This window comes from Lissotriton helveticus, chromosome 5_1 (genome assembly GCF_964261635.1).
Source record: "Lissotriton helveticus chromosome 5_1, aLisHel1.1, whole genome shotgun sequence".
Taxonomy (NCBI): Eukaryota; Metazoa; Chordata; class Amphibia; order Caudata; family Salamandridae; genus Lissotriton; species Lissotriton helveticus.
Window position 1 is genome coordinate 2,130,642,029 of NC_136065.1, and position 72,089 is coordinate 2,130,714,117.

Sequence of the window (72,089 nt, forward strand, 5' to 3'; positions counted from 1 at the left end):
CTCAGACAAAGATCGATCAGGGAAATTGGCTTTGCGAGGTCAGTTTCAGGTGAAGAGGTCAGTTTCTTACAGTTCATTCCACAGTCAGAAAGAAACCTAGTTAATGTATACATGGACTAAGAAGGCCAGGCCACTTTGTTCGCCAGGCTACCTTCACAGGCCTACGTGAGGGCAACACAAAATGGTGGCACAATATAAAATGGAGTCAGTCTCGAGAATTACAGAACCTCAGCCCCTCCTTTTGCCATTACGTAGGCAATAACCTAAGACTCATGTTAATCTGAATCTAGGTCTATATCGATATTTATTAGGTCGTCAAGGTGTTGCTGTAACATCATCTTATTATTCTCTACTTCTCTCGGGACAGGTCTCCGAACACACATAGTAGCACAAAGACTCACTTCTGGTGGACCATTTTTGGATGCTAGAGGCGGAGCCACTTCCTCTTCCATGGCAATTCAGTCAAATGAGAACTTAGTTAACATTTACTTTATACAATTGCACTGGAACCGCTTGTGCAACTGTGCCCAAAGTCCGTTCAAAGCCTCTCTGGCAGGCTTCTATCATCCATCAAATCTGCTTCCATTGTCTTCTTCCACATTGGGCCTCTCGATTCAGGCCTCTTCATGAAAATAGTACTGCTTAGTTGGAGTGCCCTCCTGGCAAACACCCACAGCTCACTCGAAAGTCTCAATGTCTCAAGGCAGTGCACCAGTGTCTCTCCTCTGCGGCAGACACTACAAATAATGTGCTCTTCATTGGTCATGGGCACAGATCATCTCGTGCAGACCCGGGTCTACATTCTCAGGCTCCAACACTCATTATTCAGTGTCAGAGGACGCTCAGGCTGCTCTTTCATGGGCACCATAATGTAGTGCCTTTTGTCAATCTTGGATCCTACGGTGCACTGCCCTTCCATTGGAGCAAAGAAAAGAAAGGGGAATGGCCAAAACTCAGGCCAAGGGGCTCAAGGGACTGCACACTGTCAGAGGTTACCAGCACATGACAAGTAGAAAACTCAAGCCTCAAACTAATCCTGCCATCAACAGCAGGGAACATTCTCTTTCGCTTTTTTGCACTAAACCAGCTCCTCCTTCTTTTCTGATGTTCAACGCCTTCTGATGAAGCAAGCACAATACTTTGGAGATACCATTGATGGCACGCTGGCGTTCGCTGTCCAGCCTTGCTACTTTCTGGGTGCTGGGACTGTAGGGCCAAGACGTCTGCCCTTCATCTGTAGCTGTCACTGATGGAAATTAGGCTCAAATAAATGTTCTGCAGGTTAATATGACTTGATACCGCAGAACCTAATGATGTAGGAAATGTGACACAGTTGTTAGTTTTCTTCAATTTAGTACAAAAACAGTTGATTGTATTTAACAAGGGGACTGCAAGCAGGTGGCCAGCAATCTTCAAAGGAGTGGCCATATGACATGGGACTATTGTGATCTAAAATACACTGTCATTCTCATAGATTACAAAGACAAAGGCGGTAGGCAAAACAGTGCCTCTAGCCTCTTCAATTGGATTCTCTTCATTATTCTCTGCCATCTAAGGGTAGATAGTTACATGGGAATTCTATCTGAATGGATGTCCTCACACATAGAGGCATTGTCTAATGGGGTAAACATTTTTTCCCCTCAATTATTACCTCTAGGTGTTCCTAAATTCCTTATCTAAAACACCTCAAAAGAGAAATCACATGATACAGATTATCAGGGACATGTAGATACCTCCCTTTAATAATTGTGCATCAAGTGGACTATGCAATACAAAGGCTAATGATCAAAATGTAGAAACAAAAGACAAGAACTAAAGAGTCCTAGTATTTCCTGATTAGAACACATCTGATCCCACCAAAAATTAAAGCAGCAGGAACAAAAGGGAACTTAAAACCAAATTAAAATAGGCATTGAATTTGTCATGTTCAAAAAATAAACGTAAGGTATCTCCTATTGAGGTGGAAAACTTGTCTTACTATAGTATCAAGTCAGTTAACCAGTCCATCACTACCCTGATAGTCAGACTGGAAAACATCAAAGTAGGCCTGAAGAAAATTCTTGAAAACCAGTCTGGTCATACAAAAGGGAATCATACATAATATGGGGGTCCCTGGTACATTACTGCAGTCTGGAAGTGTGAACCTGAACAATACACCAATAATAATAAATGGGCTGACTGGTGAAAGGAATACGGAAAAGGGAAATGGGACTAGGACACAGCTAAAATCCCCAATAACTAGGCACAATGCGACATCGATCAAGGGGAGAAGCGGCAAAAGAAAAATCTATAGGAAGAACAAGAAATTACTCAGGTGATAGTCAAGTTTGTGACACAACACCAAGAGTATGGGTGATACATAAAAGTCAAAATAGTACACAAATTTTAACTCTACCGCTGGCCGCTACACCATATACGGTAATCTCAGCTAATGTTCCAGTTCCTTCTTCAGGGAAAAATGAAACCTAGTTTCCTTTGAGGAACACATCCATACACTACTTAGGACGCAGACTAATGCAATATACAGATCTATAATTTCATCCTTAGGTCCAATCAAGGAAACATAAATCTATGGCTGCCTGTTCCTTGAGGGAAGGGGCAGTAACGTGACTAACTGCAGGTGACACACTTTGATGCTGTATATCTCATTTATTTTTCTTCAGTACTATTATAGCCAAATTGACATACACTGGTGAAGTGTTGTCTGTCTTGTTCACAGCATGAAAATATCACACCTGTGAAATTTAGTATCAGAGCAAATCCACCCAACTGTTGTGCAGCGATATGCATCGTCATGCAAATCCCTTCACAACACAGGGGAACTTGTAATAGTATCAAAAGCAGCAACATAAAACAAAAACATACATAAAATAAAAAACACACATGTCAAGCTATCAGATATACGTGCTGTATACCAAGCACAAAAAGCATAGACAAATTACAATAGCACATGTAAATGAGCAGTGACGCACACACTTCATGCAGCCCAAAACCCAATATTCGGGCCTGCTTAATTTGTCAGGCTTAAAATTAAAATTACACTTTGTTTTACTTTACACACCCTCCTTTTGACAGCAGATCACCAGTTAGTGGAGATAGGCTGTCAAATACGACTTACTGTGTCGCTTCTGACACACAGGACCAACAGGAACAATTCATAGAAGGACAAAAATGCAAAAACGTGAAAAACACACGAACATTTCTTTTCAAAGGAGTCATACAAAAACCACATCTTGCTTCAACATACTGCTGACACTTCACATAACACACAAAATATCAACTGTAACCAACCATCTTCTAAAACGAATGCAACATTTCTTGTTCTGTTAAATGAAAGCAACTTACATGGACATAATTTTTCAAAAACAGAAATACAAATGTATCACCCCCTTGTAGGCCCTGCTTTGAGCAAGGCCGCTCAGGAATGCACTTCTCGGAGACAAGGCCCTGATTTAATAGGCTGCAGATGTCGACATACATGAAAGCCTAGCACAGTCCTCCAAGAGCTAAGAATAACACCTCAGCAGAACATCTGTTTTCACTTACTCCTAACCCCCACCTGACAGACCTTAAGGTAAAAATCTGCCTTGCGCACTCTGCGGCTCCTCACTCTGAAACTGTTAAAGAAAAAATGCCTTGCCAACTCTTTCTAACCTGCAATAACCAACCCTATCCAAAACCACATACCATATATATTACTCCCTTTAGGTGCCACAATCCACTCCTATTCCCAGACTCAAAAACATCTACTATGAATAATTCGCAGAACACAACAACACAACATACCAGCTTTAGATCAAATGCTTGTTACCACCCTATGCAATGGTACTCATTTCATCAACCTTAAATGGATGAACTTCTCAGTAGGTCCAGCTAGAGTTAAAACCTTCAACCCTGATATTAAACTCAATCCCTGCACCGGGCAAATTGGCTCACTGAGCCATTAAGAGCAACCCCAAATGAGAACAACCTGCAAATTTGTATCATACCTAAATGTATGCATTTACTGAAGCCTAAGGCACTTTAAAAGCTACTCTAAATGAAAAAAAATGCTGTTTAAATAGTCTATGTACCCAAATTCGACTTTGATATTTGTGGCACTTAAAAAATATCCTATAATTGTGCTACATATTATTCATCCTCAGAATGTTCTTTACAGATTGCAGAGATTGGGCATTAGACATATCTCATGTAAATCCTTAGAAAAATTAGTTTTTTAAGCCTGCGCCAAGTGAAATTCCATATGCAAATGTTCTCATTTTTGCGGTTCAACACAACTTAAATTAAATTTTAATGCTAGGAGGTCATAGTATGAGAATTTCAGCTTTATAAATATTAAAAAATGATTTTAAAAGTATTTATTTAAAAAAAATTGTTTTCCATAATTAGTAATTTTTCTTTTAATAAAACCATTTTTAATAATTCCACATATAACAGTAAGCTGCATCCCTTGCCTATCAGATTTAGATGCATTCATTCACAAGCCTAAGCACATAAACCTAACTGGAAACATGACAAATTTTTGCGCCACTTTTATTTAAAAGGACAGTTATTTTAATATGAGAACCAAAAATGTGCTTACAAATAAATGCTTAAAGAAAGGAAACCCTTAATTGAAATGTTTTCCTGTAATACAAAATAATGAACCTTATTTTTGTAACCTTTTTGAAACACTATTCTGAAATGCAAAGGTTCACCTGTGTTTAACTGGGAAAGTCCTGACTCAGAAAACATTCCTGTCTATTCGTGATTGCTTCGTGTTGCTTGCTTAGCGGCAGCAACAGCTGTTTCTTAGTGTTGAAAACGTGGGCATGGTGGCTGTCTATTTAAAACTAAAACTAAGACATTTCAAGTTTCAAAATGCGTGTGCAATATAGCAAAATCCAATGTATTCAGATGATGTGTTTGCCTGTTAATATCTAATACAATCTATCTAAGGAAAATGCTGTAAGTTTATTTTTTGCAAAACACACAATTTCGTTTTTGAGGGCTTTTTTATTCCTAATGAATGTGTATTTTAATTTTATCTTTAAAGCATTGTACAAGTGCATAATTGCTTACTCTATAAATTAAATAGCAACATATAGCTATTTTAGCATATCACATGGTTCATTTATGGATTTTTATTTCATTTCTGATTAATATTAATTAACTAACATTTTGCATAACAGACTGAAAACATCAGGAAAAAACCACAAACACGCATTGAGCTCATTTCAGACATAAACAGAAAGGAGTCAAACACTCAGGACACACAATACAGCACGCTTTTAGTCATTTATTTCATAAATAGCGCCATTGCTATTTACTTACAGAAGTTGCACTAATGGGAAAACCACATAGACATTTAAACACACATTTAACCCACAGATCAATACTCAAGACAGAAACAAAGGACAGCCCACAGACTGTACTTAAACCAAACCATTTGTAAATACTAGTTGTAAGTCATATTTACAAGAAGCGCTTCTCAATAGTGTTCCAAAAAACTGCAAAAACAGCCCCACAGGCCAAGATACACTCAATTCACTAGCTTTGGCTGGCAGAACACCAAAAATCGCTCTGCATATCTCCATTCATAAAATTGCACAGAACAGAGGATCCTAGTATGTATTATGTCCATATTTTAATTCCCTGGGGATACAGAATCACCAAGGAAGAAATATGTTTCTATACCTAAACCTATTTAGGTATTCCCTCTAGGGGAGCCAGCTAATTTACTTCACATCACACTATGGTACCTTCCAAAAAGCAACACATTCTCTGATGTGAGCTTGAAAACAGGTATGCCAAAAATACTGCAGAATATGCAAATATTATAATCAAAATAGTGCTTAAGGTACTCTCCATACGTTGCACCGTTCAAATCTGATACAAAGTAGAGAAAAGTCTCCTCATTACCTACCTACACGAATTGCAATTCGCATATACAAACCTATATAAATCCAAAGTTGGCCAACACAAATTCCAAAATTCCAAAGCTATACCAAACAAATAGTTGTCCAAATTCTAACTGCCAAGTTCTAAATGACCTAACGGTCTTTTTTTTTAAAATACTCACGCCAAAAAGGTTCTCAGTCAGGAGTGACATCATGTGGAGGATCAAAATCAGGAAGATCAGAAATATACTGGGCTGCAGAGACAAAGAATCCCCAGAACCTCCGTGCACAGAGTACCTCCTTAGTAGATTTCTGTCCTGTCCTCCTCAGTAGATTTCTGGTTTCTGACAGGATCACTCCCTCAGATAGCCTCTTCTCTGATGAGGCCCGCGTTGGCCGCGCCATTTGAAGAAATCTGAACTCCTTCTCAGGGGTCTCACTGATACTTAGCCCATTCAAACCAATAATAAAGAATTTGGGCATGAAGCTGAAATATAAAAGAAAATTTTTATTAACCTTAAATGAGGTGAGACTACGTCACACAGAAGCCTTAGCAACTGAATGAGGCAGTCTGCTAGAATGGTCTTACTTTACGTCTTATATACTCTTTATACTGCCCCAGGCATGTAAGGGAGTTGTACCAATTACATTCCTAAACAAATGGAACATCTGGAGGGTCAGCAGGTGAGTAGCCTTTGGGGTTTTAGCAGGATATGGGCAAAACATTATAATTACATAGTTCACAAAGGTTAATCTGATTTAGATGGCACTGCAGGACATGGCATGATTACATGTACAGTATCCCAACAAAAGTTAATCATTAGGAATGTCCCAAATTCAATCTCCAAAAGCCGGACAAACCTATAATTGAAAGCATCACCCATGTAATGAAGAAACATAAAAAAGAAACAGTAACAGATGATGAACAAGATAAGGCATGTGCAAGGAAACTAAAAGTTAACGATGTCCTGGACATTGATTGGCAATCTCAGACAAAGATCGATCAGGGAAATTGGCTTTGCGAGGTCAGTTTCAGGTGAAGAGGTCAGTTTCTTACAGTTCATTCCAGAGTCAGAGAGAAACCTAGTTAATGTATACATGGACTAAGAAGGCCAGGCCACTTTGTTCGCCAGGCTACCTTCACAGGCCTACGTGAGGGCCACACAAAATGGTGGCACAATATAAAATGGAGTCAGTCTCGAGAATTACAGAACCTCAATACTAAAATGGATTATAGCATCAAAAGAATGAAAACACACCTCAACATACTACAACGGATTATAGCTTCAAAAGAATGAAAACACACCTCAACATACAACAACAGATTATAGCATCAAAAGAATGAAAACACACCTCAACATACTACAACGGATTATAGCATCAAAAGAATGAACACACACCTCAACATACTACAACGGATTATAGCATCAATAGAACGAAAACACACCTCAACATACTACAACGGATTACAGCATCAAAAGAATGAAAACACACCTCAACATACAACACCAGATTATAGCATCAAAAGAACGAAAACACACCTCAACATATGACACCGGATTATAGCATCAAAAGAACGAAAACACACCTCAACATACTACAGTGGATTATAGCATCAAAAGAACGAAAACACACCTCAACATACTACACCGGATTATAGCATCAAAAGAACGGAAACACACCTCAACATACTACAATGGATTATAGCATCAAAAGATTGAAAACACACCTCAACATACTACACCGGATTATAGCATCAAAAGAACGGAAACACACCTCAACATACTACAATGGATTATAGCATCAAAAGATTGAAAACACACCTCAACATACTACAACGGATTATAGCAAAAAAAAGAATGAAAACACACCTCAACATACTACAACGGATTATAGCATCAAAAGAATGAAAACACACCTCAATATACTACAACGGATTATAGCTTCAAAAGAATGAAAACACACCTCAACATACAACAACGGATTATAGCATCAAAAGAATGAAAACACACCTCAACATACTACAACGGATTACAGCATCAAAAGAATGAAAACACACCTCAACATACAACACCGAATTATAGCATCAAAAAAACGAAAACACACCTCAACATACTACAACGGATTACAGCATCAAAAGAATGAAAACACACCTCAACATACGACACCGGATTATAGCATCAAAAGAACGAAAACACACCTCAACATACTACAATGGATTATAGCATCAAAAGAACGAAAACACACTTGAACATACTACACCGGATTATAGCATTAAAAGAACGGAAACACACCTCAACATACTACAACAGATTATAGCATCAAAAGAACGAAAATACACCTCAACATACTACAACGGATTATAGCATCAAAAGAATGAAAACACACCTCAACATACTACAACAGATTATAGCATCAAAAGAACGAAAACACACCTCAACATACTACAACGGATTACAGCATCAAAAAATGAAAACACACCTCAACATACTACACCGGATTATAGCATCAAAAGAACGAAAACACACCTCAACATACTACACCAGATTATAGCATCAAAAGAACGAAAGCACTCCTCAACATACTACAACGGATTATAGCATCAAAGGAATGAAAACACACCTACAATGCAGGTGGAGCAAAGAGATGAAATAGACAAAAGCACACTATACACATATAAAAGAGCCAACACAGCCACAAAATGGTAGAGCCACCCCACACGATAGCTCATGCAGAAAGCCCTTCTAAAGCACTCCACAAGATTCGAAAATAATTTTCTAATCCAGAGTGCCAAAACAGAAACAAGCCACAACTGTAAAACTTCTATGGCAATTGAATCCTTGGAATGTATCTAAAAAATTAACACAATCGAAAATGACCTTAAGGAGAACACAGACAACATCACACCAACACATGACTGAGACAAAAGCAATCTTTCACCTTTCAATACCCTTTCAGAAAAAGATTTCCTCTACATTATCTTTGCAAGCAGACTACCAGTTTCATTTTCAGAACAGGCACCTCTAAATATCTTTAAAGATATCCTTCGTACAACCTGAGCAGGGGAGGGAGCTAGATGCTTTCTTGAGTATCTGGAACAAGGTTAATTTCCACTGTGCTAAAAACCACCCACGTTAGACCTCTCCCGAAATAGGCAAACCTCGACCCCTCTGATCCAGGAAATTACAAGCCCATATCTATTGGACCATTCTTAGAAAATATTTGTAAGAGCAGAGTTTATCGAACTTTCACATTTTACACAAGATAATAACTTAATGTCAGACCAATGGCCTGGCTTCAGTCAAGGCACAGGCCATTGTTTCCATTTCTGATGACCTCAAACGAACAGTGGACAAAACAGAGTGACCACGGTAATACGTCTTGATTTATCTGCTGCATTTGAAACTATTCACTACTACATGATGCTACTAAGACTGCATTATCTTGGAGTCAGTGAAAAGGCTCTCAAAGGCATTGCTTCTTACCTAAAAGACAGACAAAGGGTAGTTTACCCACCCCCTTCACATCGCCTCCTCACATACAACACTGTGGTCTGCCTCAAGGGTCCATCATATCCCCTTTACTATTCAACATCTACCTAATCCCCTTACCAAACCTGATTAAATCATTCAACCTGACCTGTTACAGCTAAGCATCGGACACTGAGCGGCCAGGAGACCGCTACAATTCAAAGCTTGATGACTGCCTTTGTGCCATGAATACTTGGATGACAAGTAACCACCACAAGCCAAACACCGCAGAGGCAGAGATGCTGACCTGCAGAAAATTGGCAAAGAAAATCAGCCGACCGCCATACGACCCACGGAACTGCAGTCCTACAGTCATCGACTCTCTACCTACAGCTCGAAGAGCAATGCTCAGGGATCTCTGCATCGCCCACAGAGCCACCCAATGAAAAGGACCACTACACCTATAACTTCAATTCCAGAAATACAAACAAAATAGGACACAGCGATCCAGGCTTGCACCACTGATCATCATACCACCTTACTATAAGAAATCCATAGGAGTCACCGCTTTTCCCCGGATAACTGCATCGTCTGCCATCGCCGGGATGGAATCCAGAATGACAAGCCCCTCCAAGCTCAATCCTCATCGCCCAACCCATAGATATGGAAAAACCCGACCAGCAACAGACTACTTTCTATATCCAGGTGAGCTAAGAAGGGCCGTCCCGTGGGTTGCCTGGATATAATATAGTGCAATCAATTTATATATAACATTTGTGGCCTATTCTAGGGCTAATACCACAACACTCAGCAGTTGGCAGCAAAATCTAACCTACTCCTACTGCATTCTTGTACGACATACTCACTATGGGGATTGTTAGTCCCCCAGCACTGGACCAGCCGACAACAGCCATCACCAACTAAAGAGGAATGGGATAAAAGAGATATGGCACACACCTCTGGCCAATCAGAGGACTTTAAAGGAATCCAGCACAACAGGTACCAACCAGCAATATTCAATGACCGCACCTGGGTATCTCACAATGACATTTAGATATGAAATAATAGTAGTAAAGTCCATCCCTGAAGATTTGCAATTTTTTTTCTCTCTACAACCATGCCAGCTCATTAGCAAAACTATAAACAAAGTATCAGGTTTGACAACCCAGTGCAGTCACCAGCTAAGAGCACAATGGGGCATATTATCAAGGAACGGCGTTAAAATTATTGCCGCTTTAGCGGCAGGAAACTGCCGCTAAAACTGTGATAATGGGCTTGATAATATGCCCTTAAGAATTCCAATAGAAGCCCAGGTTAACACCAGAACCTGGGCTTCTATGGGAATTCTCAAGGACATATTATGAAGCCCATTATCGTCGCTTTAGCGGCAGTTTCCTGCCACTAAAGCGGCGATAATTTGAACGCTGTTGCTTGATAATATGCCCCTATGAACTTAAAAACAACATGGGGAGATCTGCAGAGCTGCTAAAAGATGTCAGCTGCCAAAAACCATGAGCTGCATCTCTGTCACTCACCTCGTCTCATTCACCACACTGCTAAACACTGTGTCCCAGCACACGACAACCCCACCTAAGTGGACACGGAAACACTACCCGCAAAGGGACTCAAAACAAAGACCACACTCTTCCAAGCACACACCTTACACTGTAGCATGCTACTCACATAGACGAGCACTTCAGTGCCCTACATTGGGTTAGCAAGTGCGATATAATGCTGCAATACAATGCAAGTCTTTCACAACCAGACAGCTGCACTGTCTGGGAGACTTCGACCTAAAAAGGAAGGCATGGCGAAATAAAATATTTGCCTAGGATCACAAACTTTGTTCAATCAGAGGAGCTGGGACTGAGTCCAGGTTTTCTGGTTTCACATTCTGCAGCTCAGTCACTGAGGGTAACACTTTCTATCTCATGTTTTACATCAAAGGTTTCTACTTTGTCTTTAATTCTGGGTGCAAGAGGTTACAACTTGGGTGACGTGGCTCGCTTTGGGCTCGAGGGTCTAGAGAACTTCGAACTGGCTAGCGCCAGGCTTCGGTCTCAAGCCTGGCTTGAGTGCTCAGTGGCTCGCCCATACCCTGGCTCGCTGAGGTGCCAGCCCAGGGCAGCATGGCTTCCCTCTTCCATGGAGGATTGCCCTCAACCTGTTCCAGCTCTCCGCCCATGCACACGACTTCTCACCTGCCCCCTTAGGTCTCAAGCGGACAAGCACGCGAGAGGGCAGTGTTTAAGTGCTGCACTGGACAGACCAGCACTTTATAAAACTGCACCATCAGTTGCCACCCCAGGCGGTTTCTGCCTGGTATACACGTGCCAACTCATGTCCACATCTGTGGATAAAGCAACATATATTGTCTCGTTTATTCACGAGGAAGCAATGGAGAAGCGTGCATATTGTTAAGTGCTGAGGGTCAAAAGTGGTCTGTGCTCAGCTGCTTTGTTCAGCACCTACTACTCTGAGGCAACTGTGTGCAACGTTCCGTCCTGTGTAAAGTGTGAGGTCATTTTCTCACCATTCAGTCATGTGTGCCTCGATGCCTATTGAGGAGCTGTGAAGTGTGAGGTAATTGTCTCACCATTGCTTGTATGTGTTCTAATAAAAAAACGATTTAGTAGAATAACATTACTGAGAAACCATTTCATATAAATGATTTAATGGAAATTTTCAGGATGAATGGCGCTTACCATTTTATACGAATCTATTCATTAGGGGCTAGATGTAGGTAATTGAAATTTACAGATTCGAAAATACTGAATTTTACCGATTCGGGATTTTCGAATCGGTAAATGCTATGTAGATAAAAAATCTGTAAAAATTACTGAATCGTTAAGATTCGGTAATTACCAAATCGGTATTTACCGATTCGGTAATTGCCATTCATTCCTATGGGCCTGGAGGCCTGGAGGCCCATAGGAATGAATGTCAATTACCGAATCGGTAAATACCGATTCGGTAAAATGGGGAAAGCTTCAAGGGTGGCAGGTTGTCACTTTGACACCCTGTTGCACTCCTGAATAGTGCTTGTGTGCACATGTTGCACACATACATGCCCTAAGGGCATGTATGTCTGCCACGTGGCACAGTTGAAAATGCATTGATTTGCATTTTCAAAGGTATTCCTTATTTACCACCAACTAATAGCTCGTGGTAAATAACGAATTCTTAAAGCACATGAGCACTGTCTAAAGTGCTTCCTACTTGTCATTTACCGATTCGGTATTTACAGAATCTGTAAATTGCCCCCCTACATCACAAAAGCCTATTACTGGTCGGTAATGGTCGATTTCGTCCGTTACCGACTGGTAATACCCTTCCTACATCTGGCCCGAAATGTCTTTTTTTCCAAAATTGACTTCTGCATACTTATTTTTTAACGTGTAAAAGAAATGGTTGCATGTCACTTTTAGAAATATTTTTACGTATTTCAATCTTTTACATCAGGGGACATTATTTGTGATTGATATCATTTTGCGTTGTAAACAATTACTTTAGATGCTTTTAATTCGCTGAACCTTCACCACCCCTGAGCAACATCCATCTCTGCCCCCTAAAATGTCTCACCATCGCTGAACCTTCAACACCACTGATCCTGAACCTTAAAACCCCTTTCTAACCCTAAGCTCCATCCATACCTGAACCCTAAAAACCCCTCATCACCCCTAAAATCCACCCATACATGAACACAAAAACCCTCAGCACTCACCGTGCAGTCATGTGTTATGTTATGTTATGTTATGTTATATTTCTTTTGTATAGCGCGCGGCGACTCAAAAAGAGTATCCCGGCGCTTTAACAACGAGACCTACGGCAGAATAACATAACACGACAATAAAAACAGAGAGGGAATGAAATAAAAAGAGGGAAAGAAAGGCCTAAAGCGTAAACAACCAAGTCTTTAGACCCTTCCTAAAAGCCAACAGGCTGGTAGCGCCCCGGAGTGTCAGCGGCAAAGAGTTCCACAACTGGGGTGCCCGCAAACCAAAGGAGCGACCACCGATACGAGCTCTTGCCACGCGAGGCACCACAGCCAGAAACTGTGACTCCGATCTAAGCGCCCGGGCCGGATGGTAAAAGGACAGTCTCCTTTGGAGGTACTTTGCGCCTCCAGAGTGAAGGGCCTTACAGGCCAAAGTCAGCGTCTTGAAAATAATGCGCTTGCGGATAGGCAGCCAGTGTAGGGCCTGCAAGAGGCCCGCCACACTTGCTCGCCTATTTAAGCCATAAATGGCTCTTGCCGCAGCGTTCTGCGTCACCTGGAGGCGCTGTAGCAGATACTCCGGCAGGCCCAGGTAAAGGACGTTGGCATAGTCCAGCCTGGACCCGATCAGAGCCTGCACAGTCAGTTTCCGGTGTTCTTCCGACAGAAGGGGTAGAAACTTCCTTAGTACCTTGAGGAGACCGAAGCAGGTACCCGTCACTCCCAGAATCTGGGCTCTCATCGACAAGCCCTTGTCCATCTTAACCCCCAGATTCTTGGCAACTAAAGATGGGGAAGAAGGTGGAAACATGTTGATAGGCCACCAGCCATGCCAGTCAGGGTCCGACGTACACCCAAAGAAGAGCACCTCAGACTTCTCAGAATTGCACTTGAGGCCATTCAAGTGAAACCATCTGAAAACAGCCCCAAGGCAATCCCGGATGCTCTCCCCGTTAAAATCTCCTCCCCTCTCACAGGAGAAGAGGAGCTGTGTGTCGTCGGCATAGGACACGATCCGGGCCCCGCAAGACTCCGCCAGAGCCGCCAAAGGGGTCATAAAGATGTTAAAAAGGGTCGGGCTCAGAATAGAGCCCTGAGGGACCCCAACACCCAGTGGCGGCATCACAGCAGAGTCCGGGGGGGTCCAGACCGTTTGTCGGCGGTCGGCTAGAAATGAAGAAAACCAGATGAGCACCGTCCCCCTGAGGCCTATCTCGTGGAGTCTCGAGAGAAGGCCATCATGGGGGACGGTGTCGAACGCCGCCGACAGGTCCAACATGACCAGCATGGCCTTGCCTCCAGAGTCCAGAACTCCTTTGATGTCTTCCGACACCTCCAGGAGTGCTGTCTCAGTACTGAGATTGGGGCGGAAGCCCGATTGGGAGGCATGCAGAAGCTCATGCGATTCCAAGAAGTTGGAGAGCACCATGTGAATGTGCTTCTCCAAAATTTTCATCAGGGCAGGCAAGAGAGAAATTGGTCTATAATTGACCAGCGCCTCAGGATCGAGGCCAGGCTTCTTCAGCAAGGGGATCACCATAGCCTGTTTCCACGCTCGTGGGACCAAACCCTGGCTCAGTGATAGATTTAAAAGAGGGTTGACCAGGGGATTTAAGACTTCCGCCATTCTAGATAGAAACTTTGCCGGGCAGGGGTCCAGGGGCGAACCGGATTTAAGCGCGCCCATAAGTCCTAGCGACTCGGCGGCTGAAAGAAGGGGGAAGACTGCCAGCGACGGGCCTGGTGAAGCTGCCAGGCGCGGGTTCTCCTCTATGCAGGTTACACCAGCAGACACCGCCAGATGGAAAGAGTCCTGGATAAGCTTTATCTTGTCAGTAAAAAACTTAGCAAGATCCGCGGCCCAGGACTTAAGGGGCATATCGTAGGAGACATTCGAGCGCGGAGCTGTAAATTCCCTCACAATGGAAAAGATTTCCTTGCAGGAGTTAGAGGCAGCCTCTATTCTCCCAGCAAGGTAAACCCTTTTCCCAAGACGAATGTCCCGCTGATATGCCTTAACCGCAGTCTTGTAAAGCAGTTTTGCCTCAGGGTCATATTGGGCACGCCAAACTCTTTCCGCCACCCTACAAGACTGTCGGGCGATCGCCAGTGTCGCCGTGAACCACGGGGCCGAAACCCGTTTCGGTGTAGAACGGGGGGCCATCACTGGGGCAAGATCGTTAAGTCTGTCCAGTAACCAGCCCTGCAGCGCTTCCAAGTCCTTCTCAAGATCCCCTGTAAGGGGGCACGGATGATCTAGCGCCGCCTGCGCGAGCATTGCCGGAGTTACAGAGTGATAAGCCCGGTGGGCGCGACGCTGTTGCAGAGACCCAGTGTTGACAGGTCTCATCGTGCCTTTGACCAGGAATTTGGCCAGCCGATGGTCCGACCAAAGCACCGGAATTATCTCCTTGACCTCAAGGGGAGTGGTCGAAAAAACCTGGTCCAGGGTGTGCCACTTCGCATGGGTGGGTCCCAAGAGAAACGGAGTCAGGCCCAGGGGGGCGGTGGCCTCCAAGAGTTTGATGGTATCCGAGTCTGATGGGTCATCCATGTGGATGTTAAAGTCTCCGGCGACAATACACTGATCCGCTTTCAGAACCAGCCCAGATAGGACGGACTCAAAATCTTCGAAAAAGGTACCCAAAGGGCCAGGTGGTCTGTAAACCAACAGACCCTTGAAGGATTGGTGAGGTGCCAGGGTGATGGAAAAAGCAAGGGACTCAGAGCCACGGATGTCGTCAACCGGCAGAATGGAACAAGCCACCCTCTCCTGCACCACCAAAGCCACCCCTCCACCCCTGCCCTTGAGTCTGTCCTGCCTATAGATGTTGTAGCCAGGAGGAATAGCCACTGCCACATCAGGGTTGGAGAAATCCCCCAACCAGGTCTCAGTTAACATGAGACAGAGGGGCTTTTCCAGATCTAAAAGGTCATGGATATCCTGCGCATGCCTAGCCAGAGATCTGGTATTAAGCAGCATGCAGAGATGGCCAACATGCTCGATCAGTTTATTCGGAGAAAGGAACACGGTACAACTCGGACGCCAACCACATCCGGGGCAGCAACACTTACCCCTAAACCGACCGGGGAAAACGGTACGGCAATCCCCCAAAGGAGGGGGGGAAGGGCGAAGTGAGCGCAGCTCACAAGGTGTATAACGGAGCCAGGAAGACCCTACGGCGGAGTCGGACGATGGTGGAGCCCAGCCCGCCGCCCCGCCCGCCTGCGGGACGCTGACGGGCGCAGACGGGCTGGACTCTGTGCCTCGGGGATGACTGAGGAACTGTGTGTAAGATAATTGTGTGCACCATTCAGTCTCGTGTGCCTCGAGGCACAGTGGGGAGCTGTGAAGTGTGAGGTAATTGTGGCCCCAATCAGTTCAATATGCCTCGAGGCACACTGAGGAGCTGTGAAGTGTGACGTAATTGTGTGCACTACTCACTCTCGTGTGCCAGCGAGGCACACTGGGGAGCTGTGAAGTGTGAGGTAATTGTGTGCACTATTCAGTCGTGTGTGTTCAACTGGGAATATTTTACCGGCCAGGGAGGTGGGGGTGAGTAGGGGTGGTTTGGGAGGCTCGAGTATATCTCCAGTATATCTCATTGCAGTAACCAGCATCACACCAACCCTTGGCCACTGAATGCGTCACCCCATACAAGCACAACCAGGACAGAGCTGCACTTCTTTGCTCACCTTGGATTGTGAGAAGTTGGCCTGGTATATGCTGTCCACTAATTAAAGTAGGCACCTTGTACCAGTCCAAAGAACCCTTATTGATGATTAGGTTAAAGACAACCTTTATTGAAAGCTCTCCTAGTGGTAGCTGTGGAGAGCAGCCTTCAGGCTAAGTCTTGAAGGAATGTAAAGCAGTTTGTTTTACCAGTCTATAACTTCCTGAATGACCAAATGAAAGTAGAACCACACTAGTGTTATATAAAATATATGTATTTATTGCTAAACACTCTCTACTAACCTCTTTATGAGATTAGAGCTCAAGGCACACAGGGGCATATTATCAAGGGGGTTTATCTCCGCTTTTTTGGCTTTAAAAGCCAAGAAAACGGAGATAAAATTATCTCCCTATTACCTAGCTGTCGCTAACACCAGTTAGCGACAGCTAGTAGGAGATAGCGACCATCTTGGGCCCCACTTTGCATGTCAGTGATATTTATCACTAATGACATGCAAAGTGGGCGTGCCAAGATGTTAGCGACTGGAAACCGTCGCTAACATCGCTATCTCCTATTACCAACTTATGGAGATATTCGCGCTAAGCGCGAATATCTCCAAAAGCTAACACCTGCCCTGAGCAGTTCTTAGCCATGTTATCCAATGGGAGGTGGATAACATGGCTAAGAGCATTAGCTCGGTAATGCATGAATATCGCAGATTTTTCAGCGATATTCATGCATTGCGGCCGATTTTTATCGCTATTGCGATAAACCTTGGTAATACCAAGGTTTATCTGCGATAAAAATCGCCGCAGCTCAGCGGTAAATTTTTGTCTCTAACCAAGCAATATCGATAATTATCGCTATTGCTTGGTAATATGCCCCACAATGCTTAATCAATAGAACAACAGTAAATAGCACAATATACAGCGGGCTCCAGGGGGAGACCGAACCATATACAAATAAAATGGTATAACAACAATGATTTCACTAGACACAGTGCCTAGAGCATGTAGAATCTCTGGGACCCTAAGGAACCACCCAAAGGAGTGACACAGGGACCCACGGAGGACGGGTGTAGTGTGGGAACACAGACGTGAGCTCCCTATAACTCTATGGGAAAGTCACGGTTGGAAAATTACAGTTTGAGGACACTTCGGAGAGGACTTCAAGCAAACCCTTTGGAACACAGAAGGTTCCAAGGCCAGCACCCTTGTGAGTACTCAAGTACCCGTGTTACCTATCCCAGACGAGCCGGGTGCATTGAGGTCAATTGGTGTTGGAAACCCTCATCCTTTTCAATGGCATGATGCGAAGAAGTACTGATGCCGGGAAGATGAAAAGTGTTCGGTGGAATCCAAGCCTGGATCTGAGGTGAGAAGAACCTGAAAGCAGAGGGGACAGAGTCTGGGTCACTTCAGGGTGACAAGGGGCTCAGTAGACGAATGCCCACCGATTTCAGGTGCTTCAGGTGTGAAGATAGGATGCTTGACTCTGCAGCCATGGGGACCAGGAGAAGTTGACGATGACCAAAGTCCAGAGGTGAGCTGTCCCACGAAGGATGTCGAGTGCTGGGGGGTCAGTGTCCGGATTGAACACCAACAAGCCTTGGCAACGGCAACCCACACGGGCAGAGGAAACAAGTTACGGTTAGGACCAGTAAGGCCCAGGAGACTCTCCAAGCTATGGGGAGTCAGGGCACATCTGGAACAACCAGGGAAGCCCAAGGAAAATCAAAGTGACCCTCGCTAGGACCCACAGGCCAACGGACCAGGGATCGCGAAGGGACCTCAAGCTGAGTCCCGAAGTACCAGCCCACGGAGCACTCGTGGAGTGGAGGCTGGAAATCTTCAGTGAAAATACTGCTCGAGTCAGGACTACAGGTAGTTCAAAGCACAGCCTCAGGGATTGCCAAAAAGCATATGTTGCTGCAAAAGTGCATGGTGCACAGGGGTTCGGGTTGCACGGTCCCCACGAGGGATACTGATCTCAGGATTGCTGAGAGAGCAGATCAACCTCAGAGAGGCTCGGGAACCCACCTCCTGTGTTGCAGAAATCTTCGGAGTCCTCAGGAGCTCAGGAGATGCAAATGGATCAGATGCGTTAAGGTGCCTGCTGCTGCAGGGGAGAAACTCCTTTACTCCAAGGGAGATTCTTCTGTCGTCCAACAAAGTGTAGACCGTCGAAGTACTTGGTTTCTGCTTGCAGAGTTTAGTCCAGGTAAACTCTAAAGTCCTGTAGTCAGGTTTCCTACTTTATACACAAGGAAGGGGTTGGACAAACTCTGGGGACCCACCTATGGGAGGGTCAGGACAGAGGGGTGGCTACACCCATGTCCTTTGTCCAGTTTCACGCCAGAGCAGGAGCAAATGGCTCCTGCAACCGGTTTGAGCTGGACTATGCACAGGGACACCAAATGTGCCCTCAGTGCAGAATTCCTGGTACTCTCAGAGTGCGCCCACCCAGCCCCAATACACTAAATCCTGTCTGGGAGGTGGTCACACCTCTCTGTGAAGGGAAACCTATGGTCAGGACTTCCTCTGCTCGAGCTTGGCTCAGCACCAGGAGGGCAGACTCGTGTCTGTGGCTGGCAGCGTCCATTTTGTGATGCCCAAGTTGAGAAAGCTAGTACCGGGTGTACCAGTGTTTCACATAAGTCCCTCTAGAAGGCTGGAATCATGATTCCAAGGTGTTTGACAACAAACACAACATGTTTCTAAGCAGCCGTTTTACAGTTAGCATTTACCGTGAGGTTATAATGCACTTAAATATATATGGTTGGTTGCATCATAGACAACCCCGGAAAATAAGTTCCGAAGGCTGCATAGAGGCTCTGCTCATGCAGGGGTACCCTCTCACATAAAACCCAGCACCCTGCCTTCAGGATTGATAAGGCCTGCCATAGAGGTGACTGATAGGTTTATATGTGCAGTGATTTAGAATAGATATAGGAAACCTATATCGGAGTAAGGGGTGCATGCACCACCTTACACAGGCTGCAGTAGCCGACCTGTGGTGTCATTTTGAATGGCCTCTCAGGGGTGGCACAATACTTGCTTCAGCCCCTGGGAGGCCTCGGGGACGGGGTACCTATGCCCTGGGTAGATGGTGTACCATATACTAGGGACTGATAAGGGTACCCCAGTATCCAATCTGGAGTGTACCTAAAGTACATGCAATCAATTTAGAGGGGAAAGCAGATAGACTGGGGTCCTGAATAGCAAGATCCCAGTCAGTCTAAGTCGAAAACAGTGAAACATCAGCAAAAAGTGGGGGTAACTATAAGAAGCAGATCCTACTCTCCTACAGGGATGTCCTCAAAACTACAGGCCATTCTCACACTCGTGACATCACTGCAAGCCATTCTCATACTCGCGACAACAATACAGGCCATTCTCACACTGGCGACAACACTGTAAGCCATTCTAACACTTGTGACATCAATACAGCCCATTCTCACACTAGTGACATCACTACAGGTCATTCTCACACTCGTGGCATCACTACAGGCCATTATCACGCTTGTGACATCACTGCAAGCCATTCTTACAGTTGTGGCATCACTGCAGGCTATTCACACACTCGTTACATCACTACAGCCATTCTCACACTTGTGGAATGACTGCAGACCATTCTCACACTCATGACATCACTACAGGCCATTCTCACACTCGTGGCATCACTGCAGGCCATTCTCACACTCGTGACATCACTACAGACCATTCTCACACTCGTGACATCACTACAGGCCATTCTCACACTCGTGTCATCACTACAGCCATTCTCACACTCAGGACATCAAGTACAGGCCATTTGCACACTTGTGACATCAAAGGCAGTTTATGCAAATTGCCTCTACCTAGAAGGTAAAACACTGCAACAAAATAATTACTAGGCCTCCATCTGAAGGAACACATGACTCTGGTGCTTTGTGCACTGCTCTGGTGTCTGCTAGGGAACGTGCATCAGCGGTGCTTCATGCTGCACACTGATGACTGCCAGCCAGGGAACGCACCACACTGGTACTTCGTGCACTACCCTGGTGACTGCTAGCCAGGAAGTGCATGACACCGGTTGCTTTGTACCATTACCCTCATGACTGCTAGCTAGGGAACGCACCACACCAGTGCTTTGTGCACTACTCTGGTGACTGCTAGCCAGGGAACGCACCACACCAGTGCTTCGTGCACTACCCTGGTGACTGCCTGCAGGGAACAGATGACATTGGTGCTTCGTGCACTACCCTGGTGACTGCTAGCCAGGAAGTGCATGACACCGGTTGCTTTGTGCCATTACCCTCATGACTGCCAGCCAGGGAACTCATGACACCGATGCTTTGTGCACTACTCAGGTGACTGTTAGCCAGGGAATGCATCACACCGGTGCTTTGTGCACTACTCTGGTGACTGCTATTCATGGAAAGCGCATCAGCGGTGCTTCTTGCACTACCTTAGTGACTGCTCGCCGATTTTTCCTGGACAGGACCGGTCCTCCACGGCCTGCCCCAAGGTCCACATGTTTTCTTGGGTGCAGAGTAGAAATATTGCCGCAAAAATATCGTGGGACAGGAATATCGCCGCGAAAATATCGTGGGACAGAAATATCGCCAACAAAAATATAGTTGACAAGAATATCGACAGACAGGTAAGTAATATCGATTACATAAATATCTTTTTAATAAATATTGTTTACAAAAATATAGTTAAAAAAAATATCGATTTATTAATAATTTTATGTATGTTAGTGTTTTTAATGAGAATTGTTTGTTATTTTAATTTATGTTTTAGAGTTTTACTAGTTATTCATTTATTTTAACTTTAATTCTGTGTTTTTAGTTCCGTAGTGGAATAGGGTGGGAAGTAATTTAATTTTATAAAATTGATTGAATAATTAATGTGTTTATTGATTAATTAATAATAGTTGAAGTCTCTTTTTGGTCCACTGCTGCTAAATCCACGATTGAAGTTTTCCCTATCCCTAATACTACCACTGAAGCCACCACCCCTTCTGCCTGTTGAATATCTTTCACGTTGATTAGTTGTTAATTCATTTCAATCAGCCAATTAATAAATAATTAGGTAAATTGTTTAATTATTTTCAGGTGTGTGTTGTGGTGTTTATATGTGTAAATTGTGTGAAGGGTGGTAAGTAATAATGTTTTTATTGATTAATTATTAAATAGTATTAAATGAATTACCATTAATTAGTAATTAATAATTGTAATTGTGTAATTAATTTTAGATGTGTGTTTTGGTGTTTGTATGTGTAAATGGTGTGAAAGGTGGTAAGTAATTATTTTTTGTTTAATTTAAATTAATTTTAATGAATTAATTAGTAATTATTAAATTTAATTGTGTAATTAATTGTAGGTGTGAGTTGTGGATTTTATAGTGTTAAATCATGTGTACTTCTTTTTTATTATCTTTGTTAATAATGTATTTAAATGTATATAGTAATTATGTTAATATTGGAAATTACATTTAATTAAAATGTTGATGGTTTTGTTTTTTATGGTTTTGGGATCCAGCACTTTCCCAATTGTTGCACTCACTGGAGTGGGAATAGTAATTGTTACCCCTTCGCTATCTAGCGCTTCCCTACTGTTGCACTCACTGGAGTGGGAATAGTAATTGTTACCCCTTCGCTATCTAGCGCTTTCCTACTGTTGCACTCACTGGAGTGGGAATAGTAATTTTTACCCCTTTGCTATCCAACGCTTTCCCTACTGTTGCACTCAATGGAGTGGGAATAGTAATTTTTACCCCTTTGCTATCCAACGCTTTCCCTACTGTTGCACTCACTGGAGTGGGAATAGTAATTTTTACCCCTTTGCTATCCAACGCTTTCCCTACTGTTGCACTCACTGGAGTGGGAATAGTAATTTTTACCCCTTTGCTATCCAACGCGTTCCCTACTGTTGCACTCAATGGAGTGGGAATAGTAATTTTCACCTCTCCGCTATCCAACGCTTTCCCTACTGTTGCACTCTCTGGAGTGGGAATAGTAATTTTTACCCCTTTGCTATCCAACGCTTTCCCTACTGTTGCACTCACTGGAGTGGGAATAGTAATTTTTACCCCTTTGCTATCCAACGCTTTCCCTACTGTTGCACTCACTGGAGTGGGAATAGTAATTTTTACCCCTTTGCTATCCAACGCTTTCCCTACTGTTGCACTCAATAGAGTGGGAATAGTAATTTTCACCTCTCCGCTATCCAACGCTTTCCCTACTGTTGCACTCTCTGGAGTGGGAATAGTAATTTTTACCCCTTTGCTATCCAGCTCTTTCCCTACTATTGCACTCACTGGAGTGGGAATAGTAATTTGTACCTCTCCGCTATCCAACGCTTTCCCTACTGTTGCACTCTCTGGAGTGGGAATAGTAATTGTTACCCCTTTGCTATCTAGCGCTTCCCTATTGTTGCACTCACTGGAGTGGGAATAGTAAATTTTACCCCTACGCTATCCAACGCTTTCCCTACTGTTGCACTCATTGGAGTGGGAATAGTAATTTTTACCTCACCTCTATCCAACACTTTCCCTACTATTGCACTCAATTGAGTGGGAATAGTAATTTTTACCTCTCCGCTATCCAGCTCTGTCCCTACTGTTGCACTCACTGGAGTAGGAATAGTAAATGTTACCCCTCTGCTATCCAGCGCTTTCCCTACTGTTGCACTCCATGCAGTGGGAATAGTAATTTTTACCCCTACGCTATCCAGCGCTTTTTCTACTGTTACACTCACTGAAGTGGGAATAGTAATTTTTACCCCTACGCTATCCAGCGCTTTTTCTACTGTTGCACTCAATGGAGTGGGAATAGTAATTTTTACCCGTTCACATTTTATCTACTAATGTCTTTATTTTGTTATTAAATGTATGTATTATTATTTTTTAAATATTGTAATGTGTTAATGAAGTATAGAATATTTTATTTTACATTATTTATGTGTTTATTTTATTTTTATGTAATTAAAAAAGTTTATAAATTAAATAAAGATGACAGTTAATAAAATGTATTAAAGTAAATATATGTATATGTAAATATTTGTGTTCATATTTAATAAATTAAGTTTATTTGTTATAATTAGTTTAAATATATTAAATTTAATTGATTTTTTAATAATATTAATATTTTTTACTTTATTTATTTTAATTTATGTTATTTTTTAAAGTCGATATTTTTTACATCTATATTTTTTACATCGATATTTTTGAGTCGATAATATTTTAATTACCTGTTTAAGTGTAGGAATTCGATATTTTTGTAATCGATATTTTTACATCGATATTTTTTTCAACTATATTTTTGCAATCGATATTTTAACATGGAACCGTTTTCTTGTAATGTAAATACATGTACTGGTAAACACATAAATGACAGTGCGGTGCTGGCGTGGTTGTGAACCAGAAACAGACGTTCTTGAAAGAGTCGCCTTTTGTGCTGCCTGCTTCGTGCAGCAGGTTTTTACCGCTTCGACGCTGATGACGAGCTCAGCTCGTCATGAGTTGTGCCGCTCGCACGCTGATGACGAGCTGAGCTCGTCATGTAACGCGGGTTTTTTCAAATCGCAGCGCGCAGCGGGAAAACCGCTAGCGTGCATGCGGTAAAGAGGAGTGATTCCGCATGACCGCATCCACTGCTTGGGGCTCAACCCAGAACTGCAAGGTTTGGACCAATCAGGGTGGCTCAGGCAGCTGGTGGGGCTGGGGCTGACGTGGGAGGTGAGGCAGCTCAGGTCATATGGATCTAGAGAGAACTGCTCCTCCTCCTTACAGAAGCACTGATTGAAGCTTATCCAGCTGTTGATTTCATTGCCTTTCTGGCACTTGCAGCCTTCTTTTACCATTATAAACACAGGACTACAAGTCCCAGAAGGCAAACAAAATAGACTGATTTTGAGCCAGGGGCATAGGAGACGCTGTGGGCCAGATGTACGACACTTTTTAGCATACGCTATCAGGTCTTAGACCTGTTTGCGCACACTAAAAAGCATGGGCCCATGTACAAACAGTATTTTACGAGTAGAAAATAAATTGTGACTCGCAAAATCCAGTTTTGTGACTGGCTATTAGGAAGGAGCATTCCCTTTGTTGGACACGGCCTCGTGGCGTGGGCCTACCCCTCCTGCATGGCGGGCCCAGGACGACATCGACCCCCCTGACACGAACCTTCACGGACCCTTGACAAAGAGCGGCCCCCTGGCAACCTCCAGCTCTCCCCTCCAGGGGCCACCGGCGGGCCCCGCTCGCCCTCCCTGCCGGTCTGGCAACCATGCCAGGCCCCCATGTCCGGCCCGACTCCATCTTGGGCCCATCACGTCCCGGACACGTGGCCGCAGCCTTCCCTGGCCCCGGCCGCAGCGACGCCCCGACATCGAGGCACCACGATCCTCTCGGGAGGGCGAGTGGCCACTTAACAGATCCGAGAGGCGGGAAGTTTCGATGGCCCTCCAGCCGTCCCCGGACGCCTGGAATCGATCACCCCCCAGCCTCCCGGGGCGCTGGCTCCACCCCCCTGCTGGATGTCTGGACACCTTCATCCCGGCCCCTCTGACCCCCAGGCGCGAGGGTCCGGACATCAAAGGACTCCAGTCCTATATCTGGGCCAGCCCTGGATTAGGACTCCAGTTGTATCTGGGAGTCGAAGCCCTGCTGACCTCGTCGCGGCTGATCCTGATCCGAACTCTTGAACCCCATTCGAGGCCCTGCTGACGCAGTCGCGGCCTGACCAAGCTGAACCACCTTCGAGGCCCTGCTGACGCTGTCGCGGCCTGACCAAGCTGAACCACCTTCGAGGCCCTGCTGACGCTGTCGCGGCCTGACCACGCTGAACCACCCTCGAGGCCCTGCTGACGCTGTCGCGGCCTGACCAAGCTGAACCACCTTCAAGGCCCTGCTGACGCTGTCGCGGCCTGACCAAGCTGAACCACCTTCGAGGCCCTGCTGACGCTGTCGCGGCCTGACCAAGCTGAACCACCTAGAGGCCCTGCTGACGCTGTCGCGGCCTGACCGTACTGATCCTCCTCCGAGGCCCTGCTGACGCTGTCGCGGCCGGAGCAACCCTGAGCGATCCAAGCACCATTTGGTGCCAAGACTGTCCCGCTACCCCTTTTTCCCCGCAGCAAAGACTTTACGGATCCCTCGATCCTTGCCTGCTACCCGATCCAGGACTTACCTTACTTGCCTATATAAAGATTCTTGTGAACATTCCTCCTTTGTGGTGTCCTTCTGTAAGTAGGGTGATTGCTCTAGCTGGTACGATTGTAGGAGAGGAGCCTCGCCAAGTAGGCCTCCCTACGGCGCTCGGCCTATTCCATAGAGGGAGGTGGGTCTCGGGGCGGACGGTCAGACATATTCCGTCTCCCCTGGGGTCGCCTTTCCAACATTGGTGGCAAGCGACGAGATACGAGCCCGCGCAAATCGTACAGCGAGTAACTCGCCACTACTAACAGAGACACACAGCAACCATGAGTACTAAGGAAACCGGAACAACCGCAAAATTCCAGAAGGAGCGACTAGAGGAGTACACCCATAAAGAACTCAAACAGTTCTGCAAAACCCTGGGTATCGCTACCACCGGACTAAGCACCAAAGACGATTTTAAAGAGGCGCTGCAAACATGGGTGGAGACCGGAGCGTCCCCACCCCAAGCCAACGAGGACATTGTCCTAGAGGGACCCGTGAGTACCATCATAACACCAGTGGAAGAAAGGACCGTCAACAGAGAACCGGGCCTCTCCCACGAAGACGCCCGGGAACGAGAGAGGAGTCGGCTCCATGAACTGGAGCTCGCCCGACTCCGGCTGGATGGAGAACTTCAAGTAGCAGAAAAGAAAATGGCCATTGAGCAATTACGACTAGAGGGAGATCTGGAAGAGAGGCGAAGGCAAAGAGAACTGGAAGAGAAAAAACTTGCGTATGAACACAAGCGTGGCCTCAAAGAACTAGAAATAACACTATATAACACTTCACCATCCCTGCTCAGAAGAGGGACCCCCCCAGCACGGCCGGGGCCCCGCCCGAACATTACTTGCCACAGATGCCAACGGCCGGGTCACTATGCCAGTGACCCCCTCTGCCCCATGAACCAGCGTCCCGGCACCACTGGGCCTCCGACCCGCCAGTTCGCTGCAGCAGCCCTGGGGGAAGGGGGAGAAGAGGACGAAGAAGTCCTGGATGAAGATCAGACAGAATATGAACCAGCCGCCATGGCCCTGGCCTGCCTGGGCCAAAGAGACATGGTCCCCCAAGCGCCGCTGCCCAGCAACACTCGGAAATACCGTCAGTGGGACCTTATCAATGGACGACGGACCGAAGCCCTCCGAGACACGGGGGCCAGTGTGACGGCCGTCCGCTGCCACTTGGTGACCCCCGAATAGATCATCCCGAACGTGCGGTGCCCCGTGAGGGCCGCCGACAACTCCGAGACTCTGTGTCAAATGGCCCGAATACCCTTCGAATGGGGGGGGAGTGTCGGGTACCCTCAAGGTGACCGTCCGGGATGACGCCCCCGTAGACTGCCTCCTCGGAAACGATCTCAAGAGCTCTCCCTGGGCCCAAGTCGAACGGAGAGAGCATCTAGGGATGATGGGACTACCCGAGTGGGTCTGCGCGACGACCCGATCCATGACAGCCAGAGCCTCGGCGGCGACCGAGGCCGCTCCGACCGAGGAGCCGGCGTGGCCTGCGCCACCCCCACCCGTCAACCATGAAGAGGCCGACTCCGAGCACCGGTCATCGGAGCCCGACCACGAAAGCAGCCACGAGCTCCGCGACATGTAGAAAAATACAAACTGGGGGGGCACTACCAACCAGAATATAAGATCCTTAATTATTGCCCGGCGATGTCGCCTCTTGAACCCACAAAGAAGTTAAACTATTGAAGAGGCAGGCGCTGGAGACTGGAAGGCAGGAAACAAGGTTTTTATTCGCTCCGGAGGAGAACACAACGAAAACGGACAGGAGGTATCGTTCTGAGGTGCTCTAACTGCATCCCGGAGGCCTGGCCTCTTATACACAAGTTTATCTCTTTATTACATGTAACACATTCTCGTTGATACTTTGATGTACGGAAAGACATCCTCAGAATCCCCCCTTCCCAGCCCGTTCCCATGCAAGGCTACAGTGGAAGTCCCCGCCCCGTTCACAACAGGTGATGATCATTGCGCAGCTGGGTATTCCGCCGATTCACGGAGTGTGCGGGTTTCGATCGGATCTCGTGGGATGGGGGGGGGCTTTGATCATCTCGGGGGTCCTTTGAGGAGGGAAGCTTCCTATTGTATGGGGAGGGGCAAGAGATTGGTATCGGCAGAGCTAGGTGTCGGCCTGGGAACGGGGAAGACAAACGGGCACACGGGGAAAAGGGGTTTGCATCAAAAGGGCCGGAGGTCATGACGGGGAAGCAGGGAGATGTCGCGCTGGGAACAGGATGAGGGCCTGGGGCAGAGCAGCGCCGAAGAGGGGTTTATGACTCAAGGCAGGTGCAAGCAGGGGGGGGGTTGCCAGCGAAGTTAGGAGAGAGAGAGAGAGACGCGCTGGCTCTCGGCGAGAGCAGGGAAGCCATGGTGTCCAAAATGGCGGCTGTTTTACGCGCACAAAAGGTTTAAGGAGAGCAAGAGGGCGCCGATAATGTTGACGGTTTTCAGCCTAACTTTTAACAGTCCTCCCTTTTCAACATATCTAGCCAACTTGCTTACTCAATGTCAATTTTCATCAAATTCCTAACTTCGGTATCATATAATGCCCTCATATGTTCGCTTCCAATGTCCACAGTTTTGGGAAAAATACAACTCGCACATAAAGAACACATAGGTGGCAAACATTGAATTCCTAAGCATAGGCCACATATTACAACTACGGGAATCAGGATAATGGTGAGCAGTCTCCAGCCCCAGCTTTTGACGGTGTCCCAGAACCAACCACCAAGCGACCATTCTTCTTGCTCTTGGTGAACTTCCGAAGAGAGTCTGTGAAGATGTTCGATGGCTTTGTACACTGAGGGTGAGTTGTCCGGTATGTATGTACAACAGCTGGCCCCAATAATGCGGCATGCTCCTCCACGGTCCGCCAGAACCACATCTAGAACGAGGCGGTTCTGAAGAGCCACCAAACGGACCGCTTGGAGCTCGGCAGTGTTGTTGGCAAAGATGCCCGCTGTGATGTTCATGGTTGTCTCGACTGCCTGAGTCAAATGTCGGATGGCACGGCTGTTTGCCATCGGGCCCCAGAGGGGGACGAGTCCTTTCATAGCATCGAGGAACTGTGCCCCTGTTGAGTCGGCTTGCTCAACGTCTTTGGCTCGTTTTTGTCTGTGGTGATTCGCTGGGGCCACATAAGTTGGAGGAAGGACGAAGGAGATGTAGCAAGTGCCCCCCCAGCCTTTGGGGAGCCAGGTGTAGGCCTTCGTGCCACAGATGAAATACATGTTTGGGGATGACACAAAGGAAGGTGGATCCGTGGAGTCCAAAGTTCTGGTAAAGCGGCAAGCGCTGTGACCCACCAGCTGTGTCCCAAGTCCTTCTACACACATGTGGCCTGTGACGTTGATGACCGTCAGGGCCACAGTCAGAGTGGCAGCCGTTCGTTTCCGCAGATAGGAGAAGGTGGGTCTGGTTGGATTGCTGAACACCTGCATTTCGATTCGTTCTTTGGCCGGAATGTCCATTTGGATTGAGTCGCTGGGGGTCAGCGGGCAGAAGTGTGTCTTTGTCTTGTTTCGCCCGGCCCCATGAGAAGAATGTGCTGCAGCTCTGCTGGAGGTGGCATTTCCCGTATAGCTCTCTTGCAGGAGGATCAGCCAGGCAAGGCAGGAGCCGTGGACGGAGAAGGGTGAAGGTATGAATGGTATTGAATGTCCAGTGGCATGGGGTAGCAACCCACAGATCCAGCAGTTGGTGGCGTTGGTGGCAAGATTGTGCTGGTGAAGTAGCTGCACGAAAGAGTTGTTCCAAAACTCCTTTCGCCTCTCTCTTAGTTGAGGAGAGAGCGAAATTAGATAATGTTCCTTCATGGTGGTAGGCTGAGCAGTGGTTAGGAATGTTTCGTGAGCAGGTGCGTGTTCTTCCATAATCCAGAGCGTAGTCATGAGGAGAAAACAGAGGAGGATTACGATGAAGAGTGCAATTGTCTTTGAGCTATGGAGTCTGTCTGTTCTCGGATTTCTGTAGTGGGTATTTCCTGTTGTCTCAGTCGGCTTCTTGTTTGGCGCTTCCATCATCTTCTTATCTGGCGCTTCCATCATCTTCGTCTTCAAGGTGCTCGGTAGTGGGCAGGACCACAGACTCAGTTTTAGCTTCTCTCCAGGTAACCCTTGGTAGTTTGGGTCACCGTTCTGAGATTCTTTAACCTAGTCCGTGGCCTACTTAGCCGAAGCTCCCTCCTTTCGACGCAGGAAATACCCTTCTCGAGATGGCACAGTGGGGTCAGGATGTTTTGAAAGTTCAAGTGTCTCTGTATCAGGGTAGCAGTTCAACGATGGTCGGTCCCGGTTCAGGAGCTCTTCTTGGGTGTTGACGGTGTCTGTCGTGGCCAGGGCTGGAGAGACCTTTTTGCAGTGATGAGCGTGCAGCCAGTGTTTCTTCCCCTCCACTCGAAGTGCGGTCCGAGTGGTGATCAGCACTTGCCAGGGGCCCGTCCACCGGGGTTCCAAACTCTTTGATCGCTGAAAGTTTCGGATCAGCACGAAGTCCCCCGGCTGGATGGCGTGACCCGGACCCCTGGAAGCATCGGGGATGGCCTGCCGCACCTGCTGATGAAGGACAGACAAAGTTTCAGTCAATTTGTACAGATAATCAGACATTAGGACATCCGGAACGTCATGAATGGACGTTGGTTTCGGGGCAGACCAGACGCTCATGGGTCGACCGAAGACAACTTCATAAGGGGTTAAGTGATGTCGGGTGGGGGTAGAGCGCATCGATAGCAATGCCAATGGGAGGGCGTCTGGCCATTTCAGGCCCGTCGTAGCCACTATTTTGGCCAGTTTAAGCTTTAGTGTGGCGTTGTGTCGTTCGACAAGCCCAGCAGATTGAGGGTGGAAGACTGCGTGGAATTTCTGTTTGATACCCAGCCCATTTAGGATGAGCTGGATAACGTTGGCTACGAAGTGGGGGCCATTATCACTCCATAAAACACGACAGAGGCCATAACGGGGGAAAAACTCTTTTAACAGGACCTTTGCAGTGGCCATAGCGGTGTTGTCACGGGTTGGATATGCTTCCACCCATTTGCTAAATGCGCACACCACGACAAGTACATATTTCAGGCCTTGGCATCTGTCTAGCTGGATGTAGTCCATCTGCAGGACTTCAAATGGGTGGTTTGGGACCCCAAATCCCCCCCGGGGTACTACAGTTCCCTTCCCGGGGTTGTGTTGCAGGCATATTAAGCATTGTTGGACCAGGCGTTTGGCGGAATCTGGGATCTTGTCATTGTGCCAAACCCTGGAGACAAGTTCGATCATGGGGGCTGATCCTATGTGGGCTGGGGAGTGTGCCATGGTTAATATGGGAATCAAGTATGAATCAGGTAGCAACCATCTGTTCGTGTCTTTTGTCCGCCAGCAGCCTTCATCGTCTTTCAATCCCACCCGTGCCCATTCAGTCAATTCGTGTTGTGTGCTAGCCGTTTGTATGTCTCTAATTGTGTCCTTGGCGTCAGTCCAGTTTTCTGCTTGTGACCTGGTCACGTACATACGTGTTGTCGTTCTATTTTCAGCTGTCGTTCGGGCGGTGATGTCGGCTAGTGCATTTCCCTGTCCAATAATGTCTGTCACCTTCTTGTGTGCCTGGCATTTGATAACGGCAAGTTTGTTGGGGAGGAGGACAGCTTCGATTAAGGCGGAGACTAAATCCCCGTGCAGGATGGGCGTGCCGTGTGAGGTCAAGTATCCTCTCTCCCTCCAGAGGAGCCCAAAATGGTGAACCACCCCGAAGGCATACTGGCTGTCGGTGTAAATGTTCGCCGTGGTTCCTGTTGCCAGGATGCAGGCTCTCGTCAAAGCAATCAGTTCCGCTGCCTGGGCAGATCGCTGGGTGATGCGGGCTGTTTCTACTACAGTTCGAGCCGTGGTGACTGCATAGGCAGCGGAAGTGGTACCATCGGAGAGTTTGATGCAAGAACCGTCCACCCACAACTCCCCGTCGGGGTCAGGGAAAGCTGTGTCTCTGAGATCGACCCTACTCCTGGTCTGTTCGTCCGTAAGAGTCACGCAGTCATGTACGGGGTGCACATTGGGGTCGTTCTCTGGCAAGGGTAACAGAGTTGCTGGGTTCAGTGTGGTGCATCTTTTCAGGGTGATATGGGGGGCAAGCAAGGTTAGTTCGTATCCAGTCAGTCGTGCACTCGTCAGATGTTGCGTCTTGGTTTGGTTCAGGAGGGTGTCGACTGCATGGGGTACCAGTACCGTGAGGGAATTCGAGAGTACAATCCCCTCACTCTGTCGGATAGAGACTGCAGCAGCAGCTACAGCTCGAAGGCAGGCAGGCAAGGCTCTGGCGACAGGGTCAAGAGTGGCAGAGAAGTAAGCGCACGGTCGTTGCTTAGGACCGATGGCCTGGGTCAGGACAGATAAAGCGCACCCCTCCCTTTCGTGAGTGTAAAGGGAGAAGGGCTTTCTGTAATCAGGGGTACCCAGGACAGGGGCTGAGCAAAGGGCATACCGTAGTTCTGTGAAGGAGGTTTGACACTCAGGAGTCCAAGGGAGTGGGAAAGGGACGTCTTTGTTTAGGAGAGAGAGCAGTGGTTTTACAACGAGGCTGAAGTTTGGCAACCATTGTCGGCAGAAGGAGGTGAGGCCTAATAGGGAGCGAACCTGCTTCTGGGTTTTAGGGACAGGGGTGTCTAGAATGGTCTGGATTCGATCAGGGGTGAGTTTCCTTCCATCTTTGGACAGAAGGTGGCCTAGGTAAGTGACCTGGGGTAGGCAGAATTGCAACTTCTTCTTGGAGACCTTGTGGCCATTTTCCGCAAGGAAGTGCAAGAGTTGAATGGTGGCGGTAACCGCTAGAGGGGTGGTGTCGGCTGCCAAAAGGATGTCATCGACATATTGTACCAACACCACCCCGTCGGGTAACCGGACTTGGTCTAGTTGCCTTTTGAGGGCCTGGCTGTAGATGCTAGGGCTCTCCGTGTAGCCTTGAGGGGCTCGGCAAAACCTATATGAGCGGGATTTTAGGGTAAAGCCGAAGAGATATCGGCTGTCTGGGTGGATGGGGATGGAGAAGAAAGCGTTCTTGAGGTCGATGACGGAAAAGGTGGTGGCAGTGGATGGAATCAAGGTCAGGATGGTGGTGATGTCTGAGACCACAGGGTACTGGGGTACCACCACTTTGTTGATCTCTCGGAGGTCGATGATGAAACGGTATGCTTTCTCATCTCCCTCTCCCTGCTTCTTGATAATGGGCAAGATAGGGCTGTTGCAAACGTTGCTAACCACTTCCTCTACCACTCCTGCGTCTATCAGTGACTGGATAATCATTACCAATGCCTTCTCGCCCTCTGGCGATATCCGATATTGTGGGAGTTTTGGGAGTGTTGCGTCTGGTCGGACAGTAATGTGCACTGGGTCAATTAACATACGCCCTACGTCCGAATCCGCTTTGGCCCACAGATACGGAGGTAGGGTGTCAAGCAGGGACGCGTCGACGTCGGTGATGGAAAACATGTGTCGGGGGGAACAATGTTTAAGCAGAACGGGGTTGTCGTAAAGAAACACTCGAACTCCATCTTGAGAACACCTAATCGTCGCTCGGAAGTGTTTCAGTAAGTCAAGTCCCATAATGGCGTCAGGGCTATTGGAGGAAAGCAGGAACGTGGTGTCGGTGGTGTTGTTTTCTACGTCAAAGAGAATCGGGGCAGACAAAGGGTTGGTGGAGGGCGTTCCATCGAAACCTGTCGATGTTATGAGTGAGCCAGACAAGGGTGCCCTTGGAATCAGTCGTTTAGATAACGCACTACGTGTTGCGCCAGTGTCTACCAGAAATGGAGACTTGGTACCCAGGACCTTAGCAGTGACATAAGGGCCCTGCTGGTCAACATAGAGCTCGACTGGATCCCTCCCTCGCCCTTGGCTGTCCTATGCAAAGGTGTGAGTGTCGTCATAGTCAGATTGTTGATATTGGTTCTGTCTGGGTCGATCGAACGTATTCGGTCTGCTGGATCTGTCATTAGTCGCGTCATTTGGGGGCCCTCGTTGTGGTCCCTTAGGTCTCGGTCCGTTTGCTACATCCCTGGGGTCTCTGTTCCTGATCATTTCCAGGAGAACTGGGCACTGGGATTTCCAATGGCCAGTCCCTTTGCAGAAAGCGCACTGGTCATCTCTAAGGTCTGTGCGTCCACTGTAGGGAGTCAGAGTGCGGTCCTGGGGAAATGCAGTCTTAGGGACGTTTGTCTGGTAGTTTCCCCGGTATTGGTCTCGTCCTATAGTCACCCCTTGCAGTTTGGCAATCATCACCCTCTCTTTTAAGTCTTTCTTCTTTTTCTCTGTCGCCCTATCGTTTTCATTTTTCTGATGCTCATAATATTGGGCCATTTGGAGAATCGCTGTAGGTTTGGAGGCTGCCCAACTACTCTCGCTGGCCTGTAGTTTCTGGGAGATGTCCAATGATAGGCCCTTAACATAATTCTGGACAAACAGATGGTGTCCGGTTGCAGTGGTCATGTCCTGGCCGCTGTAATCGGAGAACACCGTTTCAAACCGGGAGAAGTATTCCGATACATCCTCCTGGGGTTTTTGGCGACAGGCTGTTACTATCGACCAGTCCACTTTCTTTTCTGGGATTAGGGTTTTTAATTTCTCTACAATTTTATCTGGGAGGTCTAGAATGGATTTCAACGGCTTTTGTCCTGGTCCCCGTTGTTTGTCCAAGTCATCGAGTTGTGACCAGGTATGTCCGAACAGCTCAAGGTGGTCGACTTTCCGGATTTGCTTCCACACATCAGCTGGTAGACATAACCCGAAGAACAAGTCGATGTCAGCCAGGGTCATGATAGTTGAACCCAGGGCTGTACCCAATTCAGTATAGAAGGCAGTGGGGTTTTTACGTAGGTCGGGTAGAGATTTCCGGAATGTCAGTATCTCTTGCCGGTCCCATGGCTGGTAGACCCAGTTGTATACTACCCTTCCCTTCGCATCTTGGTTGTTTGCATCATCGTGAGTCCCTGTACCCCGAGGAGGAACCCAGTAAGGGGCAGCCTCACGTATCGGCATCATGGTGTTAGATTGCTCGGTTGGTGGTTCGGTCACTACGGGGGCCGCGGATTTAGCTCCCGGCTTTCGTTCAGTGAGGTGGCGGAAAACCTCAAGCGTACGCGTAAGGAGGTCCGACACATCACACTCGCCCTCATCCCCGATATCGACCTTCCGGTACAGAGTCCTTAGGCTCTCGGGACCTTTGTCTCGATATCGGTCCTCGTATGTATTCAAGACATGATAACACAGTCGTACGGTAAAATGTCGTCTGTGACTCCCTGTATACGAGCTGAACATATCTGTGATGTACTCTTCATCATCCTTCCTTTCTACCAGTGTCCTTGCTATTTTGTCGATCCCCGCTCGCTCATCTTTGTCTAGCCTGTTTGTTCTTGCAAGGCCAGCCCCTCGAGTCTCATGCTCGTCTAACGTTGTCGTTGATGCGGGTTTTAATACAAGGGGTTCGGCTGGCACAGAGGCCATTGGGGCCGACGCTGCGGCGGTACCTTCGTTTGTACCTGGGGGTGGCGCGTGCTGCGCCAAGGGTCGAGAAGGGGCGTATGGAGGGGGCATGTAGATGATAGGAGGACCTAACAGCAGGTCCTCATTGGCTTGTCGTTTCGAGGGTAAATCAGGGTAGAGCATGGAGGGGGTTCTAACCGGACACTGGCTTGGCGTTTCCCTTTCTAGTTTCTGTTTAGCTTTCTCTCTTTCCTCTATCTCCTTTTTTAGTTTCTGAGCAGCTAGGTGGGCTGCTTTTTGCAGCTCTTTTTCCAACCTACTCTCAGTTTTCTTTTTACGCTGTTCAGTTTCTTTTCGCCACATGCCGAAGCTATCAAGCATAGTAGGTGTTGTCTTGTTTTTACCTAGGGCAGTTTCTAGCATTTTTATTTTATCATCATCGAAGGATCCTGTCAGGGGCCATTGACTTTCTTGACCCTGTTTTGTATATTTATGCCATAGTTTACTATAGGCAATAGCGGTCAATCCATGCTTCATGAACATGTCCTTATTAGGGGTGCCTTCCAGTGGGGCTGGATGGTCCATCTCTAATAAGCGGTCCGGGCTAAACAGGCTACTAATCAGTGGGGAGAAGACAGACATGACGGCTCGTAACGAGGGACTAAAAAGTCAGCACTGCCTATCTTATCACTAGGTGCAAAGACTAGACAGAATATTTCTATTCTACGTTGTTTGCAGGCAGTGAATACCTCATGGATCACAATAACCAAAGACCAATAAATAACAATGGGGAGAATGAGTAGGTCCGCAAGGATCTGCGTTACCTACCTTTTTCACTATCTGCAAAAAGGGTGGTCTCTTCCCTGTTTGCAGACAGGGAATCTCCAGGAAACAATAATTTTGCGAACAACAGTTCAGTTTCAAGCAATTATAGGGTGGGGGAGAAAAAATAAGCACGGCTGCTACCCTACCTATCCTCCACTGCTTGCAAAGAGAGAGACCTTTGTTTCTCCGTTTGCAGACAGTGAATCCCTCATAGATCAAGATAACAAAAGACCGATAAATAACAATGGGGAGAATGAGTAGGTCCGCAAAGATCTGCGTTACCTACCCTTTTCACTATCTGCAAAAAGGGTGGTCTCTTCCCTGTTTGCAGACAGGGAATCTCCAGGAAACAATAGTTTGTGAACAACAGCTCAGTTTCAGGTGATTATTGAGTGGGGGAGAAAAATAAGCACGGTTGTCTGCCCTACCTATCCTCCACTGCTTGCAAAGAGAGAGCCTGTTGTTTCTCCGTTTGCAGACAGTGAATCTCCAAATAAACAAAAAGAGCAATACTAGTATTTAACAAACAAGCAATCAAGCAATTTTTTCGCAATTTGTCGTGGTAACACGACCTTACCCGGACCGCATGGACAGTTTCCTGACTTCCGAATCCAGCGCCCGATCGTCCTCTCTTCTTCGTTATCCTCGCGGCACTCCTGATGGTTCCCAGTCAGGACCGTAGATCACTCGAGAGAGGTCTGTTCGGAACCAGTGAAGTTCGGATGATCGGCTGTCAGACGAGGGTCTATCGGACAGACGCGTTCCCGATCGTTGCAGTCGTTCACTTTGTCGTCAGGACCTCTCCCACTGGATCCATGGGTCGCTGATGGGCCCCACGCTTGGGACGCCAATTGTAGAAAAATACAAACTGGGGGGGCACTACCAACCAGAATATAAGATCCTTAATTATTGCCCGGCGATGTCGCCTCTTGAACCCACAAAGAAGTTAAACTATTGAAGAGGCAGGCGCTGGAGACTGGAAGGCAGGAAACAAGGTTTTTATTCGCTCCGGAGGAGAACACAATGAAAACGGACAGGAGGTATCGTTCTGAGGTGCTCTAACTGCATCCCGGAGGCCTGGCCTCTTATACACAAGTTTATCTCTTTATTACATGTAACACATTCTCGTTGATACTTTGATGTACGGAAAGACATCCTCAGAATCCCCCCTTCCCAGCCCGTTCCCATGCAAGGCTACAGTGGAAGTCCCCGCCCCGTTCACAACAGGTGATGATCATTGCGCAGCTGGGTATTCCGCCGATTCACGGAGTGTGCGGGTTTCGATCGGATCTCGTGGGATGGGGGGGGGCTTTGATCATCTCGGGGGTCCTTTGAGGAGGGAAGCTTCCTATTGTATGGGGAGGGGCAAGAGATTGGTATCGGCAGAGCTAGGTGTCGGCCTGGGAACGGGGAAGACAAACGGGCACACGGGGAAAAGGGGTTTGCATCAAAAGGGCCGGAGGTCATGACGGGGAAGCAGGGAGATGTCGCGCTGGGAACAGGATGAGGGCCTGGGGCAGAGCAGCGCCGAAGAGGGGTTTATGACTCAAGGCAGGTGCAAGCAGGGGGGGGGTTGCCAGCGAAGTTAGGAGAGAGAGAGAGAGACGCGCTGGCTCTCGGCGAGAGCAGGGAAGCCATGGTGTCCAAAATGGCGGCTGTTTTACGCGCACAAAAGGTTTAAGGAGAGCAAGAGGGCGCCGATAATGTTGACGGTTTTCAGCCTAACTTTTAACAGACATACCCGAACTAGCCCAATGGCGCCAAGAGGGTGGCCCCACCTGAGAACAGTTCCGGCAGGAGCAGAAGGGACTCGACAACAAGCCACCGCCCAAGCTACCGGGGACACATCAGGGTCCCACTGGGTCTACTGGGACCAGGGCCTCCTATACAGTGAACAGAAAATTGCCGAGCTAGGGGCCAGCCGAGTGTTAGTGGTCCCCCTACGATTCAGAGACTTCCTTTTGAACCTGGCACACGATGTGCCCCTCGCCGGGCACCTGGGGCAGGACAAAACTTACAGCCACCTGGTGACCCATTTTTATTGGCCGAAAATGTGCAACGATGTGCATAACCACTGCCGCACCTGCCCGACCTGCCAAGCCAGCGGGAAGAGCGGGGGGAAGGTGAAGGCCCCGCTCCAACCTTTTCCAGTAGTGACCACCCCCTTCGAGCGAGTGGGGATTGACATTGTGGGGCCCCTGGACCCCCAAACCTCACAAGGGCATCGCTTCATCCTTGTCCTGGTGGACCATGCCACCCGCTATCCTGAAGCCATCCCCCTCCGAACCATCACGGCTCCCGTGGTGGGCCGAGCCCTGATGGGGATCTTCTCCCGAGTGGGATTCCCCCGAAAGGTCGTGAGTGATCGGGCACCAACTTTATATCAAAGTATATGTGGTCCCTGTGGCAACAGTGCGGGGTCACGTATAAGTTCACCATCCCGTATCACCCCCAAGGGAATGGACTTGTGGAGCGGTTTAACCGGACACTCAAGGGGATGATCCAGGGCTTAGAAGAGCCCCTCCGTCGCAAATGGGACGTCCTGCTGCCCTGCCTCTTGTTCGCCTATCGGGAGGTACCCCAGAAGTCCCTGGGGTTCAGTCCCTTTGAACTCTTGTACGGGCATCCTGTCCGAGGTCCCCTCAGCCTGGTCAAAGAAGGCTGGGAAACAGCAATCCAAGACGCTCCGCCGGATGTCTACCGGTACCTCCTGACCCTCCGAAACCAGACCCGGAAGTTCCGAGCCCTCGCCGAGGCCAACCTGGAGGCCAGTCAGGAAGACATGAAGCGCTGGTATGACCAAAACTCTTCATCCATCGAGTTCGAGCCGGGCCAGCAGGTCTGGGTCATGACCCCGGTCGAACCATGTGCCCTCCAGGACAAATGGTCGGGCCCCTTCAAAGTGATCGAGCGCAAGAGCCCTGTCACTTATCTCGTGGACATGGAGTCACCCCGAAACCCCCTCCGGGTTCTGCACGCCAACCGGCTCAAGCCGCATTTTGCCCGCACAGAACTGAGCCTGCTGCTCGCTACCGACGATGGAACCGAAGACGACTCAGAGTCCTTACCCGACCTCCTAAAGTGCGCGGAGCAGGACGGCTCCGTCGAGGGGATCTCACTCTCCCCCGACCTGAGCCCCACACAGCGCCGAGACTGCCAAGAGCTGTTGGGGCAGTTTACCGACCTGTTCTCCCTCACTCCCGGGATTACCCAGTGATCCTGGACAGGACCGGTCCTCCACGGCCTGCCCCAAGGTCCACATGTTTTCTTGGGTGCAGAGTAGAAATATTGCCGCAAAAATATCGTGGGACAGGAATATCGCCGCGAAAATATCGTGGGACAGAAATATCGCCAACAAAAATATAGTTGACAAGAATATCGACAGACAGGTAAGTAATATCGATTACATACATATCTTTTTAATAAATATTGTTTACAAAAATATAGTTTAAAAAAATATCGATTTATTAATAATTTTATGTATGTTAGTGTTTTTAATGAGAATTGTTTGTTATTTTAATTTATGTTTTAGAGTTTTACTAGTTATTCATTTATTTTAACTTTAATTCTGTGTTTTTAGTTCCGTAGTGGAATAGGGTGGGAAGTAATTTAATTTTATAAAATTGATTGAATAATTAATGTGTTTATTGATTAATTAATAATAGTTGAAGTCTCTTTTTGGTCCACTGCTGCTAAATCCACGATTGAAGTTTTCCCCATCCCTAATACTACCACTGAAGCCACCACCCCTTCTGCCTGTTGAATATCTTTCACGTCGATTAGTTGTTAATTAATTTCAATCAGCCAATTAATAAATAATTAGGTTAATTGTTTAATTATTTTCAGGTGTGTGTTGTGGTGTTTATATGTGTAAATTGTGTGAAGGGTGGTAAGTAATAATGTTTTTATTGATTAATTATTAAATAGTATTAAATGAATTACCATTAATTAGTAATTAATAATTGTAATTGTGTAATTAATTTTAGATGTGTGTTTTGGTGTTTGTATGTGTAAATGGTGTGAAAGGTGGTAAGTAATTATTTTTTGTTTAATTTAAATTAATTTTAATGAATTAATTAGTAATTATTAAATTTAATTGTGTAATTAATTGTAGGTGTGAGTTGTGGATTTTATAGTGTTAAATAATGTGTACTTCTTTTTTATTATCTTTGTTAATAATGTATTTAAATGTATATAGTAATTATGTTAATATTGGAAATTACATTTAATTAAAATGTTGATGGTTTTGTTTTTTATGGTTTTGGGATCCAGCACTTTCCCAATTGTTGCACTCACTGGAGTGGGAATAGTAATTGTTACCCCTTCGCTATCTAGCGCTTCCCTACTGTTGCACTCACTGGAGTGGGAATAGTAATTGTTACCCCTTCGCTATCTAGCGCTTTCCTACTGTTGCACTCACTGGAGTGGGAATAGTAATTTTTACCCCTTTGCTATCCAACGCTTTCCCTACTGTTGCACTCAATGGAGTGGGAATAGTAATTTTTACCCCTTTGCTATCCAACGCTTTCCCTACTGTTGCACTCACTGGAGTGGGAATAGTAATTTTTACCCCTTTGCTATCCAACGCTTTCCCTACTGTTGCACTCACTGGAGTGGGAATAGTAATTTTTACCCCTTTGCTATCCAACGCGTTCCCTACTGTTGCACTCAATGGAGTGGGAATAGTAATTTTCACCTCTCCGCTATCCAACGCTTTCCCTACTGTTGCACTCTCTGGAGTGGGAATAGTATTTTTTACCCCTTTGCTATCCAACGCTTTCCCTACTGTTGCACTCACTGGAGTGGGAATAGTAATTTTTACCCCTTTGCTATCCAACGCTTTCCCTACTGTTGCACTCACTGGAGTGGGAATAGTAATTTTTACCCCTTTGCTATCCAACGCTTTCCCTACTGTTGCACTCAATGGAGGGGGAATAGTAATTTTCACCTCTCCGCTATCCAACGCTTTCCCTACTGTTGCACTCTCTGGAGTGGGAATAGTAATTTTTACCCCTTTGCTATCCAGCTCTTTCCCTACTATTGCACTCACTGGAGTGGGAATAGTAATTTGTACCTCTCCGCTATCCAACGCTTTCCCTACTGTTGCACTCTCTGGAGTGGGAATAGTAATTGTTACCCCTTTGCTATCTAGCGCTTCCCTATTGTTGCACTCACTGGTGTGGGAATAGTAAATTTTACCCCTACGCTATCCAATGCTTTCCCTACTGTTGCACTCATTGGAGTGGGAATAGTAATTTTTACCTCACCTCTATCCAACACTTTCCCTACTATTGCACTCAATTGAGTGGGAATAGTAATTTTTACCTCTCCGCTATCCAGCTCTGTCCCTACTGTTGCACTCACTGGAGTAGGAATAGTAAATGTTACCCCTCTGCTATCCAGCGCTTTCCCTACTGTTGCACTCCATGCAGTGGGAATAGTAATTTTTACCCCTACGCTATCCAGCGCTTTTTCTACTGTTACACTCACTGAAGTGGGAATAGTATTTTTTACCCCTACGCTATCCAGCGCTTTTTCTACTGTTGCACTCAATGGAGTGGGAATAGTAATTTTTACCCGTTCACATTTTATCTACTAATGTCTTTATTTTGTTATTAAATGTATGTATTATTATGTTTTAAATATTTTAATGTGTTAATGAAGTATAGAATATTTTATTTTACATTATTTATGTGTTTATTTTATTTTTATGTAATTAAAAAAGTTTATAAATTAAATAAAGATGACAGTTAATAAAATGTATTTAAGTAAATATATGTATATGTAAATATTTGTGTTCATATTTAATAAATTAAGTTTATTTGTTATAATTAGTTTAATATATTAAATTTAATTGATTTTTTAATAATATTAATATTTTTTACTTTATTTATTTTAATTTATGTTATTTTTTAAAGTCGATATTTTTTACATCTATATTTTTTACATCGATATTTTTGAGTCGATAATATTTTAATTACCTGTTTAAGTGTAGGAATTCGATATTTTTGTAATCAATATTTTTACATCGATATTTTTTTCAACTATATTTTTGCAATCGATATTTTAACATGGAACCGTTTTCTTGTAATGTAAATACATGTACTGGTAAACACATAAATGACAGTGCGGTGCTGGCGTGGTTGTGAACCAGAAACAGACGTTCTTGAAAGAGTCGCCTTTTGTGCTGCCTGCTTCGTGCAGCAGATTTTTACCGCTTCGACGCTGATGACGAGCTCAGCTCGTCATGAGTTGTGCCGCTCGCACGCTGATGACGAGCTGAGCTCGTCATGTAACGCGGGTTTTTTTCAAATCGCAGCGCGCAGCGGGAAAACCGCTAGCGTGCATGCGGTTAAGAGGAGTGATTCCGCATGACCGCATCCACTGCTTGGGGCTCAACCCAGAACTGCAAGGTTTGGACCAATCAGGGTGGCTCAGGCAGCTGGTGGGGCTGGGGCTGACGTGGGAGGTGAGGCAGCTCAGGTCATATGGATCTAGAGAGAACTGCTCCTCCTCCTTACAGAAGCACTGATTGAAGCTTTTCCAGCTGTTGATTTCATTGCCTTTCTGGCACTTGCAGCCTTCTTTTACCATTATAAACACAGGACTACAAGTCCCAGAAGGCAAACAAAATAGACTGATTTTGAGCCAGGGGCATAGGAGACGCTGTGGGCCAGATGTACGACACTTTTTAGCATACGCTATCAGGTCTTAGACCTGTTTGCGCACACTAAAAAGCATGGGCCCATGTACAAACAGTATTTTACGAGTAGAAAATAAATTGTGACTCGCAAAATCCAGTTTTGTGACTGGCTATTAGGAAGGAGCATTCCCTTTGTTGGACACGGCCTCGTGGCGTGGGCCTACCCCTCCTGCATGGCGGGCCCAGGACGACATCGGCGCTCCCTCGACTCGCTGTCGACCCCCCTGACACGAACCTTCACGGACCCTTTACAAAGAGCGGCCCCCTGGCAACCTCCAGCTCTCCTCTCCAGGGGCCACCGGCGGGCCCCGCTCGCCCTCCCTGCTGGTCTGGCAACCATGCCAGGCCCCCATGTCCGGCCCGACTCCATCTTGGGCCCATCACGTCCCGGACACGTGGCCGCAGCCTTCCCTGGCCCCGGCCGCAGCGACGCCCCGACATCGAGGCACCACGATCCTCTCGGGTGGGCGAGTGGCCACTTCACAGATCCGAGAGGCGGGAAGTTTCGATGGCCCTCCAGCCGTCCCCAGACGCCTGGAATCGATCACCCCCCAGCCTCCCGGGGCGCTGGCTCCGCCCCCCTGCTGGGTGTCTGGACACCTTCATCCCGGACCCTCTGACCCCCAGGCGCGAGGGTCCGGACATCAAAGGACTCCAGTCCTATATCTGGGCCAGCCCTGGATTAGGACTCCAGTTGTATCTGGGAGTCGAAGCCCTGCTGACCTCGTCGCGGCTGATCCTGATCCGAACTCTTGAACCCCATTCGAGGCCCTGCTGACACTGTCGCGGCCTGACCAAGCTGAACCACCTTCGAGGCCCTGCTGACGCTGTCGCGGCCTGACCAAGCTGAACCACCTTCGAGGCCCTGCTGACACTGTCGCGGCCTGACCACGCTGAACCACCCTCGAGGCCCTGCTGACGCTGTCGCGGCCTGACCAAGCTGAACCACCTTCAAGGCCCTGCTGACACTGTCGCGGCCTGACCAAGCTGAACCACCTTCGAGGCCCTGCTGACGCTGTCGCGGCCTGACCAAGCTGAACCACCTTAGAGGCCCTGCTGACACTGTCGCGGCCTGACCGTACTGATCCTCCTCCGAGGCCCTGCTGACGCTGTCGCGGCCGGAGCAACCCTGAGTGATCCAAGCACCATTTGGTGCCAAGACTGTCCCGCTACCCCTTTTTCCCCGCAGCAAAGACTTTACGGATCCCTCGATCCTTGCCTGCTACCCGATCCAGGACTTACCTTACTTGCCTATATAAAGATTCTTGTGAACATTCCTCCTGTGTGGTGTCCTTCTGTAAGTAGGGTGATTGCTCTAGCTGGTACGATTGTAGGAGAGGAGCCTCGCCAAGGAGGCCTCCCTACGGCGCTCGGCCTATTCCATAGAGGGAGGTGGGTCTCGGGGCGGACGGTCAGACATATTCCGTCTCCCCTGGGGTCGCCTTTCCAACATTGGTGGCAAGCGACGGGATACGAGCCCGCGCAAATCGTACAGCGAGTAACTCGCCACTACTAACAGAGACACACAGCAACCATGAGTACTAAGGAAACCGGAACAACCGCAGAATTCCAGAAGGAGCGACCAGAGGAGTACACCCATAAAGAACTCAAACAGTTCTGCAAAACCCTGGGTATCGCTACCACCGGACTAAGCACTAAAGACGATTTTAAAGAGGCGCTGCAAACATGGGTGGAGACCGGAGCGTCCCCACCCCAAGCCAACGAGGACATTGTCCTAGAGGGACCCGTGAGTACCATCATAACACCAGTGGAAGAAAGGACCGTCAACAGAGAACCGGGCCTCTCCCACGAAGACGCCCGGGAACGAGAGAGGAGTCGGCTCCATGAACTGGAGCTCGCCCGACTCCGGCTGGATGGAGAACTTCAATTAGCAGAAAAGAAAATGGCCATTGAGCAATTACGACTAAAGGGAGATCTGGAAGAGAGGCGAAGGCAAAGAGAACTGGAAGAGAAAAAACTTGCGTATGAACACAAGCGTGGCCTCAAAGAACTAGAAATCAAGGCCAAGATCGAAGGGGCTGGCGCCGCAGTAACTCGGAACCCTCCACCTCCTGCCGACCCGAAGGTCCACATCCCGAAGGATATCGTCAAGGAATACTACAAGAATGACGATATCCAGCAATGGTTCAAGGCGTATGAAGTGGCCATGACCGCACACCGCATCCCGCAAAAAGACTGGGGTGCCGGCTTATGGGGGAGGTTTGTCAGCGAAGGCCGGGACACCCTGCTCGAGCTGGCCGAGGACGTGATGTCCTCCTATGATCATATGAAGGACGCCCTGCTCATCCGATATGGCCTCACCCCCGAGATGTACCGGCAGAGATTCAGAGACTGCAAGAAAATCCCCGGCACCACGTGGGTCGAGTACGTGAACTTTTATAGCAGGGCCCTGGAAGGATGGATAAAGGGCAGCAAGGTGTCCACCTACGAGCAGCTGTTCGACCTCGTCGTTTGGGAGCACCTCTCCAACAACTGCTTTGTCGAGCTCCGTCACCATCTCCTTGACAGCAAACTGACCGAGCCCCGAAAACTCGCCATCGAGGCCGATCGATGGGTGAGCACCCGGGTCCCCCGGACCCCGATCGGAGAGGCGGGACAGACCGGCCAGGGGCACCCCCGCCAGCGTGGCGGCGGAGGGGGCCAGAACAGGAGCCGAGACTTTCCGTCCGTCCCGGGCCGGAGTCCGCCTCGGGGGTCCCCCCAAAATAACACTTCACCATCCCTGCTCAGAAGAGGGACCCCCCCAGCACGGCCGGGGCCCCGCCCGAACATTACTTGCCACAGATGCCAACGGCCGGGTCACTATGCCAGTGACCCCCTCTGCCCCATGAACCAGCGTCCCGGCACCACTGGGCCTCCGACCCGCCAGTTCGCTGCAGCAGCCCTGGGGGAAGGGGGAGAAGAGGACGAAGAAGTCCTGGATGAAGATCAGACAGAATATGAACCGGCCGCCATGGCCCTGGCCTGCCTGGGCCAAAGAGACATGGTCCCCCAAGCGCCGCTGCCCAGCAACACTCGGAAATACCGTCAGTGGGTCCTTATCAATGGACGACGGACCGAAGCCCTCCGAGACACGGGGGCCAGTGTGACGGCCGTCCGCTGCCACTTGGTGACCCCCGAACAGATCATCCCGAACGTGCGGTGCCCCGTGAGGGCCGCCGACAACTCCGAGACTCTGTGTCAAATGGCCCGAATACCCTTCGAATGGGGGGGAGTGTCGGGTACCCTCAAGGTGACCGTCCGGGACGACGCCCCCATAGACTGCCTCCTCGGAAACGATCTCAAGAGCTCTCCCTGGGCCCAAGTCGAACGGAGAGAGCATCTAGGGATGATGGGACTACCCGAGTGGGTCTGTGCGACGACCCGATCCATGACAGCCAGAGCCTCGGCGGCGACCGAGGCCGCTCCGACCGAGGAGCCGGCGTGGCCTGCGCCACCCCCACCCGTCAACCATGAAGAGGCCGACTCCGAGCACTGGTCATCGGAGCCCGACCACGAAAGCAGCCACGAGCTCCGCGACATACCCGAACTAGCCCAATGGCGCCAAGAGGGTGGCCCCACCTGAGAACAGTTCCGGCAGGAGCAGAAGGCCTGCCCTTCCCTCGAAGGGACTTGACAACAAGCCACCGCCCAAGCTACCGGGGACACCTCAGGGTCCCACTGGGTCTACTGGGACCAGGGCCTCCTATACAGTGAACAGAAAATTGCCGAGCTAGGGGCCAGCCGAGTGTTAGTGGTCCCCCTACGATTCAGAGACTTCCTTTTGAACCTGGCACACGATGTGCCCCTCGCCGGGCACCTGGGGCAGGACAAAACTTACAGCCGCCTGGTGACCCATTTTTATTGGCCGAAAATGTGCAACGATGTGCATAACCACTGCCGCACCTGCCCGACCTGCCAAGCCAGCGGGAAGAGCGGGGGGAAGGTGAAGGCCCCGCTCCAACCTTTTCCAGTAGTGACCACCCCCTTCGAGCGAGTGGGGATTGACATTGTGGGGCCCCTGGACCCCCAAACCTCACAAGGGCATCGCTTCATCCTTGTCCTGGTGGACCATGCCACCCGCTATCCTGAAGCCATCCCCCTCCGAACCATCACGGCTCCCGTGGTGGGCCGAGCCCTGATGGGGATCTTCTCCCGAGTGGGATTCCCCCGAGAGGTCGTGAGTGATCGGGGCACCAACTTTATATCAAAGTATATGCGGTCCCTGTGGCAACAGTGCGGGGTCACGTATAAGTTCACCATCCCGTATCACCCCCAAGGGAATGGACTTGTGGAGCGGTTTAACCGGACACTCAAGGGGATGATCCAGGGCTTAGAAGAGCCCCTCCGCCGCAAATGGGACGTCCTGCTGCCCTGCCTCTTGTTCGCCTATCGGGAGGTACCCCAGAAGTCCCTGGGGTTCAGTCCCTTTGAACTCTTGTACGGGCATCCTGTCCGAGGTCCCCTCAGCCTGGTCAAAGAAGGCTGGGAAACAGCAATCCAAGACGCTCCGCCGGATGTCTACCGGTACCTCCTGACCCTCCGCAACCAGACCCGGAAGTTCCGAGCCCTCGCCGAGGCCAACCTGGAGGCCAGTCAGGAAGACATGAAGCGCTGGTATGACCAAAACTCTTCATCCATCGAGTTCGAGCCGGGCCAGCAGGTCTGGGTCATGACCCCGGTCGAACCATGTGCCCTCCAGGACAAATGGTCGGGCCCCTTCAAAGTGATCGAGCGCAAGAGCCCTGTCACTTATCTCGTGGACATGGAGTCACCCCGAAACCCCCTCCGGGTTCTGCACGCCAACCGGCTCAAGCCGCATTTTGCCCGCACAGAACTGAGCCTGCTGCTCGCTACCGACGATGGAACCGAAGACGACTCAGAGTCCTTACCCGACCTCCTAAAGTGTGCGGAGCAGGACGGGTCCGTCGAGGGGATCTCACTCTCCCCCGACCTGAGCCCCACACAGCGCCGAGACTGCCAAGAGCTGTTGGGGCAGTTTACCGACCTGTTCTCCCTCACTCCCGGGATTACCCAGTGGTGTGTCCATGATGTCGACACCGGGGACAGCCAGCCAGTGCGACACCGGGCTTACAGAGTCCCCGACCGAGTTCGGGCCTGCATCCAGACAGAAGTTACCAAGATGCTGGCCCTGGGGGTGATCAAACCCTCCGACAGTCCATGGGCCAGCCCAGTGGCCCTGGTCCCTAAAGCCGCCGCACCTGGCACCCCTCCAGAACTCCGGTTTTGCGTCGACTACCGGGGAATGAATGCTGTGACCCGATCCGACGCACACCCCATCCCCCGGGCCGACGAACTCATCGACCACCTGGGAGCCGCCAAGTACCTCAGTACCTTCGACCTCACCGCCGGGTACTGGCAGATCGGCCTCACCCCGGGCGCCCAGGAGTGATCGGCCTTCTCAACACCCGATGGTCACTTCCAATTCAGAGTGATGCCCTTCGGCATGAAAAACGCCCCGGCCACCTTCCAGAGACTAGTGAACAAAGTGCTGGTGGGGCTAGAGGAATTCAGTGCCGCCTACCTAGACGACATTGCAGTGTACAGCCTCCACTGGGCCGGGCACCTGAAACACCTCTGGGAGGTCCTGACGGCCCTCCGACGGGCCGGACTAACTGTGAAAGCCAGCAAGTGCCAGATAGGCCAAGGGTCCGTGACCTATCTGGGACACCAAGTGGGGAGCGGCCAGGTGGCTCCCCTCCAACCAAAGATTGACGCCATCTTAGCCTGGGAGCCCCCAGTCACCCAGACCGCCGTCCGAGCCTTCCTGGGGCTCACTGGATATTATCGGCGCTTCATAAAGAACTATGGGAGCATTGTGGGTCCCCTCACTGAACTGACCTCAAAGAACCGGCCACAGAAAGTACCATGGACACCCGCGTGTCAGGTGGCCTTCGAGACTTTGAAAGCCGCCATGTGCACCGCCCCTGTGCTCCAAGCAGCTGACTACAGCGGGGAGTTCGTAGTCCAGACCGACGCCTCGGAGCACGGCATCGGGGCGGTCCTATCGCAGGTTGACCCCGAGGGGGTTGACCATCCTGCGGCCTTCATCAGCCGGCGGCTGCTGGCCAGAGAGCAGCGATGGAGCACCATCGAGAGGGAGGCCTTCGCCGTCGTATGGGCCCTCAAGAAACTCCGGCCCTACCTCTTCGGCACCCACTTCCGGGTGCACACCGACCACCGGCCACTACGGTGCCTAATGCACATGCGTGGCGAAAACCCCAAGCTGCTGCGCTGGTCCATCTCCCTCCAAGGGATGGACTTCACTGTGGAGCATCGCCCTGGCAACGACCACGCCAACGCGGATGGCCTGTCCCGCTTCTTCCGCCTCGACGAAGAGAGTCCCCAGGACGATGGGTGACTCTCCCCGCCTTCAGCTGGAGGGGACGTGTGTTGGACATGGCCTTGTGGCGTGGGCCTACCCCTCCTGCATGGCGGGCCCAGGACGACATCGGCCCTCCATCGACTCGCTGTCGACCCCCCTGACACGAACCTTCACGGACCCTTGACAAAGAGCGGCCCCCTGGCAACCTCCAGCTCTCCCCTCCAGGGACCACCGGCGGGCCCCGCTCGCCCTCCCTGCCGGTCTGGCAACCATGCCAGGCCCCCATGTCCGGCCCGACTCCATCTTGGGCCCATCACGTCCCGGACACGTGGCCGCAGCCTTCCCTGGCCCCGGCCGCAGCGACGCCCCGACATCGAGGCACCACGATCCTCTCGGGTGGGCGAGTGGCCACTTAACAGATCCGAGAGGCGGGAAGTTTCGATGGCCCTCCAGCCGTCCCCGGACGCCTGGAATCGATCACCCCCCAGCCTCCCGGGGCGCTGGCTCCACCCCCCTGCTGGGTGTCTGGACACCTTCATCCCGGCCCCTCTGACCCCCAGGCGCGAGGGTCTGGACATCAAAGGACTCCAGTCCTATATCTGGGCCAGCCCTGGATTAGGACTCCAGTTGTATCTGGGAGTCGAAGCCCTGCTGACCTCGTCGCGGCTGATCCTAATCCGAACTCTTGAACCCCATTCGAGGCCCTGCTGACGCTGTCGCGGCCTGACCAAGCTGAACCACCTTCGAGGCCCTGCTGACGCTGTCGCGGCCTGACCACGCTGAACCACCCTCGAGGCCCTGCTGACGCTGTCGCGGCCTGACCAAGCTGAACCACCTTCAAGGCCCTGCTGACGCTGTCGCGGCCTGACCAAGCTGAACCACCTTCGAGGCCCTGCTGACGCTGTCGCGGCCTGACCAAGCTGAACCACCTTAGAGGCCCTGCTGATGCTGTCGCGGCCTGACCGTACTGATCCTCCTCCGAGGCCCTGCTGACGCTGTCGCGGCCGGAGCAACCCTGAGCGATCCAAGCACCATTTGGTGCCAAGACTGTCCCGCTACCCCTTTTTCCCCGCAGCAAAGACTTTACGGATCCCTCGATCCTTGCCTGCTACCCGATCCAGGACTTACCTTACTTGCCTATATAAAGATTCTTGTGAACATTCCTCCTGTGTGGTGTCCTTCTGTAAGTAGGGTGATTGCTCTAGCTGGTACGATTGTAGGAGAGGAGCCTCGCCAAGGAGGCCTCCCTACGGCGCTCGGCCTATTCCATAGAGGGAGGTGGGTCTCGGGGCGGACGGTCAGACATATTCCGTCTCCCATGGGGTCGCCTTTCCAACACCCTTCCTAATAGCGGCCGCCAAGCTATGTAACAATGTTTTGCGACCGCAATTGCGGTGCAAAATACTCACAAATTACCATCTACTTCAAGTAGGTGGTAATGCATTTGTAATTGGGAAGGGGTCCCCAGGTGACCCCTTCTGCTTTGCAAATGCATGCAATATTTTGTTTTATAAGGGCAGGCAGGGGTCCCAGGGACCACTGCCTGCCCTTAAAAAATTACGTCTGTCCTACAGTTCATTTCCCCTTTGATTATTGGGGGAAAAGTAAGGATCCCACAGAGTCAGTTTCCTTCCATATATGAACTTATAATGGGAGAAGAGTGTCATGGCTGCTTTCTAAAAAATACAGAGCCAAGTTATTATAAAAAAAAAACAAATTTAAGACGTTGAAAGCAGCCTTTGGAGTATGGAAGATAGTCAGGCAGCAGCTGGGAATTAGGTAACTCTCGATTTATTCACCTTTTACTGCCCATAAAATATTTCCATCCCTGTTTCAAGACTTGGCCATGTCTCGGTGGCGCAATAAAGGAATACAAGGGGTGAATGATCTATGGCAGAATAATCGGCTACTTACTTTTTCGGAACTAACAAACAGATATAATCTTTCAAATCAGGACTATTTTAAATATTTATAGATCCATAGCTTTTTTAACTCCTTGTCACCCTTGGAAGCTTCAGGCATTATTAGGATCCCACTGATTGATGATCTGTTTACTAAAAGAAGGATCGGGTATTATTATAGAGCTCTTTCGACCTCATGCTCAGATGACCTACAGATATATGTAGTAAGATGGGCCGAGAAGCTAGGTGTTGAAACCATCTGCCTAGAAGAATCAATTGCACTAGCCAACACTGTGTTGGTCACTGGTAGAGCTCGCACCCAGCATTATATGGCCTTATATGACCTTTACTATACGCCTTTAAAAATCTCAAAATGGGGAGCTACGGTGGGCATAACATGTAATAGGTGTGGTTATCATGCTGCTGATTTGTTACATATGTTTTTTGCATGTCCACTGTTAGCCCCCTTCATAGAGGCAATGCAGACATTTCTTACTGCAGTGCTAGGGTATTCTCTCAATCTAACGGGGGAACATGTCTTAATTGGAGTAACTTCGGATGCTTTACCAGAGGGTCAAAAAGCGTTTATATTTATATCTATGGCCATAATGAGAGCTTGTATTACTCAAGAATGGATCAGCTCCTCCCCTCCTTCATTTGAAGCATGGAGAGCACGTCTTTTAGCTTCATACAATATAGAGGAAGCCATATACAGAACAAAAGGTAGAAGGAAAAGATCCCTGGGGATGAAAATCTGGGACCCTGTTCGGCAATGGATTCAGGGAGAGTTGAGCTGATTATTATCATAATTTGCCATTGTATATATTCTATGATGTACTATGTATATACTCGCTTGTTTCTTCCCGATGTCTCTCTTCTTTTTCTTCCTTTTGGTCATTAACCTCATGTATTTGTGTATTTGTTTTGATATATTGGTTTTATTGAAGTAATCCTGTACAACTTGCAAAAAATAAGTGTAAAACGATAATAAAAAGATAAAAAAAAAAAAAAAAAGGAAGGGGCATTCCCTTCCTAATAGCAGCCGCAAAGCTATGTAGCAATGTTTTGCGACCACAATTTCGGCGCAAAACACTCACAAATTACCATCTACTTCAAGTAGGTGATAATGCATTTGTAAATGGGAAAGGGTCCCCAGGTGACCCCTTCTGCTTTGCAAATGCATGCAATATTATGTTTTATAAGGGCAGGCAGGGGTCCCAGGGACCACTGCCTGCCCTTAAAAAATTACATGAAAACTTTTCTTTTTTTTCTTTTTTAAATGCATCCCATTTTCCTTTAAGGAGACCGGGCTGCATTTTAAAAAAAGCTACTTCATTTAAAAGCAGTCCCAGACATGGTGGTCTGCAGAGCCCAGCAGGCCACCATCCCTGGGAGGACCTGTCATTCCAAATGGGCTTGCAAATTGCGAGAGGCTCATTAATATTCACGAGCCTCGCAATTTGCGGCCCCATTGGGAATCGCAAACAGTGTTAAACACACTGTTGTACATGCCAAATAGCGCCTCCCAAATTGCGAGTCTCAAATGTGACGCAATTTGCGAGGCGCTATTTGGCAGGTCAGACATCTGGCCCTAAATTCCTGGGGGGAACGGGGACAACTTTGTGGACTTTCCAGAAACCCTATACAAATCGCCCGTTGTGTGAAACCGCACGCCCAATGAACGCTGCCTCCCTCAGCGTCTCTGGCAAGAAGTTTTGGGGCTCGGCTATCTACCTAAAAGCAGATCCAGTGATAATTTTAGTTGGAAACTTTAGACACTGAAGAAGCACCCCTTTAAAGAACACTACTTCACAAAGCATTAATGGCCCAAAAACCACCAAACTCTACTACTACTGTTTGACTTTGAGCTTGTCTTTGATCCTGTACAGTGCTTGGAAATACCACAAACATACATACTTATATATGTACATACATATATACATACAGAAAGACGTGCGCCATGAGAAAGAGTGACAGCGAAACACTTGGTCAAAAGAAAATGAATGACCCTGCCAACCAAAAAGGAGTATTTTTCCATTTTCAAGCTCTCAAACCTGTTATTAAACATTGCCCTGTGTGTGTTTGGGGTCTTTCCGATCACTTTCTAGGGGAACTGACCACGAGAGAGCGTGGCTGAGGGTACTGCCAGCCCACCCTGTATAATCTGCAGCCTGTGTGATCCTCTGCTGAAATTCCATTATCACTGGTAACAGCAGCTTGGCCGTCACCTCCGCTGCCTTTAGCGCCACACTGGAAACTAAAATCAGCTAAAAAAAAATTTAAATCGGCCCTAACTACAGGAGGCTGAGAGATGAAGGGAGCCATAGGGGCACTTGTGGGTAGGCAGTAAGCTTAATTTGTAAAAGAGTAAGTGCAGGTGACCCAATTAATTTTTTTTAACAGCAGTTCACATGTATCATTGCCATATACAGAGGAGAAACTTGCATGCATAATTGGCAAATGCCGAAAAGAAGTTTGCATTCCCCATTGGTGAATGGCGAATAGAAGCTTGCATGCATCTTTGCCAAATGGCGAGCAGAAACTTGCATGCATCATTTGTGAATGCCGAGGAGAAGCTCACATGCATCATTGGTGAATGCCGAGGAGAAGCTTGCATGCATCATTGGTGAATGCCGGGGAGAAGCTTGCATGCATCATTGGTGAATGCCGGGGAGAAGCTCGCATGCATCATTGCCAAATGCCGGGGAGAAGCTTGCATGCACCATTGCCAAATGCCGGGGAGAAGCTTGCATGCACCATTGCCAAATGCCGGGGAGAAGCTTGCATGCACCATTGCCAAATGCTGAATAGAGGCTTGCATGCATCATTGGTGAATGTCGAGGAGAAGCTCACATGCATCATTGGCGAATGCAGAGGAAGAGCTAGCATGCATCATTGGCAAAGGCCGAATAGAAGCTCACATGCATCATTGCCAAATGCCGAGGAGAAGCTCACATGCATCATTGCCAAATGCAGAGGAGAAGCTCACATGCATCATTGCCAAATACTGAGGAGAAGCTTGCATGCATCATTGCCAAATGCTGAATAGAAGCTTGCATGCATCATTGCCAAATGCTGAGGAGAAGCTTGCATGCATCATAGCCAAATACTGAGGAGAAGCTTGCATGCATCATTGCCAAATGCTGAATAGAAGCTTGCATGCATCATTGGTGAATGCCGAGGAGAAGCTCACATGCATCATTGCCAAATGCTGAATAGAAGCTTGCATGCATCATTGCCAAATGCTGAGGAGAAGCTTGCATGCATCATAGCCAAATACTGAGGAGAAGCTTGCATGCATCATTGCCAAATGCTGAATAGAAGCTTGCATGCATCATTGCCAAATGCTGAGGAGAAGCTTGCATGCATCATTGCCAAATACTGAGGAGAAGCTTGCATGCATCATTGCCAAATGCTGAATAGAAGCTTGCATGCATCATTGGTGAATGCCGAGGAGAAGCTCACATGCATCATTGCCAAATGCTGAATAGAAGCTTGCATGCATCATTGCCAAATGCTGAGGAGAAGCTTGCATGCATCATAGCCAAATACTGAGGAGAAGCTTGCATGCATCATTGCCAAATGCTGAATAGAAGCTTGCATGCATCATTGCCAAATGCTGAGGAGAAGCTTGCATGCATCATAGCCAAATACTGAGGAGAAGCTTGCATGCATCATTGCCAAATGCTGAATAGAAGCTTGCATGCATCATTGCCAAATGCTGAGGAGAAGCTTGCATGCATCATTGCCAAATACTGAGGAGAAGCTTGCATGCATCATTGCCAAATGCTGAATAGAAGCTTGCATGCATCATTGGTGAATGCCGAGGAGAAGCTCACATGCATCATTGGCGAATGCAGAGAAGGGCTAGCATGCATCATTGGCAAATGCCGAGGAGAAGCTCACATGCATCATTGGCGAATGCAGAGGAAGAGCTAGCATGCATCATTGGTGAATGCCGAGGAGAAGCTCACATGCATCATTGGCGAATGCAGAGGAAGAGCTAGCATGCATCATTGGCAAATGCCGAGGAGAAGCTCACATGCATCATTGGCAAAGGCCGAATAGAAGCTTGCATGCATCATTGCCAAATACTGAGGAGAAGCTTGCATGCATCATTGGCAAATGCCGAATAGAAGCTAGCATGCATCATTTATTTATTTAGAACGTTTTATATAGCATGAACGTGACCCAGGCGGGTATCAGAGCGCTTTACATTTCGGATAGGTGGGGTAAGGAGGTGAGAAGGACAAGCAGTGAGCTTGTACTTCTTGAATGTCTGCAGCCTCCAAATAGTTCTAATTTTTGAGTGAGATAAATAAAGAGTCTTGATATGTAGGGCTTTGCGTGTCATGCAGGCTATCTTTAGCTGTGTTCTTGCTTCGTATGGCAGCCAGTTTAGGGATTTGAGGGCTGGGGAGATGTGGTTGTTTCTTTTTGTACCTGTGACCATCCAGGCTGCGGCATTAATGGATGCTCTTAGTGGGGCCAACTTGTATTTGGGAAGTCCACAGAGCGTGGAGCTACCATAGTCTAGCCTGGGCAGTACTAAAGCTTGTACCACCATCTTGAAATCCTCCTGTGGAAGGAATGGTTTGAGGTTCCTTGGTATGTTCATCTGGTGTGTAGCACCCTTGCTTACATTGCTTATATGAGTCTGCACGTTTAAGTGCTTATCTTGTGGGATTCCAAAGGATTTCGCAGAATCGATAATGTGGGGAGTGCACTTGAAGGCCGTAAGATGTTTCGGACAGTGGTCGATCTTGGGGTGTGATTAGGCGGAGCAATGAGAAGGAATTCTGTTTTGGATGTGTTGAGCATGAGGTAATTATCAGTTAGCTAGTTTTGAGTATTTGAGTATCATTGGTGAATGCCAAGGAGAAGCTTGCTTGCATTATTGCCAAATGCTGAGGCGACGCTTGGATGCATCTTTGGTGAATGCAGAGGAGGAGCTCGCATGCATCATTGGCGAATGTCGAGGAGAAGCTTGTATGCATCATTGGCGAATGTCGAGGAGAAGCTCACATGCATCATTGCCAAATGCTGAGGCGACGCTTGGATGCATCTTTGGTGAATGCAGAGGAGGAGCTCGCATGCATCATTGCTGGGAAACGACCTTTACATCGCGGTGATTACTCTGCGATGCCATTACAGCGTGGTTGTTACAATGACCGTGTTGTTAGCACGCAATGCCATTACTACGCAAGTCATTACATCGACTTGCAGTAGATGGCACGCTAACACCAGGAATAGTATAGTTTGTTATTCCAACACCTTCTCTATTGTTGCATAGGCTGGAGTTGAAATAGTAAATTATATATTTCTAATGGCAGTGCGCCATCTACTGCAAGTCGATGTTATGACTTGCGTAGTAATAGCATTACGTGGTAACAACGCGGTCATTGAAATGACTGCATCGTAATGCCATGCGATGTTTTGACTCGCATAGTAACAAGTCATATTCATCATTGGTAAATGCCAAAGTAGTTGAACACTATGACTGTCTACTCTTGATTTTCAGCTCCTGGGTCTTTCATCCACCAACATACTCTCCCTCCCTCTCCCTCCACAGCATCTCACTCTTGTAGGTTCTTTCCCATCTTTGCTTTCTCCCTTTTCAATGTTTTCCATATTTCCTGTCCTCTTTCTGCCCACACTCCTTGATGCCTTTCTCTCTCATTCTGTTTTACAGTCTGATGGTTTAAAACATGTACTGGTCTTTAAAAAAGAATGCAGTTGGGTACCACCTGCTGCCACCAGATTAAATTAAGCATCCTTAGCTTGCGGCCCACAAAGGAAACACCAGAGTGGCTAATCTGGCCCTTTCTGCATTTTATCTCTGGCTTTAAGAGCAGAAACATACATAAACAAAAACTCCTTCTCCTGATTTTGACAACAAGACTTATAATGCTATCCTATCCTAGGCAGAGATTGCACAAGTCGGGAAATCAGTCTAGGCGTGGGTTACCAAATTTACAACTTAATCAATTGCAGATCAGTAATGACATGAACAAAGATTAAAGTACCCACAACTAAATTTGTTAACAACTATGTCCCATGAAGTATTTTGAGGACACGTTATCTTGGCATTACTGGTACATATATGCCAGGTAGTCTTGTTTTTCATGAAGACTAAGAAATGGGGAATCTTAGTAAAACATGAGACTCAAAGATGAGATACAGATCACATTGAGGCGGGGTTACCAAATAGTAGGGCATTAGAGGTAGAATGTAAATGAATCAATGTGCAATTGTCAGATCTAATATTGGACCTAATTGGAATATATTGTGACATGTTTTTTGTAGATACCATGTTAATGAACAAGTCCTGAAGAAGGTGCAAGATTGTGTGAGGCACCGAAACGCCGAGTCGACAGTTTGTTCTCTATGTGTAATAAACAAGTTGTACAGTGATGGAATGAGATAGTTAGCTCTGTATGTTTGAGAAATTTGATGTATATTAAGATTTATGTAACAACGCTTAGTAGCAGTATTTAGGAACTGGTTTTTAATAGAGTTGAAAAACTTTTTATAGTAATGTGCATAGAATTGTCTGCAGAATACATAGGATATAATGTATTAGTGTTTTTAACAAAAAAAATGTAATAAATGAATGAAATGTTTAACTTTGTGTTTGCAATATTTGTTCATGTCAATACTGATCTGCAATTGATTAAGTTGTAAATTTGGTAACCCACCCTAGACTGATTTCCCGACTTGTGCAATCTCTGCCTAGGATAGGATAGCAATATAAGTCTTATTGTCAAAATCAGGAGAAGGAGTTTTTGTTTATGATTGTTGACCCAATCCTTTTCCTGACAAAAGGGTAGCTCCCTCCTCATTTATTGGTTAAAGAGCAGAAACCCCATTTTCTCTCCTACTGCAAGACACAAGGAGGCATATTACCAACAACTAGCGATAATTATCGCTATGTTGGTTTAGCGGCGATATTTTTATCACCGAGCTGCGGCGATTTTTATCGCTTAGGAACCTTGCTATTATCAAGGTATATCTCCTAAGCGATAAAAATCAGCCGAAATGCATGAATATCGCTGAAAAGTCAGCGATATTCATGCATTACCGAGCTAATGCTCTTAGCCATGTTATCCACCTACCATTGGATAACATGGCTAAGAACTGCTCAGGGCAGGTGTTAGCTTTTGGAGATATTCGCGCTTAGCGCGAATATCTCCAAAAGTTGGTAATAGGAGATAGCGATGTTAGCGACTGTTTCCAGTTGCTAACATCTTGGCACGCCCACTTTGCATGTCATTAGTGATAAATATCACTGACATGCAAAGCAGGGCCCAAGATGGTCGCTATCTCCTACTAGCTGTCGCTAACTGGTGTCAGCGACAGCTTGGTAATAGGGAGATAAGTTTATCTCCGCTTTCTTGGCTTTTAAAGCCAAAAAAGCGGAGATAAACCCCCTTGATAATATGCCCCAAGGACCCCAGCCTTCTCCCTTCTCTGTGACATAGCACATAAACATTTCATATAACCAGAAGAAAGGGCCACAGGGCCAACCTCATCTCAGAGTCCCTGCCCCCTTCCTACCCAAAACAGCCTCCCGCATTAATTGCGCTTACTCAGCACAACTGGCTCTGGCGTTACTCGGAGCCCATTTCAATGCATCTTCTCCTATCCTTGTCACGTCTGTTGGGTACTTACATTACTATTTCCATCAGAGCCTTTTCGGTGCTGGTTCCGCATCTATGGAACACACTGCCTGAGCCACTACGTAAGGAAGGAAATCTCCTACGTTTCAGAAAGGGGCTGAAAACGTTGTTATTTAGGAGAGCCTTATGAGCCACTTAGGCAAATGGATGCCCTCTGTACTGTCGAAGTTGTTGATTACCATCGATTCCCGAGCGCTTAGAGGCCTGTAGGTGATTGAGCGCGCTACAAATCAAATATAACAATAACAATAACAAGAGTGAATGATTCAACAGAGCGTCCCAAGCTGCTAGCCTCTTGTCTTTACTTGTTGGAAGGTTCCACCACTAAAGATTGCTTGCCAACTGCACTGTGAGCAGCTTTGCGGTTTCTCATTCATGCCTCTCCACACATAGCCTCCCCGGACTATGCAAGAATATGGAGCCTCCACAGGCAGGACAGGTCGCTCGAACCCTGTGCCATCGTATTCACATTGGCGGTATTTCTAAAGTGCACATGTAGTTAAATGCAGCGGAGTACTGTACTGGGTAGAGATCCAACCAGAAAGTGGATCTGGGTGGGAGGTCCTGGGTTCTGCGATGGAAGGGGTCCTCTTTGCTGTGTTGTGATGTATTGTTCTTTAAAGACATTCACCTTCAGCTACCGCCGAACCTGGAGTATCCTTAGGGTGGTCCTAATGGATACAGGGATATACAGCCAGATTCATCAAGCGAAATGCGCTCGCAAAAGGGCCAGATTCTGAGAATCTGGCCCTTTCCGAGCGCAATTTTTGCATTTGGGATTCATCATCCCAAATGCAAAAATCGGTATTAAAGAATTCACAAATTTGCGAGGAATTGCATTTAAGGAATCTCTATTAGAAATTCCTTAAATGCCATTCATGAAACATTTAAAATTTGCGAATTCGCAATATTTGGCCGCTATTTACCACGAAGTCAGACTTTGTGGTAAATAGCGAAAAAAATAGAAAAAAGCACTTTAGTGCATTATTCTCTGTTGCATGTTACACACACACATTTCCTTTGGGCATGTGTGTGCGCAACACCTGTGTAATGTTGCATTTCAGGGGTGTTACAGGGTGTCCTTTGGACACCCCTGGCACCCTTGAAATCGCATCCTTAACTCCCCATTCATTCCTATGGGCCTTATGAATCGCTATTAAAGACTCGCAAAATGGATCTTTGATGAATCTACCAGATAGTTACAGATCCTGAGCGTGTGGATGGGAAGGCCCGTCTCCTCATTGTTTTATTGGTTGTTGCACATTTTTCTCCCCCTAAATGAATATGTCCCCGACTGGCCCGTCGATAATTTTGCATCTTTTTTAGAAGTGACCTTCGAACTGGGCCCAATACTGCAGACGAGGCCTCACCAGTGACGTGTACAGAACTTAGAACTGTCTGCTGAGTTGGCACCTTGACATGCAATCCAGAAGTATTCATACTGGCAACACATTGTTGACAAGTGAATTCCGCAGATTGCATGCTTTGGGAGCCATCATCCCTCTGCCATCATGGACCCAGATCCATGCCTGTACTTTTCACGCCTGGATTTCAAAATCCTTGACTATAGTAGAAAACATAAAACTACAAGTACCAGAATGCAATGGGCTGCTGGCTAAAGAGCCAGGACTGGCTGATGACCTCATCTACGATTCTTGGCCACTTGGAGCTATACAAATGAAAGGCACTCTTCTGAAAATCAAATTGCTACAGGTCTTCAAAAGCATCGGTTTTCCTTGAAAGCCCACTTGTGTGTCCCTAATTCAAGAAGACCCACAGCTGTCACAGACAAACACAAAGAGACAGTGCAGAGGGCAGGTGGTGCTAAAGCCCTTGGAACACGTTTTATCAAGACGATGCCCTAAAGGGGGATGGGGCGTCAACTGGTGCACTGGGGTCATAAGAGCTACACACATTTCAAATGTAGGTGCAATACTGTGATTAAATCACTTGCACTTTTTGTGCATCACAAACACATGCACAACAGGCTTAAGTTGAAAAATTAAGGGGCATATTTACAAGAACGGCGTAAAAAATTATCGCCGGTTTAGCGGCAGAAAACTGCAGCTAAAGCGGCGATAATGGGCTTGATAATATGCCCTGAAGAATTCCAATAGAAGTCCATTCTCTGGTGTGAACATGGGCTTCTATTGGAATCCTCCATGGCATATTATAAAGCCCATTATCGCTGCTTTGGTGGCAGTTTTCTGCTGCTAAACCGGCGATAATTTTATCGACGTCCTTGATAATATGCCCCTAAGTTTTAACTTGGGAACATTGTCGGGCAATTAATGGTACAGACTCGATAATGGGGCAACTTGGTTTACAATTGGCGCGCCATCTACCCGGGTTCAGACTGGTTCTGCCTGAATAATCTTAGCTTACCTTTAATGTTACCAGAGGACTCCATAATATCGTCAGAGACACAGTGGTGAAGTCATGGGCTTCCCTTTTCCTGTCATTGCTTTCTGGTGTATTAATCCACTTGGTTAAGCTGATGTAACACAAGACTACATATCCCAGCATGCATTATTTTGTTTAAGGAACGTTTCGGACAGGAATACTGTTTTTTTCTGGCACGTTGTAATTTGGTAGTCTTACTAGGCTTTCTTGGTGTAGTGAGGAGACTCAGGGAAAGGTGCCCTGTGCAGCCGGCGAATTGTCATTTCAAGTCCCAGCTCCCACGTGAGCCAAGTGTGATCTGTGACTGCCTCGCTTAACCCCACAGTCAGGCTCCAATAATACTTCAACTTGGGAGGCCTCGACATTCAAAACACAATAAGTGGGAGGAGCTTGATAAAGTGGACGCGTCGGCAAAGAGCTGGCAATTGGATCATGAAAAACACTGATTAGGAGATTGAAAGCACACAGAGAATGCAAGAAAACATCAACAAATTAAGGAGAAGAGAAAATGCGAGGGAAGAGGTAGGTCGCCAATCAAAGGGCTTGGAAGACAACCAGCGCTCGCCTCATGAGTAGTAAAGGAGGACTTAGGCCAACACTGCATTTTCCAAACCTCCTTACCTTGCTTATTCAAATTTTCCTGCTGCCCTTAGGCCTTGGTCTTGAAGGCAGCAGATATGGTAGCACTGAGATGGGGCAGTATCAGACAGCAATCAACAGTGCAGACTGCAAGCAGCTGTGGCAGTGAGGTGAGAGGGAATTCCTGGAGGGGTGGGTGGACTCTGTGATTGTTGGCAGGACACAGTTCAAGTTCAGGGCCATTATAGGTAGCACTTTCCAGCACTAATGGCCCTGCAAATCACAGAAGGGAGAGGGGAAATAATTTTCTCCCCTCACCCACTGTCCCCTGTGCCCCCCTACTCGAAAATCCGGGGGATATAGCTCCCGCGTCCCCCACACTTCCTACACTCGTCTTACATTTTTAAAAACAAACAAGTTGCGCAACTTTTTAAATCACTGTTTCTGTTGTATTATATGTAGCCTTATTAAAATGTTTGTATATTATGCCCATGTAGCCCTATGTGTCCTGCAGGAGGCAGTTCCTTCTTCTTCAGGAGGTCTTCACCTCTCCTTCCAGGACTTTCCTCAGTGTTTACTCCCATCCTGAGGTGGGAGGACTGTGTGTGTGTGTGTGTGTGGGGGGGGGGCTGATGACTCCACAAGGCAGGTCCTCCAGTGAGGGATGTAGTCTGAACCCCACTGCATGAAGGAGGCAGTTCCTGCCTCTCCTGGAGGTCTTCACTTCTCCTTCCAGGACTTGCCTCAGGATTTATGCCCATCCTGGTGGGGGCAGGGCTTTCAAAGACATCTCCAAGATCTCGGGACTCTTCTCAGCTCCTGGGCTTCTATGGGAATTCACAAGGGCAGATTATTAAGCCCCTTATTGCCGCTTTAGCGGCAGTTTCCTGTCGCTAAAGCGGCGATAATGTTATCGCTGTTCTTGATAATATGTTGAGGTGGGCGGAATTTGCGTAATCGTGTTACGCATATCTCCGTGAAATGGTAAAAACTCTCCACAAACACGTGGAATTGCTTGTTTGCGATGCTTTTTTACTGTTCGCAATCGCTGTTTGCGTGCTCGGGGGGAAATATCTCGCAAACACGCATTTGAGAACGCAAACAAGCAAAAAATTCGCAAAGTTGCGGAACGCAGAATTTTGAGCTTTTTCGCGTTCTCTGCGGAACACGAAATTACCCAAATTCCGCGAGTTGAACGGAATTTGCCGCCCAGGCCTAATAATATGGCCCAATGTTTGTTACTGGACTCACTTTGAATGTTGTTATTTTGCTATAGTAACATGGATTGTAGAGGAAGTAGCCCCTCTCCGAAATCTACTGACTGCTACTACTCCAGTCCCCATTGAACACCTTTACGTCACTCTTCCTTAGCATGAGCAGAAGCACAGACTGTCCGACCTCAATAACACTTTCATTCAGATGTTGCACCATACCCACAATGCTACGAACGTTACCAACTGCTGGGTAAGTGGAATGATGCCAGCTCACCAGAAAAAGGGAGAAACGCCTTATATTCCCTTGTCGTTTTCACATAATGGCTCCTGCAGAGCCTGGTTTGAATTATTGTGGGCATCTAAAATTGCTAATATTACTTATGCTGACGTTTGAAGACTAAACGCTCAGTTGAATAAAGTTTGTTACCCTGAAGACGAAGGAGATCCACAAGCTAACAGAACTGTATGGAAATGGAGGAGTATCGTCGAGGAAATTCCTCTGCGCACTATGTTTTCCCTAACACTCGAACAACCAAGGGAAATGGGCCTCCTGTTATTGCTGTTACTAGAGCTCGAGCGGATCTCGGTGTGAGCAGTATTGGCAATATTCCTGTAGGAAAAAGTGACTGTACTTCAGTGTTAAATATTACTGGAATGAACAATAGCAGTTTTTTGTCCTTACATAATACCTATTTCATTTGCGGAAGTAAAGGCTATTATCATCTACCTATTGGTTGGTCTGGAAGCTGGTATGTGTCCTTTTTGCTTCCAAAATAAAATAGGTCCCACTAAAAAAGCTTTTAAAGGCAAATCACTAATATACTACTCTTGCCTGCCATAGTAATACTATGGGAGGTAAAGAGCTACCTTTGAACACAAACTGGTATTCTATTAGTCACAATCGATTCCACAACCCACTTTAAATCCAAAGCAATAACAATTATATAGCACAAAAAATAACGTATAGCACACAAAACGTCATAAGAGCACTGAGTTGTAATGCACACAATATTGGTATTGATTAAAAATTATCACATTTCATTCTTAAAAACAAGGTGTTGCCTTGTCCATAATTCAATAAACCACATATTACAAATTAATACAAAAAAAACATAAAAGTCGACACAGCATTTCGGTGCTTTTTTTTTGTTGAAGATATGACACCTTCTTCAGGACGTTTTTTTTCTTTAGTTTGTTAAAAATGGTCTTAATATTTAGGCAAGACAGCCCCTACATCAATTGCGCTGGTTGTCAATGTCCCATGTGCATCAGCACATATGATACCTTTTATTGAAACAATCCCTCATGGGTACACCATAAGTGATGCGGGAGGAGATTCACACCTCAAATTGATACAGACACCTCGTGGTAATGGTTCACACACTCAATTGTGATGTCCCGGAAGCGTGCGGGCGTGCTGACGATCGGACACTCGGAGTCTCGTTTATCATTACCAAGACCATCCTAAGTATATGACGTGTTAATGGATTAAGAAATTGGAGGCATACTGATTGATGCCTGTCCATGCCCTGCCTAGACTGAGATGTTACTCAACAGGACACCAGTTTATTCAATTTATTGAGTGTGTGAACCATTACCACGATGTGTCTGTATCAATTTGAGGTGTGAAACTCCTCCCGCACCGCTTCTGGTGTACCCATGAGGGATTGTTTCAATAAAAAGTATCATATGTGCTGATGCACATGGGAACTTGACAACCAGCGCAATTGATGTAGGGGCTGTCTTGTCTAAATATTAAGACTATTTTTCACAAACTAGAGAAAAAAACGTCCTGAAGAAGGTGTCATATCTTCGAAAAAAAAGCACCGAAACGCTGCGTCGACTTTTATGGGTTTTTTGTATTAATTTGTAATATGTGGATTATTGAATTATGGACAAGGCATCACCTTGTTTTTAAGAATAAAATGTGATAATTTGTAATCAATACCAATATTGTGTGCATTATAACTCAGTGCTCTTATGACGTTTTGTGTGCCGTACATTATTTTTTGTGCTCTATAATCGTTATTGCTTTGGATTTAAAGTGGGTTGGGTTGTGGAATCGATTGTGACTAATAGAATACCAGTTTGTGTTTAAATGTAGCTGTTTACCTCCCATAGTATTACTGTGGCAGGCAAGAGTAGTATATTAGTGATTTGCTATAAAAGCTTTTTTAGTGGGACCTATTTTATTTTGTAACTACTCACCCTGTCCCTGACCAGATTTGAGGGTATCTCCCTTGTGTGTTTTAAATATCCTTTTTGCTTCCACCTGTGTTTTTGGCACCTGCATCCTACCATAAAGACTATAAACTGTATAATGACATTTCTAAGAGCCAATTCAAGAGAACAATAAATAATGAGGAGATGGATCAAACTGATACTGCACTACAGCAGTATATTGACTTTAACTTGGGACTATTCTTCTTTGTTGGTGCAGCCTTAAACAGCAGAAAAATCAGACGCTTGACACATGTTGTAGAGACTGTAACCAATCAGACAGCAATGGCGCTTGGGAATATCACAGAAGAACTACAAATTGCGAGAATTGTGACGCTCCAAAATAGGATGGTCCGTGACGTCATCCTGGCTGACCGTGGTGGAGCATGTCGCATCATCGGGAGTAGCTGCTGCATTTACATTCCTGACCATTTCCCTTCTGTTTTTAATGCAATTTCCCAGATGCACAAAATAGCCACTGAAAGCCACCAGGATTCAGGAATTTGGACTTTGACTGGATGGCTATGGAACATGTTTACTGTATGGGGCTGGAAATTATTGTCAGCTCTATGTATATTAGTTGATATCATTTTCACTTGTTGCCTATGTATCCAATGCGGTCCGATGCTTTGTTCCCTTTGTGTTTCTACTTGCACCTCGTGTATACCGACTAAACAAAATGCTAAGAATGTAAATGCCCGATTAACAAGTGATCAAGAAATCCATGAAATTATGCAGATTGACATACATGATATTTTTCGTATTCCTTCGAAAATATTAGAACATGTCTTCAGCATATGCTAAGAGGGTGGTCTGTGTACATTTGAAATAATTTCTGTTAGCATAAGCTGAAGCCATCTTGTTTGTGGCAATCCATTTTGTTAGCTAGGTAATTCTTCCGTCTTCACTGTTGCTTGCCCTTCTATTCTGCTTGAGTCATCAGCTTTAGTTAACTCCTTCTGTGCTGAGCTAAAGCTATATATGTGCTGAGAAAAGGCCTGTAGCTGCTGAAATGCACCTGGTTAAAGATGCAACTGTCAGATATTTTGTGCTGCTGTGAACAGTCCTGTTCCCCCTCCTACTTTGCTGACTAAGTGATTACTCATCTGCCCATATCTGGCTGTAACTATATCTGTGTAGGCCTGTACCTTCTATTTGTATCTACATGCTTACTCTACACCAAAGTCTGTAAATAAGCACAATGGTCTGTGTATTCAATGTACTGCCTCCTGGAACACTTGAGGGTGTTGTATGGACGTAGTCCCACTCATGAGTGATTAATAAACTTGTTCTGTGAATTCTAGCTTCAGTGCCAATCTCTAATTTGTTGGTCTATGGACCCGTGGACAGAGAAGGGTGACCCCTGCACCGGTGTGTGCGTTAAAAAGCACATTTTCACAATTCAGGAAAACTGATGGGGATTCAGGACAACTGATGCTGATTCAGGCTGGTGTTGCCTCCAGGAAAACTGATTCAGGCTGGTCCTGCTAATCAGCCTAAATCCTGCCTCTCAAATACCATCAAAAACCAGCCAGATTGATAAGGAGAGTGTTGCCTTTGAGTTTTGTTCCTCCTCTCTAGGTCCCTCTTAAGAAGTCACGTGAAACCTTTCATGTGTCCTCAAGGTCAGGGTGGCACCGTGGCGACAGACGGGGGGAGGGAGTTTTATTTCCGTGGACATCAAAAGCAAACTAAAGAGGCCATCTTTGCGGCCAGTCCTTGAACTCACAGGAGCTTGGGGTGTGCAGTGCCTTCGGCACAGCGCGGGCTGGCTACACTCACAAGCTCTTGCACTGTGTGGGTTCAGGGACTTGGGGGCTCCTGTGTGTACACTTACAGGTGTCTAGCCTGTTTAATTTTGGTCCTCATGATCGTGTGTTTTCTCACAGGCACTTGGCCTGTACGGCTCCTGTGGCTTGGCTGCTGCTGTGCGTTCTCTTACAGGTGCTTGGCCCGTACAGCTCCTGTAGCCCGGCTTCTCCTGTGTGTTCATTCACAGGTGCTTGGCCTATTTAGTTATTGTGGTCCTGCTGTACCTGTGTTTTCTCACAGGCACGTGGTCTGTACGGATCCTGTGGCCCGACTGCCTGTGTATTCACTCACAGGTGCTTGGCCTGTTTAGTTCTTGTGGTCCTGCTGCTCCTGTGTTTCCTTACAGGCACTTGGCTTGTATAGCTCCTGTTGTCTGGCTGCCTTAGTGGGCCTGGACGACTCCTGTGGTCTGGCTGCCTGTGTGTGTTCACTCACATGAGCTTGGCCTGTACGGCTCCTGTGGCCCAGCTGCACCTGTGTTTTCATTCACAGGTGCTTGACCTGTTTAGTTCTTGACGCCCTGCTGCTCCTGTGTTATCTCAACGGCATTTAGCTTGCGTGTCTCCTGTGGCCCGGCTGCCTGTGTGTTCGCTCACATGTGCTTGGCCTGTACGGCTCCTGTGGCCCGGCTTCTCTTGTGTATTTTGCTCACAGGTGCTTGGCCTGTTTTGTCCTAGAGGTCCCGCTGCTCCTGTGTTTTCTCACAGGCCCTTGGCCTGTGTGTCTGTTGTTGTCGGCTGCCTGTGTGTTCGCTAACAGGTGTTCGGCCTGTACGGCTCCTGTGGCCCCATTGCTCCTGTGTGTTCGCTCACAGGTGCTTGGCCAGTGTTGTCCTTGAGGTACTGCTGCTCCTGTGTTTTCTCACAGGCACTTGGCCTGTGTGTCTCCTGTGTCCCTGCTGCCTGTGTGTTCGCTCACAGGTGCTTAGCCTGTGCGTCTGCTGTGGCCCGGCTGCTCCTGTGTGTTCATTCACAGGTGCTTGACCTGTTTTGTTCTTGTGGTCCTGCTGCTCCTGTGTTTTGTCACAGGCACTTAGCCTATGTGTCTCCAGTGGCCCGGCTGCCTGTGTGTTCGCTCACAGGAGCTTGGCCTCTAGGGCCGCTGGGATCACACGGTTCATGAGTCATAGCCCCCACACAGGAGCACCACACAGGAGCACCTCACAGGAGCATGTATCACTGTGCTGCAGACAGGGTCTTCACTTCCTGCTCCAATGGAACTGCACCTGCAGTAAAATACCCGCAAGAGGAGAAACAACCCTGCCTTGGAAGAGGCACTGGAAGGATGGGGAGTAACAGGTCTGCAATGTGTGGCAGGCACAGGGCCCCTAAACATTCCTGGGCACCATGAGAGCCTCTAAACATACCTGGGCACCATGAGATCCTCTAAACATTCCTGGGCACCATGAGAGCCTCTAAACATACCTGGGCACCATGAGATCCTCTAAACATACCTGGGCATCACGAGGGCCTCTAAACATTCCTGGGCACCATGAGAGCCTCTAAGCATTCCTGGGCGCCATGAGAGCCTCTAAGCATACCTATTTCATCATGACGGCCTCTAAACATACCAGGTTCTCATGATGGCCGTTAAACATACTGTGGCACCATGAGGGCCTCTAAACATTTCTGGGCACCATGAGATCCTCTAAACATTCCTGGGCACCATGAGATCCTCTAAACATTCCTGGGCACCATGAGATCCTCTAAACATTCCTGGTCACCATGAGAGCCTCTAAGCATTCCTGGGCGCCATGAGAGCCTCTAAGCATACCTATTTCATCATGACGGCCTCTAAACATACCAGGTTCTCATGATGGCCGTTAAACATACTGTGGCACCATGAGGGCCTCTAAACATTTCTGGGCACCATGAGATCCTCTAAACATTCCTGGGCACCATGAGATCCTCTAAACATTCCTGGTCACCATGAGAGCCTCTAAGCATTCCTGGGCGCCATGAGAGCCTCTAAGTATACCTATTTCATCATGACGGCCTCTAAACATACCAGGTTCTCATGATGGCCGTTAAACATACTGTGGCACTATGAGGGCCTCTAAACATTTCTGGGCACCATGAGATCCTCTAAACATTCCTGGGCACCATGAGATCCTCTAAACATTCCTGGTCACCATGAGAGCCTCTAAGCATTCCTGGGTGCCATGAGAGCCTCTAAGCATACCTATTTCATCATGACGGCCTCTAAACATACCAGGTTCTCATGATGGCCGTTAAACATACTGTGGCACCATGAGGGCCTCTAAACATTTCTGGGCACCATGAGATCCTCTAAACATTCCTGGTCACCATGAGATCCTCTAAACATACCTGGGCATCACGATGGGCTCTAAGCATTCCTGGGCGCCATGAAAGCCTCTAAGCATACCTATTTCATCATGATGGCCTCTAAACATACCAGGTTCTCATGATAGCCGTTAAACATATCTTGGCACCATGAGGGCCTCTAAACATTTCGGGGCATCAGAAGGGCCTCTAAACATATGTGATCATCATGAGGGCCCCTAAACCTACTAGAGCATTATGAGGGCAATTAGACATACCTTGGCATCATGACAGCCTCTAACCATTCCTGGGCACCATGAGGGCCTCTAAACATACCAATTTCATCACGATGGCCTCTAAACATACCCGGTTCTCATGATAGCCGTTAAACATATCTTGGCACCATGAGGGCCTCTAAACATTTCTGGGCATCAGAAGGGCCTCTAAACATATGTGATCATCATGAGGGCCCCTAAACCTACTAGAGCATTATGGAGGCACTTAAACATACCTTGGCCTCATGACAGCCTCTAAGCATTCCTGGGCACCATGAGGGCCTCTAAACATACCAGGTTCTCATGATGGCCCTTAAACATACCTTGGCACCATGAGAGCCCCTAAACATACCTGGGCATCATGAGGACCCCTAAACATACCTGGAGGACACCTAAACATACCTGGGCATCATGAGGGCCCATGTAATGCCTGGGCATCATGAGGGCCCCTAAACGTACCTAAAGATAATGAGGCTTTGTGAGGGGCACTGCCTGTCTCACATCACCTCATGTTCCTGTGGTACCGAAATTCTGTTTCTGTCACTACTAATATGACATTGTTAGCCTGATGTAGCTGCATACACAAGTATTCATAGTTATGTACCATTTAGTGTTAATAACGAAGAGTAGCTTTTGGTTCTCATTATAGTTCAAGTTACACCTTATCTAGAGAAACCACACTAACGCCATTTTGTATTTGTCGACTCGGGCCTGGGTAATGATCACGTGTTGTTTTTCATGTTACCGAGCGAGTCCCAATTAGTTGAGTTACAGGACAGCTGAATTCACGATGTTTTTCTCTGCTCTAAGACCCAAGGTCGCATCTGGCTTCAGAGGTGATAAGCACATTCTTGCCGGCGCCGGGCTGTTACTCCCATGTACCGAGACGAAAGGGAGTTACCCTTTCTGACCTTACCCATAATAGCAGAAACAGACTTCTGAGCAGGCTTTGCGTGCCAGATATGGTTCTTCCTTAAGATCACGTACCTATTGGGAGGTTGCCAAATATGGTTATTTTATGCAATGTAACTAAGGTATAAATGACTTGTCTCATGTATAAATCGTCAGTCTTCTCGGTGCACTGATTTTGGTGTGGACGAGGGGGCTCCTCTGCGCAGAGTTTCTTTGTTAAAAAACAATTGCTATTTCTTCACTGCCAACTGACTGGTTATTTGGTAATGTTATTGGCTTATTGGTAAGTGTGGCCTGTCTCGATATTTTTCCAGTACAACAGTTGGCGACTCCGCCGGGACTCCGCCGGGACTCCGCGTTTGGGGTTGTCCTCCCGTAATGCGGGTTGAAATAAGGACATTAGGGGATGTGCTCTCGTCGAGGGGGTGGACTGACTAACGATTTGTGCTGAACTCCGCTCCGGCGATCAGAGAGCCACAGCTGCTAGTGACCGCCCAGGAACCGATCCAAGTTGATCTTCAGGAGTGGGCAGTGGAGAACTCACAATCCTACTTCAGCACTCCAGGTGAGTGTATTACTGTGTTGTTTGTGGATTGTGCTATTCAGAGATGTTTGAGTAAACAGTTAACTGATTTTGATGGTCTGGTGGTCGGCGTACCACGAGGAGTTTCGGAGATCTGACGGGGCTGCATTGAGGCTGCACGGGCTGATGCTCCACGGACTTGTTTGGTGAATAATAGAGGTTACAATCAGACGCCTCGGTGTGGCATTTTTGAGTGTGCACCCGACCGTACTGTCCTCGGAAAAGCTTGTGGTTTTGCCTGGGTGACTTCTGGACACATCTGAAGTGGCTTTAAGGTAGTGGGCTCAGTCAGAATAGTCCTGAAGGTGAACCGGGAGAGACTGCGGGATGGTCTGTAGGCCGGTTTGTGGTTAATTCCTGTCTGATGACCTTTTGATAGTCTCTGGACTGACTGATTTTCTTTGTTTCTGTTTGGTCCAGTGGCTGGAGGTTCACAACTTGAACGAGAGTCGACGGGCTTTGTTCCTTGGCGGTTTTATATCGATCGAAAATTGAAAAGAAAATTTTTGCCTTTTGATGTGAAAGGTTGTATGTTTAAAATCGTGTGTATGGTGGGTGTGGAATTGACAAAGATTGAGCGTGAGTGAAACATGGCCATGTTTTGATCGTGTGTAACGAAGTGTGAAGGGTGATCACCTAAAAATGTCGTGTTTCAGTAAAATATGTTATGGATGCTGTTGTCGGCAGAAAAATACACGATTAGATGAAAGTCAGCCTGCCCCGCCAGAAGCCAGTCCAAATTTTGATGTGTATGTAAAACATGGTCTTACGCCCATTTTATTCCGCAATCTCTGGCATAAATACACGAAGGATAATGAAGAATTACAGTGGCCTGTAACTGGGTCTTTTGATGAGAAAAAGATACAGTATTTACAGGATCGTTTGTTCACTAAAAGTAGTCGGCAGGGAATGTTCAATTCTTTAAGATTATGGCAAAAAGAGGCAAAACGTCGTCGAATT